Raw genomic sequence first — 72,089 nt, forward strand, 5'->3', positions numbered from 1 at the left:
TACAATGCTCACCCAGATTGTTACACTCGCCAAGTGTAACAATGGAAAAAAACTTGTGTGTAAGTATGCCGGCAGCCGGTCCACCTTCAGATAGATGCACAAAGAACACAAGGAGCCTCCAAGGAGGTGGTGGACATCAGGAGGCGCTGGACACACTCGGAGGGTAGAAACAACTTTAATAACCCATCATGCAACGCGTTTCACAGATTATCTGTTTCATCAGGCATTATCTGATGAAGCAGATAATCTGTGAAACGCGTTGCATGATGGGTGATTAAAGTTGTTTCTACCCTCCGAGTGTGTCCAGCGCCTCCTGATGTCCGCCACCTCCTTATAGTCACCCCAAGGCGAACTCGTCTGTCCACTAAAAATGTGGAGAGACTGACGTTTGTGAAGATGAATCAGGGATGGATCAGCCAGGATTTCCAGCCACTAATGCCAGATGCCTCAGAGTAGATTGACCATGCTGCTACACCAACATTTCCCAATTATGGTTGGTTATGAAACCCTCTTGGGTTATCAATTAGGGTTATGAAACCCTCTTTGGTACTGCGATTGCCTGCTCCTGGCTCATCCTGTGTCTTTCAGGAACTACTTGCCTCACTGAAGCTTCTGGCCTTGGGCCTTTAATTTTTGGATGTTTACCAGTAACTAAATATATGCTTAATGCAAATGTCAACATTGATCTTTAAATATAAGGGGTTATGAAACCCTCTTGGGTACTGCAAATGCCTGCTCCTGACTCATTCTGTGTCTTTCAGGAACTACTTGCCTCCCTGATGCCTCAGGCCTTGGGCCTTCAATTTTTGGATGTTTAGCAGTAGCTAAATACATGTTTAATGCAAATTTCAACATTGATCTTTAAATGTAAGGGGTTGGTTATCAAACCCTCTTGGGTACTGCGAATGACTGCTCCTGACACATTCTGTGTCTTTCAGGAAATACTTGCCTCCCCGATGCCTCAGGCCTTCAATTTTTGGATGTTTAGCAGTAGCTAAATACATGCTTAATGCAAATTTCAACATTGATCTTTATATGTAAGGGGTTGTGAAACCCTCTTGGGTACTGCGAATGACTGCTCCTGACTCATTCTGTGTCTTTCAGGAAATAATTGCCTCCCTGATGCCTCACGCCTTCAATTTTTGGAAGTTTAGCAGAAGTTAATACATGCTTAAAGGAGAAGTCCCATGTAGAAAAAGTATTGTGTTTTAAATGCAGAAGCAAAAGTTATATCACTTTTTAAATCACTGACTTTACCCATCTTGTAAGTAAAACCTGCTTTTCTACCTTCTTTGTTCAGAGAGGAAGTTCAGCAGCTCCCTGTTCTGATGACTTGCAACCCCCCATTGAGCTGCATTATGCTGGGGGCCGTGATGTCACAATTTCCCATAGTTCTGCAGCTTAGCCAGCTCTGTGCACGGCAAGGGAACCTCCCATGTGCAGCTTCAGCCAATCATAGAAGCCCCAGTGAGCTGAGCAAGCGTCTTCATCTCCTCGGCAGGGAAGCATCTGACAGACAGCTCAGTGTTTATAAGAGCAAGAACGATGTCCCAATGTCCCGAGAAGAAGCAGAGGGGGAGGGGGAGATCCCTGGTTTGCCCTGCACTGATCACAATCTGACAGCAGGTCAGTCTGAAAGAACGATGTCCTGAGAATAGAAGCTGGGAGAGGGGAAACACTGAGCCTGCTGTTAGGAAAGTGATCAGTGTCTAGGTCAGTGTATCCCAACCAGGGTGCCTTCAGCTGTTGCAAAACTAAAACTCCCAGGCATGCTGGGAGTTGTAGTTTCACAACAGCTGGAGGCACCCTGGTTAGGAAGCACTGGTCTAGGCTGGGCTACTTCTGTGATGAACTGAAAGGCATTATGGGAGACAGGAAGTAAGGGACCTGCATGGACCAGGAAGTACCGATCTTTCAGAGGGGATTGCAGGAGAAGGGAGAGGGTGAGATACATGAGGAGCAGATTGTCCGAATGGTGAGCTGATGCACTTTCACATGATATAAAAAAAAATTTGTGACTTGGTCCATGATACTTCTTCTTTAATGCAAAGTTCAACAATAAGCTTTCAATTCTCGGCGCTCTGCCAGGGCCTTCTCCTACCCCGCCGGGTCCGATCCGAGGACCTCACTAAACCCTCCAATCGGTAGTAGAGACATGCGGTGTGTACAAAGGGCAGGGACTTAATGAACCCGAGCTTATGACCCACGCTTAGTTGTGATTCTTCTTTCCTGGCAAATAATTGCAATCCCTGATCCCTATCACGAACGGGGTTCAGCTGGTTACCCACACCTGTTGGTGAAAGATAGACACACGCTGGTCCATTCAGTGTAGAGCGCGTGCAGCCCCGGACATCTGAGGGCATAACACACTTGTTATTGCTCGATCTCGCGAGTGATCGTGCAATGTAAGGGGTTATTAAAGCCTCTTGGGTACTGCTGATGCCTACTCCTGACTGCTCCTGTGTCTTTCAGGAACTACTTGACTTCATGATTCTTCTGGGCTTGGGCCTTTAATTTTAGGATTTTTGAAATACATAAATACATGCTTAATTTACATTTCAACATTTATGGTGCAATGTATGTGGTTATTAAACACTCTTGGGTAGTGTTTTTTTCACATTTTCTGACAATTATCACAGTAATAAACTTGAATTTTCCACAATAATAACCATTACACCATTGAACGATTGTTGCATGTGATTGTTTAAGTAAAATTTTCAAAAAAAAATACGCAGAGGGATGAACTCTGCTTCTTTATTTCATAAAAAATTATTTTATAGAAGAATGTCTTTTGGTGGTCCACCGTCCTGCATTATAGAGTCTTCTGGATATGCGCTTGTTCTTAAACAAAGGTACAAAAAAACAAAAATGGCCGGTCAGGGCTATGGAGACATTGCGCCTACATCTTATGGCCACATGAGCCCTGGGGGTGCTTGTGAGATTAGGTCCTTTGTACCCACACAGCGGGGTCCGGGACACAAATTTTGATTTAAAATTCAAATAAAAAAATCACACATTTCAATGGTCTCCTCATGCTGCAGCCAACTCCAGGCTGCGTCATTCTGGTAATATATAGAGAGCACTTGCTGTCCTAAATTTTCGTTAAAATTTTTCGTCAAAAATGTTTGTCTTTTTTATTAGGGATTGTGAAGCTTTGGTGCGTACTCATGCATCAGCCAACTCCAGCCTGTGTCATTCAGGCAATATATGTTTTACTGATGGCGCTGCTGGGTCTGGGAATTTCAAAATTTCTCATAGGTAGCACCTGCTATCCAAAAGTCTTCTTCATAAATTTCTACAATTGTTGTGTTTTTTTTGGGAGGGATTGTGAAGCCCTAGTGTGTACTCATGCATCAGCCAACTCCAGGCTGTGTCATTCAGGCAATATATAGGTAGCACCCGCTGTCCTAAATATTCTGAATTTTTTTTAAAAAATGTTTTTTTTTGGGGGGGGATTCTGGTGTGTACTCAATGCTGCTTCCTGCTACACTCTGTCAGCCCGTTGGTCCTGTGACAGTGTGCTACTTTGTCTCCACATCCTCCGCTGTGTCTTAAGCCTCCACTGCCCGGACAAGTCTCAGTGGCCCTTCAGCATACCATGTGTGCAGGTCACGGCGGTGTCACGCTGTTCTTCACATGGTTTGCTTTGGCGAGAAGTCTTGGAAACAATGGCCGGTCAGGGCAATGGAGAAGTTGCACCTAAATCTCACAGCCACATGAGCCCTGTGGGGGCTTTTTGGATTTGGTCCTTCCTACCCACGCTCTGGGGTCTGGGACATGCAAAGGTTGTGTTAAATTTCAAATCAAAAAATGATGCCGCTGCTGGGCCTGGGTCTGGGAATTTCAAATTTTCTCATAGGTAGTACCCGCTATCCAAAATCTTTTTCAAAAATTTCTAAAATTGTGGTGTTTTTTGGGGGGGATTGTGAAGCCCTGGTGTGAACTCGTGCATCAGCCAACTCCAGGCTGTGTCATTCAGGCAATATATGGGTTACTGATGCCGCTGTGGGGCCTGGGTCTGGTAATTTCAAATTTTCTCATAGGTAGCACCCGCTATCCAAAATCTTTTTCAAAAATTTCAAAAATTGTGGTGTTTTTTGGGGGGGATTGTGAAGCCCTGGTGTGTACTCATGCATCAGCCAACTCCTAGCTGTGTCATTCAGGCAATATATGGGTTACTGATGCCGCTGTGGGGCCTGGGTCGGGGTTTTTCAAATTTTCTCATAGGTAGCACCCGCTATCCAAAGTCTTTCAAAAATTTCTAAAATTGTGGTGTTTTTGGGGGGGATTGTGAAGCCCTACTGTGTACTCGTGCATCAGCCAACTCCAGGCTGTGTCATTCAGCCACTATATGGTGTCCTCATGCTTCAGCCTCCTCCAAGCTGTGTCATTCAGCCACTATGTGGTGTCTTCATGCTGCCAACACCTCCACACTGTGCCATTCAGCCACTATATGGTGTCCCCATGCTGCCAACACCTCCACACTGTGCCATTCAGCCACTAAATGGTCTCCTCATGCTGCCAACACCTCCACGCTATGTCATTCAGTCACTATATGGTCTCCTGACACTGATGCCACCACCAGGCTCTGTAATTGTGCTGCTGTGCGGCAGTGATTCTAAAAGCGATGCCGGTAATCTGCATGTTATTCTGAATAACAGTATTATTTCACTAACCCAGCACACTACATATGCGTTTTAGAACACAGCAAAGTGTTCTATACCCCTATAGAGGCTGTATGTAGGCTAGAAATAGCCTTTTTTAATATAGATTCGCCGCAAAAAAATTTGGATCGAAACAAACTTTTTCGGAAAATTCGGCGAATCGAATTTTGAAACGTTCGCTCATCTCTAATCATAAGGCATTGAAAATCGCTGACTTAAGAACTGTATAGTTTCAATCCTTGTCTACAGTATCTTTAAAATCAGCATAAGAACTATGCATCGGGGGTTTCATGGTATGAGCTGCTTGCAATCCTTACATCACCAACAATGGAAAGAGTCAGAGGGAATAGTGTAAAGCAGTGGTCTCCAACCTGCGGACCTCCAGATGTTGCAAAACTACAATTTCCAGCATGCCCGGACAGCCAACGGCTGTCGGGCATGCTGGAAGTTGTTGTTTTGCAACATCTGGAGGGCCACAGTTTGAAGACCACTGGTGTAAAGCATGCTCCCACTGGACATCTCTACTTAGCTAAACTCCATGGGGGACATTTATCATTATATATACACCGCTTTCACTCTCTATATTCTGTAAAAATTTTTGCGCAATTCAGTTTTTTGCGTGTTTTTTGGCATACTTTTTGATAGAAGTTTTACTGAGGAATTCTATGTGACTATGTACGGTAGAGCTGATTATGCAGTGTACATTAATTTATCAACTGCGTCTTTAATGTTTACAAGGACAAACTTTGCGCAAGTCATGATTAAATTAAGCAAATATACACCATCTAGGAGGACACGTAAAAAGCTGTCAGAATCTGTCCAGCAATATGTAATACAAATTTAGAACCGCCTCCAGTTTAATCTTTTTGCCATAGACTGACTATTATACTACAATCTTTGAAGGGAATTCACAAACATTAGGGTTAGCCATAACACTTTATTAACCTGGGTAGGAAAGTAATATGAAAAAATAAAATTAGCCTAGAAACATGTTAAATAATCTTAGCATAAAGCAACTTGGAAATATAAGTCAGAATTCTGTGGGCCCACCACGGGAAACCACCACAGGTCTGTGAAGTGTGAGGTAAAGAAGGAGTGTACGGTAGAGCCAGAGGGCGTTTCTATATATGTGAAACATTTATCAAAGGATGTGTGCATATTTAGTAAATTTTGCGCAAAAGTGTAAATTAGACAGGCAGTGTAAAGGGGTAGATCTGTGTCTACAACAGACACCTAATGATACATGTCATCAGTAAAATCCAACCATCCAGACAGTGACCAAATAGTTTCCCCGTACCTCATCTCTACTACACTGCTTCTTTCCATCTACCAGTCACAAGTTGCAAGCTGCCATCTGTTGGCTGCATCATGCAAATCTACTATGTTGTGATCTCCTAGGTTTCCATAATCCTTCTCTTGATAGCATTTAGCATAAAATTGCATGAAGGAGGGTAAACTTGGGAGAGGAGGGAGAACAATGAAACTATTCATAAAAAAAAAATAATGAATTTGTTGCACATAGTAAATATTTAGTAAAACTTTCATATCATAAACTAGTCTTGGAAAAATATATATTTTTTAGATTACTTATGTTACTTTCTTACTATGCTATATTACTGTAAAATCTTGATTGTATCAATTTATACATTTATAGCAAAAACTGTAAAAATTGTATCAAGTTATGTATTTATGGCAAAAACTGTAAAATAAAACTAATGGTATAGTCCTAATTTACCTAATCTCACCTAGCCCTATTTCTACAATTGCAATAGCTTTAAAAACTGTATACTTGTGTTTTGGAAAGGAAAGTTTGAGTCAATCTGGAGTACATTCTTTTTCCAGATATCATAACGGAAAGTACAAGACGTAACAGACTGTGGTAACAGCAATTGTAATTGCAGTATTTGAAATGCTAAATTCAATCTCAGTGACCATTAAAAGTTAATGATCTACCCCCAGTAGTAAGTATTACCGTATTTTTCGCCGTATAAGATGCACTTTTTCTCCCCCAAAACTGGGGGGAAAAGTTGGTGCGTCTTATACGGCGAATACACACCTATCGCGGCGGTCCCTGCGGCCATCAACGGCTGGGACCCGCAGCTAATACCGGACATCACCGATCGCGGTGATGCCCTGTATTCACTCTTCAGATGCGGCGATAAAAGCAGACCACAACGTCTGAAGCGAAAGGGACACTAACCCGGCTGCACAGGGAGGGACCTTAACTGCCTTCTCGGTGTCTGCTCCTTCCCGGGATCCCCTGCATGGCCGGCGCTCTCCGTCGTCATCACGTCGTCGCGCATGCTGCCCCGTCATCCAATAGGAGCCGCGTGCGTAGCGACGTGATGGCGGCGACGGAGAGCGAGGATACCGGGCAGCAGAGATGTTCCGGAGCGACGGGGACACCCCGGGGACGCAGTGACAGCGATGGAGGGCGACATCCAGGGCAGCAGTGACGGGTCCGGAGCGGCGGGGACACGTGAGTATTACCTCCTATCCAGTGGTTTTCAACCTGCAGACCTCCAGATGTTGCAAAACTACAACTCCTCGCATGTAGTTTTGCAACATCTGGAGGTCCTCTGATTGAAGATCACTGTGATCTATACTTTACATTGTATTCTAGATTTTCCTCATTTAAAATTGGGTGTGTCTGAAATGCCGGAGCGTCAAATAGGGCGAAAAATACGGTATATTACCAAGACCTTCTTTGGAGGAGAGGTCTCAAAATAAAAGACAAATTACTGTGAGGTAATGTGGAGAACAAGTCTAAATGTCTAAAGTGGGTAATTAACTACTACCAGGATGGAATCCTATCATGTTTACGCAACATTCTTTCTATGTGTAAGAGAATGTCTGATCATGAATTACTCCTGCATTTTTCATGAATAATGAACCTTTGGTTGACAGCTTAAAAAGGACACTTTAAAACAGCTAGAACACTAGTTAGAAACAGCAGACGATTCTCCTCACGTATACATGTTTAGAGTACATTCACATGATGAGGATTTTCTGTAGCAAATTTTCTGCTGTGTCTTTTTTTGCTGTAGATTTTCTGCTGGTAAGTCATTGATTAAATTTGAAGTAGAAAATACACAAAAAAACATATGCAGCAAAATATGTACGTGTGAACATACCCCAAGTGAAAAATATTCTCCTGTTATTCTTAAAGAATACCTGTCACTAATCTATCCCTGAATTACTCCTATATCTCTCCCTGACTGATGCTGAGAAGCATCCTGCACTTTTTTCCCTAAAAAACACCCATAAATACATTTTTATGCTCTGTCATCCTACTCCGTTCTCCTGCCATCTGTGAGGGAGGAAGATGGCGATCCCCGGGAGGCGCGACGTTATCTGAAGCCTGCCAGAGATCACTTCTGCCCTTCCTCATGTATGGCTATGCTGAGACTATGGCCGGACCACATTCTCGGAGTTTGGAAGTCCTAATGCTGTCCATGAGGGGGGGAGGGGGGGGGTATGTGCTCTAGACAGGTAAGGAGCCACCTAGTTGCCAATTTTTTTAACACAAAATAGTTATATGAAATGTCACAATTTTTAAAGCAAGTGCATTAGGAATATTTTTTTAGGCATAATGAGTTCAAATAAAAAATCTGTTTTTATAACAGTGCCCATTTAAATTTTTTCATTAGAAAATTTTCAGTATTTCATACTGATGAAGCCAGTCAAACATCTGCCTCCCTGCCTGCTTGGACACATACTAGTCCTGCTGTGTCCATGCATCTTCACCTATGTCATGGACACACTTCCTTGATTGACAGTTGTGAGTGTAGGGCTCACAGCTGGAGGAAAAATCCTCCCACCATCAACTTGTGACATACTACTGTCAGTGAGGACAAGGTGGGAGTTGTTTTTTTTGCTAATGCTAGGAGAGATGTGAGCAGACAGCATACTGAGGGAGGGGGCGGAGACTTGCACAATGAGGCCACGCCCCCTCCCTTTGAGAGGAATTCAGACTAGTGAGCTAAATTAAAAGTGTAATAAAATAAATAAATAAAGGTGCTAGACACATAAAAACTTAGATGTACATGGTCAGGATTGGGTATTGAGCGGTATATTAACCCCTTTATGACGAAGGACGTATATTTACGTCCTCCGCCGACTCCCGCGATATGCCACGGGGTCAGCAGTTACCCCGCGTCATATCGGGTCGGTCCTGGCAGCCATCAATGGCCGGGACCCGCGGCTAATACAGGACATCACTGATCGCGGTGACGCCCTGTATTAACCCTTCAGACGCGGCGATCAAAGCTGCCCGCCGCGTCTGAAGCGATAGTGAAAGTATCCCGGCTGCTCAGTCGGGCTGTTCGGGACTGCCGCGGTGAAATTGCAGCGTCCCGAACAGCTTACAGGACACTGGGAGGGCCCTTTCCTGCCTCCTCGGTGTTCGATCGGCAAATGACTGCTCCGTGCCTGAGATCCAGGCAGGAGCAGTTAAGCGCCGATAACACTGATCACAGGCGTGTTAATAGACGCCAGTGATCTGTGTAAAAGATCAGTGTGTGCAGTGTTATAGGTCCTTATGGGAGCTATAACACTGCAAAAAAAAGTGTTAATAAAGGTCATTTAACCCCTTCCCTAATAAAAGTTTGAATCACCGCCTTTTCCCATAAAAAAAAGATAAAACAGTGTAAATAAAAATAAACATATGTGGTATCGCCGCGTGTGCAAAATGTCCGAACTCTAAAAATATATCATTAATTAAGCCGCACGGTCAATGGCGTACACGTAAAAAAAATTCCAAAGTCCAAAAAAGCGTATTTTTGGTCACTTTTTATACCATTAAAAAATTAATAAAAAGTGATCAAAAAGTCTGATCAAAACAAAAATGGTACCCATAAAAACTTCAGATCACGGCGCAAAAAAGGAGCCCCATACCGCCCTGTACATGGAAAAATAAAAAAGTTATAGGGGTCAGAAGAGGACATTTTTAAACGTATACATTTTCCTGCGTGTTGTTATGATTTTTTCCAGAAGTACGACAAAATGAAACCTATATAAGTAGGGTATCATTTTAACCGTATGGACCTACAGAAAAAAGATAAGGTGTCATTTTTACTGAAATATGCACTGCGTAGAAACGGAAGCCCCCAAAATTTACAAAATGGCGTTTTTTCTTCGATTTTGTCGCACAATGATTTTTTTTCTGTTTCGCTGTGGATTTTTGGGTAAAATGACTAATGTCACTGCAAAGTAGAATGGGTGACGCAAAAAATAAGCCATAATATGGATTTTTAGGTGGAAAATTGAAAGGGTTATGATTTTTAAAAGGTAAGGAGAAAAAACGAAAATGCAAAAACTGAAAAACCCTGCGTCCTTAACCCCTTAACGACGCAGGACGTATATTTACGTCCTGCGCCGGCTCCCGCGATATGAAGCGGGATCGCGCTGCGATCCCGCATCATATCACGTTGGTCCCGGCGCTCATCAACGGCCGGGACCCGCGGCTAATACCACACATCAACAACAACCTACAGGTGTGGAAGACCATACAACAAAATGGTGAATATACCCCAGTTGGAAGTAACTTATGACAAGTATGATCATGTATAAAAATGATTTTATTGAAATATATAGTTTAAAAAAATACATATATGTATATCTGAAATCACAGAATCAATTCATAAAGGGTAGTATAAAAATAAAGAATATATATATATATATATATATATATATATAAGAATAAAATATAGGGTGGATACTGGGGTGAGAAAGCCTGTATGCCAATAGAATAGGTGAAGAGATAAAAAAGTTCCTTGGGAAGTCACGGTGCTAATAGTGAGCTGCAATTAATGGTTATAAATAAATAAATTGATGATTATAAATAAATTAATATCGACAGGGGTTGCATGCACAAGGTAAGGGGGAAAAAAGGGGGGGGAGAGGAAAGGGAGTCGTGTAGGATATGCGCAAACAAAATGTGCAATACTTGTGGAATTAAATACTACGCAACAGCCAGTGAAGACAACCAAATATATGTGATGAAATTATTAATTAATAGCCAAGGCAGAAAAAAATTAAATAAGTAAAGCACAACACTCAAGTGAATTACAACAAGTGCAAAAATTACTGTGCAAATGAAGTGGGCAAGGACCTGAACATGCAACCCAAAAAAGGGAAATATTACCTGGGTCACCCAGTATGGTGCTAACAATAAGCAATAACAACCAACAGGCAAATAGCAGCAATAATATGGATAGTAGCAGATAGATAGCAGCAGCAAATTTGAGTAGTGACTAGCAGCAAAGAATGATATACAAAGAAAGACCGTTTGGTATAGGCTGGCACAGGACTCACCCCAGTCCACCTCCACAGCTCCGAGGCATTTCGCCAGAAGCGGCTTTGTCAAGGAGTGGGGTGGACTGGGATAGCCTCGCTATAAGTAGTATATGTGTGCCAATGGGGAGTGAGGAACACACCTGTTACGAGACGCTAGGTGATGTAGACCGGACGTTGCGTCAAGTCACGTGAGCGGGTCAGCTCATGTAAATGAGACCGGGATCTCGCGAGAGGAGGGCCATATAAGCCGTCCTCACCTGGGGTACACTACTGCGCATGTGTGCCGGCTCGACTCCCATGCAGGGAGCCGGAAACACGCAAGGGTGGAGCTATTGGCGCAGGCCACACAAACATGGCCGTATGCTGTGATATTGCGCATGTGCGCCGGACCCGGTCACTAGAGGCAAAAATGCCTGTGGCCTCACTAAGATGGCTGAGTGTCGACAGTGAAATAAGAAAATGAAGTGATGTGATGAAGAATAATTAATAAATAATACTTGATGAGGGGAAATGGTAGGATCTAGATTCGATCAACCATATGGGATATATGTAATGCAGGAATTGTGTAAGGATGTGTGTGTGCGTGGGAATGAACAACATTGTGCAAAATGGTGAAAGGGCAGGAAGAAAATGAAGGGAAGAAGAAGGAGGGGAGGTGTGGATGGGAAATATATAGTGTGATGAACCTAGTATGTGGATATGCGATAGGATTTAATGCTAAGAGGGTGAGTAGGTGGGAGTGATGAAATAGATGAATGAAATGTGAAAGATATGGGAGATGATTAATACATTGATATTACCAAGTGAGGGGGTATGGGAACCAATAAAAAGGGGCGTGATAAGTGAACTATGCATCAATGATATATGATAACCAAAGAATGATAATATGATAACCAAATATTAGTAGTTATAAATAACATATAGGTTATAATAAATAAACATACATAATAAGGTGGGGGGCCCCCCATATAGCTTTAAGCATTGAAAAAAAAATTGAAAAAAATCACAGGAGCAACAAATCAATACTGTATGAACATGCATACATGAACCATCCACAGATAATTAATTGGACAACACTACTGACAACAGTAACAATAAATACATTAAAGATATGTAGAGTAGTGCATAGGGATGGGGAACATGGGGAAAAAAAAGAAAAAGAGGGGGGAAAAGGGGGGGGGGGGAGGAAGGGGGAAGGAAAGGGGGTCTTCCGCCTTGTTGATGAGATGAGGAGCAAGATGTATTGTAGACCCTACATGAATAGGAGACAATTGGATGAAAAAAGGAGAAAATTACAAACAATAAAAAAAGGGGGATAGCATAGTTACAAACAGCGAGAACAGACATAGGTGAAGAGAATTAAATAAAATAAATACACATGACATGAATGAAAACCACATATAAAACAGAAAAAATTAATTAATAATAGGAATAAGTGAGCAAGTGCAAAAAATATATATGTATAGGGACCATGAAGGGGGAAGGGGGAGGGGGAGGAAGTTATGGTGGACAGTGGAACTGACATAGATGAGAAAAATGTATGAAAAGTGAAGCCTAATGGAAAAGATAAGTAAACCAATTGGATACTCGGTGAAAGAGAACGGGGGAGGGGGAAGGGGGAGGGGGAAGGGGGGGAGGGATGGGGGAGGGGGGGAAGAGGGGAGGAAAGGGGGGAAAAAGGGGGAGGGGGGGTTGTGTGGGAGGTGGTGGGTAGGAGGGGGAAGGGGGGGGGGGGGAAAGGAGGGGGGGGGGGAAGGGGGAAAGGAAAAGAGGGGAAGGAGGGGTAGGAGAGGGCAAAAGATTGTGAAGGAGAAATACAAAAGATGTATGACCATGATATGGGAGAATAGAAAATTAGGAAATAGTAACATATAGGAAATAGTAACATATAGAGGAAATAGTAACATATAGTGATATTGATAGTAAGGGTGATAAGAGTGGTGTAATGGTGATAATATAAAGATGATAATATAAAGAAGTAATAAAAATAAATATAAAATAAACAAATTATACTTACAAATAGGAGGCAAAGCTGTTGATCTCGTTCAATCCAGCAGGAGTTTTTGTTCCCAAAATTTCAATCCATTTACATTCCTTTTGAGCAAGAAGAGTTTTCCAATTGCCGCCACGTGGGCCAGCATAGACCCGGTCAATGCCCCGAACCTGTAAAAGAGATGAGTCACTACCATGGTACTTCTTAAAATGTCTTGCCAAAGACTTCTGATAGAATGGATCTGGTCCATCCTTCCCTGCTTTTATGTCTAAAACATGTTCCCTCACGCGTCTGCAGAGTTCACGCGTTGTCATGCCGACACAAATTTTGTTGCATGGGCACTTAACATAGTACACTACACCCTTGGTTGCACAGTTAATATGATGAGTAATTTTGTAAGATTTCATTCCACTGGCATTTTCAAAGGTAGTATTCTTTTCTATGTTTGCGCATGCAACACACTGCCCGCAGTTGTAACTGCCCCATTTGGGTCCCTTTGATCCAAAAAGATGAGATTTATTAGGTCCCTGAGGGTAACTACGAACCAACGAATCTTTAATATTTTTGGACCTTCTAAAGGTGACAGAAGGGTTTTTGGGAAGGCATCCAAGAAGTACCTGGTCTGTCGTGAGTAGGGACCAGTATTTTGCAATTGCTGTGTTCATATCTTGGGTCCGTGAATGGTATGTTGTGATGAATCTGACGGTGTTGGAATCCTGTTTGTTGGTAGGTCTTTTAACCTGTAAGAGAGTATTACGATCACTCTTTTTTGCTCTATGATATGCTTTAGTCAAACAATTGTCATTATAGCCTCTCTCTTTAAATCGTACCTGAAGATCTTCAGCTTGTTTCTCGAAGTCTGAGGTATTGGAACAGATGCGTCGTGCACGAAGATATTGTCCAGTCGGAATGTTATTCACTAGATGTCGTGGGTGTCCAGATTTTGCATGAAGTATAGTGTTGGCAGAGGTACTTTTTCGAAAAAGGTCTGTGGAGAGGAAACCATTATCATCTCTTGTGATCTTAACATCAAGAAATTCAGTGGATGTGGTGCCTATATTGGTAGTTAGTTTAATATTTAAATCGTTTTGGTTAAGCCTAATAATTAGATCTTGTAATTCAGTGACCGGTCCCTGCCACACTAGCAGGATATCATCAATATATCGCCACCAATATTGTATGTTCTCTATACCTGAGATGGGATCTGAAATAAAAATGTCTCTCTCCCACAGCCCCAGGAACAGGTTGGCATACGAGGGCGCACAAGATGCCCCCATTGCCGTGCCCTGGAGCTGCAGGAAGAGAGACTCCTTGAACATAAAAAAATTGTGGGTCAAAATGTACTCGAGGGCCACTATTAGAAAATTACATAAGTCGGGATCCAGGGCACTGGAGGACAAGAAAAATCTTACCGCTCGTATTCCGTCACTATGTCGAATAGAAGTGTAGAGTGCCTCCACATCGCAGGTGGCTATAACCATGTCGGGTTCAAGTTGCAGGTTGTCTAGTTTTCTTAGCACATCATTAGTATCTTTTAAGAAGGATGGCAGGGTCTCTACAATAGAGGTTAGATGATAATCAATGAGGCGGCATAGCGGTTCACATAAATTTCCACAGCCAGACACAATCGGTCTACCCGGCGGACAAGTAGCACTTTTGTGTATTTTAGGGAGTAAATAGATGGAGGATACCGTAGGATTTTTTGGTAAAAGGGCCTCCATCTGTTTGGCTGATAAAATGCCTTGGTCGACTGCTTGGTTTAAAATAATATTTAATTCAGATAAAAACGCTAAGGTGGGATTAAAAGTAAGTTTCTTATAGCAGTCGCCTTGTCTTAGTTGGCGTAGCATCTCCCTCTCATACATTTCTAGGGGCCATAAAACTACATTGCCGCCTTTATCAGACGGGTTGATAATGACATTTTTTAAAGATTGGATCTCACGTAATGCTTGACGTTGGTGATATGTCAAATTATAATTTTGTATCGTCTCCGGGATCTGATTAAACTCCTGAGAGACTAGTTTGACAAAAAGATCAATCTCTGGAAACTGTGTCAGCTGTGGGAAATTTTTGGATTTGGGTAGAAGGTGTGTGGGAAACTTACCTGTGGGTTGTGGTTCTTGTTCATCCATGAGTTCAATCAGAGTGCGTACGGCTTCTTGGTCAGTCCTGGTGGAAAGATCAGAATTGGAAGCTTCAATGTTATGATTAAACATCTTTTTGAATGCTAGCTTACGTGCAAACAACTGCAAATCTTTGATTGCAGTAAAGCGATCAAATTTTGCCGTTGGACAGAATGTAAGCCCTAGACTCAATACTTCATTTTGGGCTTTGGTAAGTACATGGTCTGTAAGGTTAATGACTTTTGTACTCACCTGGTTTTGGTCACGAGAGTTGTAATTGCGTTTCCTAAAGGTGTTCCTTCCACCATAACTGTGTTCTATTTTTCTCTTCCTTCCAGAAAATTGCTGTCTGTAGGAAGATGATGTTGTTGATTCTGCCCCCACAGATGCCACAGAGGACACCGAAAGTGATCTAGCAAGGGGTCTTGTTTGGTTCTGTCTCCATTTATAGACCCTGTTGGATTGGGTGTCCAGTGAGTCTCGTTGGTATTTTTTTGTTTTCATAGTCTGAATATCTTTTTCCCATATATTAAGGTTCTCATCAAGCTCTTTATTGAAAGCTTCCAACTCCATTTTTGAACACTCCTTTATAAGGGATGCCTGGGTATCTTCAAGTTCACGTTCCATAATATCAAGAGTATGATTATTATGAGAAATTAGAAGTTACAGAAAGGTCTGGGAGCATTTGTTACATGCCTCTTCCCATTTGTTTTTCAATTCATTGTCCTCCACAGGGTAAGAGGGAAAAAACTGAATTCTGAGTCCTCTTGGTAGGAGTCCTCCAGATAAATACTTCTGGAGGAAAACACGGTTCCACCAAAGACGGGTACGTTTATGAAGTAGATTTCTCATGGTTCGTTTCAAAGTGGTTTTCTGTACTGATTCTGTGCCTGGCGAAGATCCAATATCAAACATGTTTTGGGCTTTCTCTAGCCACATAGCATCACGGCTTTTGTAATTCATCGCCAGGTGAATGAGGCCCACGGAAAGAAAAAGAAAAGAGATCAATCTGTAAAACAGAGAGGAATATAAATATGTAACCGAAAAAGACTTTCCTCAAGGGCTCAAATTAGAATAATATAATATAGATGGGGTAGGGGGTTTATTATTCACTAAAAGAGCAACTAAAACAACAACCTACAGGTGTGGAAGACCACACAACAAAATGGTGAATATACCCCAGTTGGAAGTAACTTATGACAAGTATGATCATGTATAAAAATGATTTTATTGAAATATATAGTTTAAAAAATACATATATGTATATCTGAAATCACAGAATCAATTCATAAAGGGTAGTATAAAAATAAAGAATATTTATACATATATATATATATATATATATATATATATATATATAAAAGAATAAAATATAGGGTGGATACTGGGGTGAGAAAGCCTGTATGCCAATAGAATAGGTGAAGAGATAAAAAAAGTTCCTTGGGAAGTCACGGTGCTAATAGTGAGCTGCAATTAATGGTTATAAATAAATAAATTGATGATTATAAATAAATCGCGGCGATGTGTGGTATTAACCCTTTAGAAGCGGCGGTCAAAGCTGACCGCCGCTTCTAAAGCGAAAGTGACCCGGCTGCTCAGTCGGGCTGTTCGGGACCGCCGCGGTGAAATCGCGGCGTCCCGAACAGCTGGCAGGACACCGGGAGGGCCCCTACCTGCCTCCTCGGTGTCCGATCGGCGAATGACTGCTCCGTGCCCGAGATCCAGGCAGGAGCAGTCAAGCGCCGATAACACTGATCACAGGCGTGTTAATACACGCCTGTGATCTGTGTAAAAGATCAGTGTGTGCAGTGTTATAGGTCCCTATGTGTGCAGTGTTATAGGTCCCTATACGTGTTAATACACGCCTGTGATCTGTGTAAAAGATCAGTGTGTGCAGTGTTATAGGTCCCTATGGGACCTATAACACTGCAAAAAAAAAAGTAAAAAAAAAGTGTTAATAAAGGTCATTTAACCCCTTCCCTAATAAAAGTTTGAATCACCCCCCTTTTCCCATAAAAAAAATAAAACAGTGTAAAAAAATAAATAAATAAACATATGTGGTATCGCCACGTGCGTAAATGTCCGAACTATAAAAATATATGAAGAAAGAAAGCAAGAGCCAGCGCACGGTCTTCAGATTTATTCATGAGGTATACACAGGTAACAGGATAGTACACATACCGGCACTCCGGATAGGATGTAATCCTATCCGGAGTGCCGGTATGTGTACTATCCTGTTACCTATGTATACCTCATGAATAAATCTGAAGAGCGTGCGCTGGCTCTTGCTTTCTTTCTTCATATCTCTGAGGAGACTGCCGGGCGAAAGGAAAGGAGTAGCTGACTATCTTCCATTTTCGCTTTTATAAAAATATATCATTAATTAAACCGTACGGTCAATGGCGTACCAGCAAAAAAAAATTTTGGTCACTTTTTATACCATTAAAAAATGAATAAAAAGTGATCAAAAAGTCCGATCAAAACAAAAATCATACCGATAAAAACTTCAGATCACGGCGCAAAAAATGAGTCCTCATACCGCCCTGTACGTGGAAAAATAAAAAAGTTATAGGGGTCAGAAGATGACATTTTTAAACGTATAAATTTTCCTGCATGTAGTTATGATTTTTTCCAGAAGTGCGACAAAATCAAACCTATATAAGTAGGGTATCATTTTAACCGTATGGACCTACAGAATAATGATAAGGTGTCATTTTTACCGAAATATGCACTGCGTAGAAACGGAAGCCCCCAAAAGTTACAAAATGGCATTTTTTCTTCGATTTTGTCGCACAATGATTTTTTTTTCCGTTTCGCCGTGCAATTTTGGGTAAAATGACTAATGTCACTGCAAAGTAGAATTGGCGACGCAAAAAATAAGCCATAATATGGATTTTTAGGTGGAAAATTGAAAGGGTTATGATTTTTAAAAGGTAAGGAGGAAAAAACGAAAGTGCAAAAACGGAAAAACCCTGAGTCCTTAAAAATAAATGAAAACTATTCGTGCTTCGAGTTCGCTCTGTGCATAATCACGGGCGATACAGGGGACGGAGCAGTGTGATGTCATGGCTCCGCCCCTCATGACATTATGGCCCGCCCCCTTAATGCAAGTCTATGGCAGGGGGCGTGACGACCACCATGCCCCCTCCCATAGTCTTGTATTGAGGGGCGGAGCCGTGAAGTAACGATGATCCGGACCCTGTATTGCCCGTCATTACGAGCAGAGCGAACTCGCTCTGTGCAGTAATGATAGCGTGGTGCTGCAGCGACGATCCTGGGGGTCCCCAGGAGCGGGACCCCGGTGATTTTACATCTTATCCCCTATCCTTTGGATAGGGGATAAGATGTCTAGGGGCGGAGTACCCCTTTAAGCTAACAATCGAGTTTACAACTTTTTATAGCCTTAGCTGAATGGCAGCAGTTTTTCCAATGGTTTAAAGCTTCAGTCTTGAACTGTTGACCCTCCATACCCTTCATTTATACAAGTGTCTCTAGTCCTGCAAAAAAAAAAATTTCAGTGAGAGGCTAGGTTACCCATGGGTTCCCTGTAACAGCAGAACACAACACTATGGAATGTATAAGTATTGCCGCTCCTAATTGCGTGCCATATAGTGAAGCACATGAAAAGCATGCTTCTTCACGGTCACTTAACGTGTTCATTTTGTGTTTACGTGAGGCACTGCATGCATTGGTCTTTATTCTTACAGTAGAGAAGTCATTAATTATAACTTTTTGTGAATTGGGACATTTAAACTTGTTTTTTTTTTTTTATTCCAATCTAAATTTAGTAGGAGTCGGAGTCGGTGCATTGTTTGCCGACTCCATGTACCCAAAATTTCGTCCGACTCCTCGATTCCGACTCCACAGCCCTGGAGAATTTAAGATATTTTTTTAAGTCTTCCATTTAGTGTCAGTATTCTTGTTTTTGAGGACATTATCCCAATTTATATTGTTAAGGGCTTTTCTCAGTTGATCAAACTTTGCCTTCCTAAAGTTCATTGTTTTTATGGCCCCTCGAGAGATTCCCTTATTGAAGAACAAGCTATAATGTATTATATTATGATCACTATTTCCTAGGTGTCCTTCTACTTGCACATTAGTTACTCTGTCAGGTCTGTTGGTTAATATTAAGTCTAGTAATTGTCTTTAACTATAGTCAGAAACCTGTTTCCTTTAAAGCGTACCTGTTATAGTGCAAAAAAAAAAGTGATATGTTACTCAGGACCCAATCCTGATCATGTGCATATAATTTTTATGTGTCTCGGACCTATATATCCAAAGATATAAGCATTTATCTGCTGGTGAGTTACTTTTTCATTGTGCAGGCTGGAGGGGGCGTGTCCGTCTGTCTCCCTCACAGGAGCAAGCCAGTGCAGTCAGCCAATCAGTACTCTCTACTCTGTAACCCTTTCCTCTCTGGTTTTATGCTGTGTCATGTTACACAGAGATACTTGGAGCTTGCCTGCAGTAATCAGAAGACATTACGGTGAATTCATAACAGGATAACATTTATAAATATAAGAATAGATCTTTATAAAAATTAGTGCAAGGATTTTTTAGATAAAAGTGCAGCATTTTTATGAATACATGTTCTATCTGTTTTATCTTCTCCTAGTAAAGCTGGATGCTAATCAGCATAGCTGTCACTATGTGTGTCATTCATCTTTCACAGACTCCTGAATGTCTGATCAACTACTTTGTCATTCAGGAGTCCGAGAAAGCTTTGACTATTTCAGCATGCTGGGAGTTGTAGTTTAGTAACAACTGAAGCTGCAATGTTTGTAAATAACTGTGTTAGAGCAGTGTTGCCTCCAGCTGTTGTAAAACTACAGCTCCCAGCATGTTCACACATCCTTTATCTGTAGTTTTGCATACACTCAATAGAAATCTCCTATACTGGATACCGGTATGCTTTATGGCCGGTATCCAGTATGCTGTAAAATCTAGACTAGCCTGTCTGGCTAAAAGACAGGCGACCCCTAGTGGTGGCTATTTTGAGCTTGAATTCAGGTGAAAATATAAAAAAAAAAATTAACAGGTGTATATTGTGAAATGTCATATTATAATGAGTCCTGCAATATATGAAAAGTTTTTAACAATGACAGTGCCTCTTTCAGAGATTCACAGGTCTCAGTCTCCCAGTTTATATCAGGATAGTTAAAGTCCCCCATTATTATCACCTCATTCTGATTTGCTGCCTTGTTTATTTGCCTCAGTAATGGATCCTCTGGCTCTCCCATTATGTATGGTGGCTTTTAGCAAATCCCTATTCGAATTTTTTTATTTTCATCTCCATATATTTCTACCCGTTTATATATTTTTATATATATTTTTTATATATATATTTCTATCCACATTATCGTTTCCCTCCCATATATCCTCCCGCAGCGCAGCCTGCAGACTGGATTTCACATAAAGACAAACTCCTCTCCCTTTCCGTTTTGTCCGATCCTTCCTGAATAGACTATAACCCTGTATGTTGACCGTCCAGTCAAAGCTATCGTCCAACCAAATCTCTGTTTTACCCACTATGTCTTCATTTTCCTCAGACATCAACCACTCTAGTTCCTCTGTTTTATTGGACAGACTTCTGACATTAGTTAACATGCAATTCAAAGGTGTATGTTTTTTCTTCCTATGAAGCCTATCCCTATTAACTATTCTAACCCTCCCTCCTGAAGTACTGCTGAATATTTCATACTAGCAGAGTACCCAGCATTGCACGATCTTTCTACCTAAACCTTTTTAGTTGACATAAGTAACATGTACCACGTTTCATCGAAATACCTCCAGCCCGGATTTTTCTGAAACTGACTGCATTTATATTTATTTTAATCTTGTTTCTACACTAACCTGAAGGAATTTTCACTCTGTGCTATATCCCTGCCCAAAAATTCAGGAAAAAATGTATTTCCCACCCACACAGCTATTTACTTAAAAGTATTCCACTTTATGCAGATGGCAAAATAATGGAAAGTCAATCAATAAGACAAAGCAGACAACTCAAATTGTGATACATTAAATTATGCCAGGAATATGAGAAAAGAGAACAGTAGCCAGCAACTCACCATCCAGGGGTCTTTTATTGCTCGATGCGGTGCATAATCAGACAGACAGCGGGCAGGGTGCAGAGGATAGGGGTGTCAGGACAGCACTGTTGCGCTTCCATGAGCTGATTCACTGGCGTGGATGCACGCACTGAACTTAACCCCTTAAGGACCAAGCCCATTTTGGCCTTAAGGACCAGAGTGTTTTTTGCACATCTGACCACTGTCACTTTAAACATTAATAACTCTTTAATGCTTTTAGTTATCATTCTGATTCCGAGATTGTTTTTTCGTAACATATTCTATTTGATGAAAAATTTGAAAATTTTGCATTTTTCTAACTTTTAAGCTTTCTGCTTGTAAGGAAAATGTATATTACGAATAAAAAATTCTTTGATTCACATATACAATATGTCTACTTTATGTTTGCATCATAAAGTTGACATGTTTTTACTTTTGGAAGACACCAAAGGGCTTCAAAGTTCAGCAGCAATTTTCCAATTTTTCACAAAATTTTCAAACTCGATATTTTTCAGGGACCAGTTCAGTTTTGAAGTGGATTTGAAGGGTCTTCATATTAGAAATACCCCATAAATGACCCCATTATAAAAACTACACCCCAAAGTATTCAAAATGACATTCAGTCAGTGTTTTAACCCTTTAGGTGTTTCACAGGAATAGAAGCAATGTAAAAGAGAAAATTCTAAATCTTAATTTTTTACACTCACATGTTCTTGTAGACCCAATTTTTTAATTTTTGCAAGTGGTAAAAGGAGAAAATTTTTACTTGTATTTGTAGCCAAATTTCTCTCGAGTAAGCACATACCTCATATGTCTATGTAAATTGTTCAGCGGGCGCAGTAGAGGGCTCAGAAGGGAAGGAGCGACAAGGGGATTTTAGAGAGAACATTTTTCTGAAATGGTTTTTGGGGAGCATGTTGCATTTAGGAAGCCCCTATGGTGCCAGAACAGCAAAAAAAAAAAACCCACATGGCATACCATTTTGGAAACTAGACCCCTCGGGGAATGTAACATGGGAGAAAGTGAGTCTTAATACCCTACAGGTGTTTCATGACTTTTGCAAATGTAAAAATAATTTTTTTACCTAAAATGCTTGTTTTCCCAAAAATTTTACATTTTTAAAAAGGGTAATAGCAGAAAATTCCCCCCAAAATTTGAATCCCAATTTCTCCCGATTCGGAAAACACCCCATATGGGGGTGAAAAGTGCTCTGCTGGCGCACTACAGGTCTCAGAAGAGGAGTAGTCACATTTGGCTTTTTGGAAGCAAATTATGCTCTGGGGGCATGCCGCATTTAGGAAGCCCCTATGGTGCCAGGACAGCAAAAAAAAAAAACCACATGGCATATTATTTTGGAAACTAGACCCCTCGGAGAACGTAACAAGGGGTTAAGTGAACCTTTATACCCCACAGGTGTTTCACGACTTTTGCATATGTAAAAAAAAAAAATGCTTGTTTTCCCAAAAATTTTACATTTTTAAAAAGGGTAAAAGCTGAAAATAGCCCCCAAAATTTGTAACACAATTTCTCCCGAGTACGGCGATACCCCATATGTGACCCTAAACTGTTGCCTTGAAATACGACAGGGCTCCAAAGTGAGAGCGCCATGCCCATTTGAGGCCTAAATTAGGGACTTGCATAGATAGGGGTGGACATAAGGGGTATTCTACGCCAGCTGTTGTAAAACTCCCAGCATGCCTGGACAGTCAGTGGCTGTCTGGTAATACTGGGAGTAGTTGTTTTGCAACAGCTGGAGGCTCCGTTTTGGAAACAGTGGTGTACCAGACGTTTTTCATTTTTATTGGGGAGGGGAGGGGGGCATGTGTATATGTAGTGTTTTTTACTTTTTATTTTATTTTGTGTTAGTGTAGTTTAGTGTAGTGTTTTTAGGGTACAGTCACACGGGCGGGGGTTCACAATAGTTTCTCGCTGTCAATTTGAGCTGCGGCAGAAAATTTGCCGCAGCTCAAACTTGCAGCCAGATACTCACTGTAAACCTCCGCCCATGTGAGTGTACCCTGTACGTTCACATTGGGGGGGGGGGAACATCCAGCTGTTGCAAAACTACAACTCCCAGCATGCGCTAACAGACTGTACATGCTGAGAGTTTTAGTTTTGCAACAGCTGTAGGCACACTGGTTATGTATCACTGAGTTTGTGACCTAACTCAGTGTTTCACAACCAGTGTTCCTCCAGCTGTTGCAAAACTACAACTCCTAGCATGTTCGGTGCATGGTGTACGGTGACTGCTGAGAGTTGTACTTTGCAACAGCTGGAGGCACACTGGTCGTGAAACACTGAGTTAGGTAAAAAAAAACTCTGAGTTTCACAACCATTGTGCCTTCAGCTGTTGCAAAACTACAACTCTCAGCAGTCACCGACAGCCAACGGGCATGCTGGGAGTTGTAGTTATGCAACCAGCAGATGCACCACTACAACTCCCAGTACGCACTTTAGCTGTTTGTGCAAGCTGGGAGTTGTAGTTATACAACAGCTGAAGGTACACTTTTCCATAGAAAAAATGTGCCTCCAGCTGTTGCAAAACTATAAGTCCCAGCATGCTCATAAGGGAATGCTGGGAGTTGTGGTTGTCTGCCTCCTGCTGATGCATAACTACAGCTCCCAGCATGCCCTTTTTGCATGCTGGGAGCTGTTGCTAAGCAACAGCAGGAGGCTGTCACTCACCTCCTACTGCTGCTCCGGGACACAGGTCAGTCCCTCGCCGCCGCTCCTGGGGCCCCGATCCCAACATTGACGCCGGGGATCGGGGTCCCCAGCTCCCGGGGTCTTCTTCCCGCACCCGCTCACGTCCTCTGGAAGAGGGGCGGAGCGGGTTGTGGGAGTGACACCCGCAGCAGGTGCCCTGATTGGTCGGCCGGTAAACCGGCCGACAAATCAGGGCGATCGTGAGGTGGCACAAACGATTTCAGCAGGCATCCGGCTCCGGTCCCCAACCGGCTAGAGGTGGGGACCGGAATTCCCACGGGCGTATGGATCAGCCCTCTGTCCTTAAGGACTCGGAATGCAGGGCGTATCCATACGCCCTATGTCCTGAAGAGGGTAAAGGGGTACTCCGGTGGAAAAAAAAAGTTTTTTTCTTTTTTTAAATCAACTGGTGCCAGAAAGTTAAACATATTTGTAAATTACTTCTATAAAAAAAATCTTAATCCTTCCAGAACTTATTAGCTGCTGAATGCTACAGAGGAAATTCCTTTCTTTTTGGAACACTGATGTCATCACGACCACAGTGCTCTCTGCTGACATCTCTGTCCATTTTAGCAACCGTGCATAGCAGATGTATGTTAAGGGCAGCATGGTGGTTAGCACTGCTGCCTTGCTGGGGCCTTGGGTGCAAATCCCACTAAGGACAACAATAAATAAAGACTTATTATTATTATTATTATTATTATTATAACGTCAGCAGAGAGCAGTGTGTTCGTGATGTCATCAGAGAGCATTCCAAAAAGAAAAGAATTTCCTCTGTAGTATTCAGCAGCTAATAAATACAGGAAGGATTAAGATTTTTTAATAGAAGTAATTTACAAATATGTTTAACTTTCTGGCACCAGTTGATTTAAAAAAGAAAAAAAATTGTTTTTCCACCGGAGTACCCCTTTAAGGGCGTGGAACACGTCATCAGGGTTGTCATGGGAACCCATAAACAAAGGATCACTACATAGAAATTGAAAAATCAAGATAAACAAATAAATGATAAATATACATCAGTGTTATCTACAGCACGCTGTTGGTTTTTATCACTATGAATTTTAATTTTATTTCAAGTTAGAAAAGGAAGCAGTTCTTTGCGATCGTTCAGAACGAGACTAACAGTCGCGTCTAGGCGAACGATCCAACGCGCTTCTCTCTGTAGGAGCAAGTTTCCTCGATCTCCTCCGTATTGAGGTGGATCAACTTTCTCCAAGGCAGCAAATTTTAAGCATGAAGGATCGTTGTTATGTACGTCTTGTATGTGGGAAATTAATCTGGGGGCGCCATGGCCTGTTTTAAATTACCGAAAATGTTCACGGATCCGAACATAGAGTGGTCTAATAGTTTTTCCCACATAAAATTTAAAGCATGTACATATCAGTGAATATACAACATGAGTTGTACGACAGGTAATAAGCTGGTTTACAATGTGAGTATAACCTCCCAATATTATTTTCCGACTAGCGATCTTATAAGTACAAAAAGAGCAGTTGCCACATTTATAATTGCCTCTAGGGGTATATTTGGTTAGCCAGGTGAATTTTATATTTTCTTTCTCTTTTACATTTTTCATCTTTTTCAATTTGTCCCCTACGGTAATGTTCTTTCTGAATGTTATAAGGGGTTTTAGAGCTGCAGTGGCTTTTAAATCATTGTCAGCTTCAAGCATATACCAATTTTTATATATTGCTTTGGTGACGATATGATTAAGATTGGAATTATTGAGAGAAAAGGTGAAATGTTTTTGTTTAGTATTTAGTCTTGATTTTGTTTTTAATCATTCAAATCCGTCGATTTTTTGTACTTTATCTAGACTGTCTTCTATAACAGTCAGAGGATATTCTCGTTCAATGAGTCGTTGTTTTAATTCATAGGCTTGCTTTTGAAAAATTTCAGACTTGCTATTAATTCTTTTTAGGCGCAGGAATTGTGAATATGGTATGCTGTTCTTTACATGTGTTGGGTGGGAACTCTTATAATGGAGCAATGAGTTGCGGGCTATGGGTTTGCGGTATCCCATAGTAACAAGTGAATTGTTTTCAATTTTTAGTTATACGTCCAAAAAAGTTCATTACCCTTGGGATGCGGGTGTGCAGGCTATCAAAGAAGTCCTTAGAGAAACTAACAAATCCCCTGAGTTCATATCGTTTACGGGAGAGGCTCTACAATTTGTGCTGTCTCACAATGAATTTATGAACGGGAACAGGTGGTATAGGCAGGTGACCGGGACCGTGATGGGGACCCAGTCTCCTGCACCAATGCCAACTTATTCCTGTCGGTCTTCGAGCGCAGATAAATTTTTTGTAAAAACAATCCATATATCAAACATATAAAATTGTTTGTACGATTTTTGGACAATGTACTAGTTGTGTGGGAAGGTCCACAATCACTTTTTGAAGAATTCGTCCAACATCTTAAAGGGGTTCTCCGGTGCCATGTAGGTGAGCTGATACCCCTCTTGCCAGCAGAAACCATCTAGGTGCTCCAATAGGTCAGTTGTGTCCCTAATATATGTTGGGGTCTCTTTTAGAAGTGGTTTTAGAAGCCATTCTAGGTATTCAGACAGATCCTCAGTCGCAGAGCCGATCCCCGCTACTATAGGACGTCCGGGGGGGTCAGCTCTGTGACTTGTGGACCTTAGGTATAAAATACCATTTGGGAAATTTTGGGCAACTGGGTAATAGTTTTTCAGCAGTACGTTGGGAGATGAGACCTCGTTCACATTGTGATCTCAGGAATGTACGTAAAGAATCTACAGTTTTTGAGACTGGGTTTGAGGATAACGGCTCGTAGGTTGCTCTGTCTCCTAGTAGACGCTGGGTTTCTTCCAAATAGTATTGTTCAGTCATAACGACTGTACTGCCGCCTTTGTCGGCTCGTGAATCCTTCAGGTCTGATCTGGAGGCCAGCCACCTAAAAGCTCTCTCCTCACCAACAGTTAAATTACTTTTAGGTTTTGGGTATAAAAGTGCCTTGACATCCTGACAGACAGCTCTATTAAATAAATCTAGAGGGGTGCCCGCAGGAATTGGAGAGAATTTAGATGGATTGCCACCTTTAAACGGGAGAACCTCTATCTCACTATCCTTAGGATTAACGGGTTCTACCTCTGATAGGTTACACAATGTATCCAAACACTCTCTATCTTTTGGGTCTAGGGCATTAATAGGTGAAAACCCCAACGGACCTATAATAGCTGGAATTTCTCCTTCTCTCGGTTGATCACAAACAGTAGATTTAGTTGTATTGCTGAATATTTTGTGCAAATTTATTTTCCTAGTTGCTTTATACATGTCTATCTCGAACTGTGCAAAGTCAAATACTCGCACAGTCCGAAATTGAGACACATTCATCTGACAATGGTACATCTGTAATATTAATAACGTTGTCATTTTTAATTGGAGTTGAAGGAGCGGTCAAATTCATATCAGTCCTTGAAGGTGTGATTAGTCCTTCCATGATACCCCTTTTCTCTTTTGTGCTGTCATGCCTTCTTTTCCTCCCTCGGCCCCTCCTAGTTTTTCGCCTAAAGGGGCAGAACCTGGGTTGGAAGGTGCGGAATTCGATGTTGTACGATGTGTGGATTCATCACTAAGTGGTGTCGGAGTCTGTCGTCCATCGATCTAATGATGGCCTTCTCGAATTAATCCATTTTTTATTTGTCTGTCCTCTGCAGTTTCTTCTCATAGATGGTTTTTTAGTATTCCAAGTAAAAATCTGAAGCGAATCGTAGTCTGATTTGTCCCTAACGAATTTTTCTATTTTTTTCTCTTTAATTTCAGCCTGGGTCACAGTAATTTTTTTCTCTAATCTTTTGAAAAATGTATCAGCTGTTGCTTCGCTGACTCTGGTGTGATATTCTGTTTTTGTACGGCATAGGTCAGTTGTAATAATGTTATACTCTTTTTGGTTTTGGCAAAGAACGATATAAGTTAATTTAGCAGCATAGGAAGGAGATGCAGAAAAATGTGGGGGTTCTGTATCCCAAGCGCTACTGTTGAAAAGATACACTGGTTCAATAGGTACACAGCATGCTTTTTTTATTTGTACGTAAAAAGTACAATTGGACAACGAGTTTCGGCGTGCTCTCATGCCTTCCTCAGGTCCACAACATAAATTGTGCGGCGTCCTGTGAGTGGGTTCCCACTCACAGGACGCCGCACAATTTATGTTGTGAACCTGAGGAAGGCATGAGAGCACACCGAAACGCGTTGTCCAATTGTACTTTTTACGTATGAATTAAAAAAAAGCATCCTGTGTACCTATTGGCCCAGTGTATCTTTTCAACAGTAGCGCTTGGGATACTGAACCCCAGCATTTTTCTGCATCTCCTTCTTATACTCCTTTTTCCGTTGCCCTGCCCTGGGTACAACGGACAAGGGGGTACCAAGCAGCAAGCTGTAACTATCCACCCCACACAACTCCTGAGCCGCGTCTTACACGTCGCATAGCTCTCAGAGGTCAGTATCACTGCACAGGTGTGGTGTGGTGGGGTTCCATTTATCTATCCTCTCTTCATCAAGAGTCTAAAACCTACTATGCCAGAGAGCGCCCCGCATCTTTTCTTCTTTTCCTTCCTTTCTATTAATTTAGCAGCATGATCTTGATGGGCTTGTTGCCATTCATATATAAACTCACTGTCATCAGTAAATTGAGATGGATATTTGTAAAAGCTAAGACCTCTCGGGGTTCTGGAGCTGCTTTCATATGCTTGGAGAGAGTTAATTGTCCAAAAAAGTCGGCACTCCTTGTCAGCAAAGGAGATGATTTTCTGTTCTAAGGCTCTCACACCCAGAACGGTGAGTGGATCTATGCTGTTACATGATAAGAAATAGTCCCCTGCCTCTGTCCTGCCCGCTTGAAGTTTGGTATCTGAAGTCATACTGGCATCAGAGGTTTCCATTTCCATATGGGTCTTCAAGTGCACGATTTCTCTAGTGGGTGCTCAGGTGTATAGGAAAATAGCAATATAGAGTCCAGATAACATAACCGGCAACTCCACCACTAGTAATCTTCCCACTCTTCCCTGGACAAATAGCCAGAAGACTTCTTGCACCTCCCCTGGTTACGGTTGTGCACAATGCTATGCAGTGTATGTGCAATGAATATGAGAAAAGATATGAGAAAAGATACTAATACTAAACAAAAACGTTTCCCTTTTTCTCTCAATAATTTCAATCTTAATCATATCGTTACCAAAGCAATATATAAAAATTGTTATATGCTTGAAGCTGACAATGATTTAAAAGCCACTGCAGCTCTAAAACCCCTTATAACATTCAGAAAGAACATTACCGTAGGGGACAAATTGAAAAAGATGAAAAATGTAAAAGAGAAAGAAAATATAAAATCCACTTGGCTAACCAAATATACCACTGGAGGCAATTATAAATGTGACAACTGCTCTTTTTGTACTTATAATATCGCTAGCAGGCAAATAATATTGGGAGGTTATACTCACATTGTAAACCAGCTTATTACCTGTCGTACAACTCATGTTGTATATTCACTGATATGTACGCGTGGTAAATTTTATGTGGGAAAAACTATTAGACCACTCTATGTTCGGATCCGTGAACATTCTCGGTAATTTAAAACAGGCCATGGCGCCCCCAGACTAATTTCCCACATACAAGACGCACATAACAACGATCCTTCATGCTTAAAATTTGCTGCCTTGGAGAAAGTTGATCCACCTCAATACGGAGGAGATCGAGGAAACTTGCTCCTACAGAGAGAAGTGCGTTGGATCGTTCGCCTAGACGTGACTGGTAGTCTCGTTCTGAACAATCGCAACAAACTGCTTCCTTTTCTAACTTGAAATAAAATTAAAATTCATAGTGATAAAAACCAACAGCGTGCTGTAGATAACACTGATGTATATTTATCATTTATATGTTTATCTTGATTTTTCAATTTCTATTTAGCGATCCTTTGTTTATTTATTCCCATGACAACCCTGATGACGTGTTCCACGCCCTTAAGTTCAGTGCGTGCGTCGAAACAGTGCTGTTCTGACACCCCTACCCTCTGCACCCTGCCTGCTGTCTGTCTGATTATGCACCACATCGAGCAATAAAAGACCCCTGGATGGTGAGTTGCTGGCTACTGTTCTCTTTTCTCATATTCATTGCATATACACTGCATAGCATTGTGCACAACCGTAACCAGGGGAGGTGCGAGAAGCCTTCTGGCTATTTGTCCAGGGAAGAGTGGCAAGATTACTAGTGGTGGAGTTGCGGGTGTACATTTATCTTATCTGGACTATACATTAAATTACAGTGGTCCCTCAACATACGATGGTAATTCGTTCCAAACGACCCATCGTTTGTCGAATCCATCGTATGTTGAGGGATTCGTGCAATGTTAAAAGTGCATTTAATACTCACCTGTCCCCGCCGCTCCGGACCGCGTCCTCAACGCTGCCGATGCTGTCCCAGGGGCTCCCGATGCTGTCCCGCTGCTCCGGTGTCTTCTTCGGGATCCTCCGGCTTCTTCCGCATGTTCTCCGGTGTCCGGGCCTCGCTTTCTGGTGACGTTATTACGTTGCTGCGCCGGGACGGCGTGCGCAGCGACGTAATAACGATGCCGGAAACCGAGGCCTGGACCCCGGAGAAGATGCAGAAGACGCCGGAGGATCGCAAAGTGGACCCGGAGCAGCGGGGATAGGTAAGTGAACCTATCCAGGATGCTTAAACTGCTATCCGACAGCAACTTAAGCATTTTGCGCTGTCGGATAGCAGTTAATGCGATGGCCCCGACATATAAAAGCATCGTATGTCGATGCTGACATCGACATGCGATGGCCTCTGAGAGGCCATCGTCTGTCGATTTGATCATATGTCGGGGCCATCGCATGTCCGGGGGTTACTGTATGCTTTCCTGCAGAAGGAAAAGATCTAATTATCTTGTCCCAAGGAGTCACATTATGACTTCAACACATCATATTAAAATTGAAATAAGGTTTAGATGAGAGTAACACTACCTAGGAAGACAAAACTCAATCCAGTGTGGGGAGGGTGAGCGAATGGGGGGGCATAATAAAACTGCTACTGAGCCCAAAAATGCAGCCTTAGCTTTGAACTTTATAATGGTTTACTATAATGCTTTTTTCTTTTTCTGCTTTAATATTTAGGAAGCTTTATTGAAAAATTAACAAAAAAATTTGAACACCCACACATGGCAAAAAATGTTTATAACATACTTTCCCGCGTATAAGATGACTGGGTATCTAAGACGACCCCCAACTTTTACAGTTAAAATAAAGAGTTTGGAATATACTCACCGTATAAGACTACCCCTCTACCACGATATGGTACCTTACCATTGATCCCCCACACTAGATTGTCAGCATAGTTCCCCCAGCACTAGGCAGGCAGCATAGTTCTCCCACATTAGGTTGTAGTTCCCCCACCTTAGGTTGGCAGTATAGTTCCCCCACATTAGGTTGTAGTTCCCCCACATTAGGTTGGCAGTATAGTTCCCCCACATTAGGTTGTAGTTCCCCCCACATTAGGTAGGCAGTGGACCTCACAGACATACAGCCTTCAGCCATATACAGTGTATGGCTGGAGGATGTATGTCTGTGTACTGCCCCACTTCTGTGCTCCGACCACTGCTCCTCCGGTCCTATCGGTCATAGCAGTAGGTCCCAGGACCGGAGGAGCGGAGGCCGTTGAACTGAAGATGACGTGCTGGTAACTTACCATGCCCACGCATCCTCGCTGCTCCTCTGTTGCTATGGGCGCACACATGGGCGCTACCTCCCCGCGGGGCTGCAGAAAGGTGACTGGGACATCCTTGTATCCCGAAAATATCTTTCGGGACACAGGGATGTCCCGAATGTGACAGGGGAAGTTAATCTTGGCCGGGACGCTCATGGTATGGATAATCCATACCCCGGGCGTCCCGGCTGACTCCACCCGACGTATAAGACGACACCTGACTTTTGAGAACATTTTACGGTGTTAAAAAGTAGTCTTAAATGCTGGAAAATACGGTATAAATAAAATAAGATTGAGGATCAGATGTAAGCTGGGCCAGTGCTGGCAATCATGTACTGTGCTGAACTGGCTTAACATAAAGTAAATTAGATTAAATAAAGTAAATGTAAGGATCATAACAAACAGTTCTTAAAAAGAAAACAGTTAAGTCATTTCTGTACCCTTGACATAAATTTTCTTGGTGTTTGATATTATATTATCTAAGGGCCGAGGTACAAGCTCTCAATCACCCAAGTGCAAGAAAAAGTGCAAGTTCGTCCATTGCAAAGCCCTTCTCCAAAAGGAGAGAGGCCCTTCCCATCTGGGCCAGAAAACACCTACAAGGTTCCAGGTTCAATGTCTCTTTTGCAGAAATGCCTAAGGATTGCAGAGAGGTGAGGACTCTAATGGCCACACCACACTTCCCCCACCCTCGACTGGAAGGAGAGACACCCAGATGAGCTACAGCACCTTGACCAATCCTTGTGAACAAAACATATGAAAAGGTGGCACAGTGACAACAAATAAAATAAACTGTGTCAAGGGAGTAGCCCAAGACAAATGTTGTGCAGATCTTCGAAAAGGGCTCTATAGACCGGTAATATTAAAGAGTACGTGTCATGATGAATTTTATAATCCTTAATCCTCACAGTTAACCCTGCCATCATGATAAAATACCTCACACCTTTATTTTTAATATTTGTTAGTTTTCTACCTTGATATGATGCTGTATTGTGCTCAGTCTCTGTGAGCTTCACAGACTGGGAAGGGGCGTTCCCCAGCAGGTGTGACATCATCTGAATCCCTCATGTGGAAAACTTCCTCCCTCACTCTGCTACATACAGCTAATAGCAGTTCAGTGTGAGATAGGCTGAGACCCCCCCAGATCTCGGAACTCTTCTATACACTCTATACACTGTGCTGAGCTGAGGTCCCACCTACATTTCATGACTTTTGTCTCTGCCAGGCTGCTCAAGGAGGCAATCTGCAAGCAGGATTGAAAGCAGGACCAGAAGGAGGACCCCTGGTGGCCAAACCTTTAGGGGTTAAATGAACACAAAGTTATAAAATTGTATTAAGAAACATATTGGAAAAGTAATTAAAATAGGCTAATCTAGAACATGCTAATTTTTATTACTAATGACAGGTATCATCTATTGTAAATAATGATTTGAAGGGCTCATAAGGGACTACATGCAGGAATATGTAGGGGATAATGAAGTGTTCAAATCAACCTGGATAGAGGGTTTGCTTGTTGATATAGTGTTTTTATATTTTGCTTAAGTGTTTGACACTGTCCCTCAGAAAAGCATGATAGAAAAATTAAGGTCTTTAGGTTTAGAAAGTTTAGCTTGCAACTGAATTGAAAAATGGCTTAAAGGGGAACTATGGTGCTGCAAAATTATTCATTAACCTATTGCATTTGCATAGTTATGTAACCTTAAATTTATTATATAAACATTTTGGCCTGCATGTACCTTAAATTTTTGGTGACCTCATCCCAATTCTGCTGTATTCTGACCCCTATATATTTTTATTTTCTGTATAGGGTGCTATATGGCACACATTTCTTGTACTGTGATCTGTCATTTTTATTTGTACCACTTTTGCACATATTCAATTTATTACATTTTTTCTGGGATGTGATGTGACCAAAAATCAACAATTTGGGACTTTATATAGGGGGCTATATGGCACACATTTCTTGTACTGTGATCTGTCATTTTTATTTGTACCACTTTTGCGCATATTCAATTTATAAAATTTTTCTGGGATGTGATGTGACCAAAAATCAACAATTTTGGACTTTTTTTTTTAACTTCTACGCTATTTGCCATACAGGATCATAAACATTCTATTTTAATAGTTCGGACATTTCCGACAGAGCGATGCCACATATGTATTGTTTTTATTTATTCTTATCTTTTCTTATTTATAAAATTGGAAAAGGGGGTAATTTTTATTTTTTTTATTATATGGGACAGTTACATGCAATATTTAGATTGCTGACACTAAATAATGCTATGCTATTGCTAATAATGCTATGCTATTGGAGCCTGAAATGATACGGAGCAGGGGAGGGGACCTCCGGTGGGCAAACAAACTGATAAGACCCTAACATACATGTTACTGGAGTGTCAATTGGGCAGGGAAAATGTCATTGTGGCGCTAAAGTGCAATTAGTGCTATTGATCAAAGCACGTAAGGGGTTAATGACAGAGACCAGCGAGATCACGTTCTCAGACATTGACTGCAAGTCTATGAAGTCAATGAAACGTCTAGTGAGCACAACTTCATAGTTGGACCACCGCTCAGGATGTAAATGTATTTCCCATGATAATAGCAAATTTATTACTTCTACCTTTTTTAAAAGTGTTGACGTTAACAGCTACTTGGAATTTAACAGTGGGCATTATAAGCAATGGCTAAAAAATGTTCCTTTTAGCCAGTTTCAGCGGATTCGAAAAAACTGTACGGAAGACAGTATGTTTAGAGAAGAAGCTAGAATCTTGGAGACCAGGTTTAAAGAAAAAAAAGTATCCCAAAATGATCATTAAACAGGCTTTACAAAAAGCCCATAAGAAAACACAGAAAGAATGCCTTCATTCTGAAAAAAGAAATAGTAAGGCTGTTGCTGTGCAAAAAACTAATTTTATTACAACCACTTTCAGCAACTCCTCAAACAGAATACGTGAGGTTTTAAAGAAGAACTGGCACATTCTGTTAAATGACATACACCTTAAAGGGAAAATACCGGATTGCCCGCGGGTAACTTTTCGGAGGGCTCCGACTTTGAAAAATCTGCTGGCTCCGAGTCAGATTCGGCAACACAAAAATAAAAATGTAAAAGAGGATTTACCTTTGGGGAGTTTCAGATGTGGAGTCAAGCGCTGCCTGTGCTGTAAAGAGATTAGACATAAAACTAATGCTATCACATCATATGCTACTAGCGAGTCATTTCAGATCAAATACAGACTCACCTGTCAGTCCTCGTTCGTGATATACCTCATTGACTGTACTTGTGGTCTCCAGTATGTAGGGAGAACAATCCAACCCTTGCACTGTAGGATCAACAAACACCGACAAAATATCAAAAAACAATTTCTACTCCATGGGCTATCACGTCATTGCACCTTACAACACCCCAATGAGGCAGCTCCCATTCAAGTTACTCCCATCGATTACATTGGCGCACACAATTCCAATCGGTTTGAACTCCTAAAAAAACGTGAAGTATACTGGATCTTCAAGCTAGGCACCATTTCCCCACGTGGTCTTAATGAGATTACAGAGACGATAATATAAATCTCACATATAAATATAAATCTCATTTTTGACTATTTTTACCTATATCTCTAGCTTCCTATACTTGTATGTGATTTCTTTTAGTATTTTTTATATCAGGCAGATATTTTATGTCTTTAGATACATTGTATTATGAAATTAATTAATTCCATATAGGATTCTTGTATAGAATTGGTTTTTTATGAGAACGGGGTTTTTTTCAATATTTATTCTACCCCTATATTTATATGCAATGAGGGTTCATTATGTAGTGTATTGTTTTATATATATATATATTTTTTATATATGTCATTTTGATATATATAACCATTTTGTAGAGGCAGTTACTAATATACCCCTTTAACTGTACAAGAGGCAGTTAATAATATACCCTCTTATATTAGATTTTAAATTTTACACCTTTTTCATTTACAATTTTTATTGCCGGCAGTCACTATACAATTTGGTATTGATTCTGCAATGGGACTTTCCCGATGGGAACTCTTATGTGTCAGTTACACACCTCCATTTTTTCTTTTATCGATTATAGGCAGCACCGCATCTGAATTGTTTCTGTATTAGCTCTGAGTCACAGTGGGCCTTTTTTTCCAGCGGCTCCAGCGCTGCAACAAGCGGTGGAGTGTATAATCTGTGCGCCATCTCCTCAATCGGTCCGCTCTAGAGAATGACTGTCTAACTATAGGCAGTAGATCCCGCAAATAGCGGCTAGTGCCGCGACTTCAGAGTGAAGATATAGGAGCGTAATTTGTTCATTTTAATTGTTGCGCAGTCTTTGTTTTTTACCTTATTATTGTTATTAACTTTTGGATGTATATGGAATTTTGTATATAGATTGTGTAATGTGAGGTAATGTTACTCCTCCCATTTTTTTGCCCTATGACCCGGCGGTAGTTGTGGGACTTGGACATTTAAATCTTGGCGCATTTTCTCTGTGAATCATTCTGCCTGACGAAGAATCCGGTCCGGATTCGAAACTTTTATGTTGCACTATTTCCAATAAAATTGCCTTGTTTAAACTCACGGCAATTTTGAATCATTCAGGAAGGCGCCATCGGATAGTCTCTCACCTTTTGCTCTTTTATACTTTCTATACCGGACTGAGAAGTTACGGGAATCGGATACCGAGGCTGCCACCTGTCACCGAGTCTATATGCCATCTCAGGTGTTGTACTCTTAGTACAACACCACACGGTAAGGTGCAATTTATCCATACACCTTTCTTGTTCATCCCGCAGTATTACACCAGGAGCGCACCTCTTTTCTTTTTATAATTGTTCTAAATGTACATCCTGGTACGTTAAGTACCAGGGCACCAAGATGTATTATTACATCCATTGTCCTTAAAGTGTTAACTGGCTAATGGTCCTGGAACTACTTCATTATCATGTTTATTTACACCAGGAGGAAAGTGGTTAATCTTTTGCTTCTTCCTTTTTCTTAGTACTTTTTACATCCTTTCTGGTACTTGGCTGCTTTACCTACTTGTATCTCTATGTCTACAGTCTATAAAGGAAGGGAAACTTTTTTTTTATCTAAGCTCTCACCCACATAAAGTTTCCTCAAACCACATTAGAATTTCATATAGGAATATATTTATATTATTCAATAGCTGTTAAAGCAACAAAAATCAAGTTCACATACAGCTGTTTTTGTTCTGCTTTTTATCCACTTTGGTATTTAATTAGTAGCATACATCGACATGTAGCGCAGCATTAAAAGGGATTTTCCATAGAAAATGGATAGCTAAAACCTTAGTCGGCGGTGCGTATATGTACGTCTAACATTCTTATCTTGCCTGAGCTGTTTTAAACCCCTTAAATGATGCAGAGCGTACCAGTACGTCCCCATTCCTGAGTCCTTAAGGACTCAGGGCGTACAGGTATGCCCTGCATTTCTCCGGTCCCCGCCGCTCACTAGGCGGGGACCGGACCGGGATGCCTGCTGAGATCATTCAGCAGGCATCCCGGCATATCACCGAGGGGGGTCCTGAGACAATTCAGACCGGCGATTACCGAGGGGGGTCCTGAGACAATTCAGACGGCGACCCGATGACACGGAAAAGAAGATTGACCAGTGGTGTAATATACACCACCAATCGCTCTCCGTACTGTACTGGGAGGTGGCAGTGTTGCCACCCCTCAGGACAGTTGTGATTGGGCGGTCGTAGTGACCGCACCAATCACAGCAGTATGGGGAGGGGCAAGGTGGATGAAGGAGCATGTTGCTCCATTCTGCTCACCATACTTCTTTTTTTTTTTATTCAATCTTTTTATTGAGTTTTGAACAATAAGTCAGCAACCAAAATATCAAACAATAGGCCTTAGTGTGGGCCCTAAACAGGACAAACATAATACAGTAAGCAATAATCATAGTACATATGGTGTACAAGAGGGAACATTCAGTCCGCGTTGCGGACTGTCATCCAGTATTGGTGTAAAGGCAGGACAAACCAACATCAGTGACAAATATTGTAAGATAAACAAAGCATAATGAAAGGAGACGATCTCCACATGAATACAAATAAAATAGAAAGGAATTAAAACGCTAAATGTGTTTTCACCTATGAGGGCGAACCCAAAAAGATATTAACCACAGTGTGTGTCGACAAAGGGTGTGTTAAAATGTATATCAGGAAGCTACCATTCAATCGGCTTTCAAGTGCGGGTTTCAAATGGGGGCTGGACAGCCAGGAGGACCAATCTTTCAAAAAAGATTTATACTGCGTGTGCACAAGTGCAAATGTTCTCTCATATCCACATGACAGATTAACAACATTAATCAGCTCTATAAGTTCAGGTATTAGATCAGATTTCCAGCGCCTAGTTATCAGGAGCTTGGCTGACATCAAGATATGGGCAGTAAGTTTACGAAAAGGAAATGGGACACGGTTTAAGTTTAAAAGGAGAATAGCTAGAGAGGGGGTCAGCTGAAAACCTGATCCTAGAAATCTCTGCAGCAAACTAGTTACTTTGTTCCAGAATAATGTAAGCTTAGGGCATTCCCATAGGATATGTAACAAAGTACATTCCTGCCCACATCCGCGCCAGCAAGATTTAGAACATTCTGGGTTAATGTGGTGTAGCCTGGAGGGGGTAAAGTACCATCTAAAAATTGATTTTAATACAGCTTCTCTGTGGTTTGTAGAGCGGAACATTGATTTCACTGGACCTAAAGTGGACATCCATTGGTCCGTCGTGAGCGTTTCTCCCAACTCTCTTTCCCACCTATCCATATATGGAAGTTTTGCTAGGTCTGTTTTACCATAAAGTAGGTTGTAAAACACATTAACCCCCTTTTTAGATGGTGCCGTAATCTGGAAAAAATGCATTATCCTAGATGGGATTAGTAGGCCGTGACTAAATTTAGCAGTAAGGAGGCTTCTAATTTGTAGGCATTTATAAAAGTCAGATCGGGGTATACCATATGTCTTTTGTAGATATGGGAAATGTACAGTATCATAGGAATCAAGCAAGTCGCCGAGGAAGTTCACTCCTCTCTCTGACCATGAGCTGAATGATAAATCTGGGATAAAATGGGCCAGGAAATCTACGGGGACATCCTTCAATAGACACGTCCTTTTAAGCAAGGGCTGAGACAAAAATTGTCTCCACACTCTATCAGAGAGATTAACTGAGGTTAGGCGAGTCGGGGAAGGAGGGGGAGAAAGGGAGGGATCCACAGTCTGGACAAGAAGGCGAGCTCTAAGGGAAAGTGGGGCAGAGCATTCTGCTTCAATGTCAACCCAGTATTTGTCGGGATTGTACGACCACCAGTATTGGAGTTGATCCAAAATACATGCTTTGTGATAGTCCTCTATATGTGGGAAACCCAGGCTTCCAGCATCAGGATGAGTGGTCATAAGTTTACGGGCCACCCTAGGCTTCCTACCTGCCCAGACATACTGATAAATAGCTTGATTTAAGGAGTTAAAGTAAGATCCTGGGATAGAAATGGGCAGGGTTCTAAATAGATAGAGTAGCTTTGGGAGGAGAAGCATCTTGAATGTCGCCAGACGACCCAGCCAAGAAGTAAATTGTGTAGAATAGGAGAGAAGAGAGGTCATGAGAGAGGTGGCCAGAGGAGGGAAGTTAGTATGGAAAGTATTTTTAGAAGGGATGGTAAGTTGTATGCCTAGATAGGAGATAGATTCCAGTTGCCAGTCTAGTGTGAAATGGCGTTTAAGAGAGTCAATCGCTGATTGCTGTACGTTGATAGGTAAAATTTGAGACTTTGCGGTGTTAAGCTTATAGTATGAGATTTTGCTAAAGTCGTCCAGGAGGGCAAAAAGGGGGGAAAGGGAAGTCAAGACGTCTGTCAAGGTCAGAATAATGTCATCCGTGAACAGTGCCACTTTATGGTCCCTTCTACCCACAGAAATTCCGCGAATGGTGGGATGGGCTCTTATTGCCTGAGCTAGGAGTTCTACGGAAAGGACAAAAAGTAGTGGGGAGAACGGACATTCATGCCGTGTACCATTTGACAGAGTAAACTGGCCGGATAGCGCTCCATTTGCAAAAACCATAGCAGCTGGAATGGAGTATAACGCTTTAATTGCAGTAAGAATGGTGCCGGAAAAGCCAAAGGCCTCCAAGGTGGAAAAAGCATACTGCCAGTTCACTCTGTCAAATGCTTTTTCAGCATCGAGGGTTTGCCCACCATACTTCTGTGAGCAGGACGGAGCCCTGTGCTGCCATCTTCCCCCCTCAGAAGATAAAAAGTGCTATTTCTGTGCCATCCGGGACTTTCAGCAAGTAGGGACAGCTTTAGATTAGGCAGAGTTTTTAGGTGCTTAAAAACAGATATACGTTTTTGCGGCGTACCATCTGCAGGTGTCTGCAGCAACTTTAGCTGCGTGACTCCGGCCCTACAGGATCAGCGTTTTTTGCGGTGCAGGCACTTTTTCAGGGATTAAATCGTTTTTTTATTTTATTTTTTGCACCTGTAGGCCGTCCATGCCACCAGCAGCAGGCCTGTTTTTTTTTTTATTAATTTTTTTTTTTGTGTGGGTCTGTTTACGTGCCACCAGCCACTGTTCTGGGCTGAGGGGCAGGACCTCCCACTGACTTCTGCGCCCCCTGCCTCCACCAAGCACTAATCAGTGCGCACATCACTAATTAGGTAAACGCTTTTTTTGGCGCTTTTTGAGCTAGAAGTCTTTTTTTTTTTGTTTAGTTTTATTTTATCTGTTAGGTGGTGGGTTAAGGAGGGTTATGGCAGGATAGGGTAGGGCAGGAAGTAAAAGCAAACACCACATGCAGCACATACACCCCCTCCCCCCCCCACACACTACAGTAGGGCGTTTTCAGTCGAGGAGACATATGCCATACTTGCCTCCGACACTGAAAGCCCCTGTGAGGACGAGGAAGACCCCACCTTCCTTATTTCCTTGTCCATTTTCTGATGATGAGCCACCAAGGCGGCGGAGACGCCGCCATGCGAGGCCAAAAACCTCCTCTACTCCTGACCCTGTGCCCCATGCTAGTATGAGTCCCCCTGGCGCTCATACTAGTCAAACCCCCCAGCCACGTTTACTAGTGCCCCATAGCGGTAAACTTGTCTGGACTGGCCAGCATACCACAAGCCCGTGATTCCTGAGTTTGTTGGCGACTCAGGAATCAAGATTGACATTGTTGGGTTCACTGAAATGGACTATTTAATTTTTTTTCAGTGACAACTTTGTCAATCTGATGGTTGACCAGACGAACCTGTGCGCCCAACAGATCTTTGCTGCAAACAGGCCTTTTTAGCTAGACCACAATGGATGGTACGCCGTCAATGCAGCCAAAATGAGGACCTTTTGGGGCCTCATGCTGCATATGGGCCTAGTTAAAAAAAACAGTGTCAGGCAGTACTGGAGTGTCCTCTACCAGACTCCGCTCTACAGTATGGCCATGACAGGTCCCCCGGTTCGAGGCCATTCGGAAATGTTTGCATTATGCTGATAATGCGGCATGTCATCCCCCTAGGGTGGCCTATATCCCTGGGCGGGAGGTCACTATTTATTAGTCTCTCATAAGCGTTAAGTGGAGACTCCGCTTCCGGCAATACATTCCAACCAATCGGGCATGGTATGGTGTGAAGATGTAGAAACTTTGCAAGAGTACCTCATGGTACACTTGCAAGTTTATTGTGTATGAGGGACGAGATTCCCTTATTGAACCCCCAGAATGTCTCCCCACTCCTTTACGTGGATAACTTTTACACTAGTGTCCCTCTCTTCACATTCCTCACCGCCAGATCCACGGTCACTTGTGGGACAGTCTGGAAGAATCAAAGAGGCCTCCCGTCCCATCCCCTACATGCTCCTATCCCCTGGGGTGAGTTCTGTGCCTTTTCCCATGAAAACCTGTTACTGGCCAGGTATAAGGACAAGAGGGATGTCCTTATGCTCACCACAATTCATGGGAATGGCAGCACTCCTGTCTCTATGCAAGGTACCGCAAAACTGGTCCTCAAGCCAGATTCTATTCTGGACTACAATCAGTATCTAGGCGGAGTTGATCTCTCTGATCAAGTCCTCAAACCATATGATGCCATGTGGAAAACACGGACATGGTACAAAAAAGTTACGATCTACTTGGGACAGGTTGCCATGTATAAATCTTTTATACTGTCCCAGTATGCTGGTAAAACAGGGACATTCCTGCAGTTTCAAAAGGAAGTTCTAAAGTCCCTAATCTTTGGTGACTGCCAAAGAGCGGGTCAGAGTACCTCTGGAACTGTGGTTCCCTGGATCGTCCCCGGCCAACACTTTCCAGGCGAGGTCCCCCGCACTGGAAAGAAAGGACGATCCCATAAAAAAATGCAGTGTGTGTCACAGGAGGGGATTTAGAATGACACCACCACTCAGAGTGACACTTGCACCAATCATCCGGGCCTCTGCATTAGAGATTGCTTCAGGGAGTATCACACTTCCATGGAGCACTACATTTTTAATCCTATTTCCTAACTTTAATTCCCCAGAATTCTACTCCAATGTACCAGTCCAGAGTACATTGTCTTCCAAATTTTAAAACCAAACACCCACCACCCAAAAAAAAAACCTCTTTCCCAATACCCTTGATAATCTTTTTTTCCCCCCCAAAAAATGGGTCATGGGACACAGAGTCAACAGCTTTGGTGGTTTGCAAGTTGCCTCAAAGTGCGCAGCGCTCTCTCCCCACCTGAGCAGGGTGTGCATTTGAGGTAACAGAATAGGGATGGCCACACACATCACATTCCCAGAATGATGATTCAGAGCATAGGGTTTGGGGCGGGCATCATTTTAACTTTTGGCTATACTCTGGGTCATCATTCCAGGAAAATAATTGGCATCATGCGGTGACCCCGCGTCATATCAGGTCGGTCCTGGCAGCCATCAACGGCCGGGACCCGGGGCTAGTACAGGACATCACCAATCGCGGTGATGCCCTGTATTATGCCTACAGATGCGGCGATCAAAGTTGACCGCCACAGCCCGGTGTCCTGTAAGCTGCTCGGGATGCCACCATTTCATTGCGAATGACTGCTCCGTGCCGGAGATCCAGGCAGGAGCAGTCAATCGCCGATAACACTGATCAATGGCATGTTAATACATGCCAGTGATCAGTGTAAAAGATCAGTGTGTGCAGTGTTATAGTCCCCTATGGGGGCTATAACACTGCAAAAAAAAAGTGTTAATAAATGTGATTTAACCCCTTCCCTAATAAAAGTTTGAATTACCCCCCTTTTGCCATTTGAAAACTGTGTAAATAAAAATAAACATATGTGGTATCGCCGTGTGCGTAAATGTCCAAACTATAAAAATATATCTTTAATTGAATCGCACGGTCAATGGCGTACACGTAAAAAAAATTTAAAAATGGTACCGATAAAAACTTCAGATCGCGGCGCATAAAATGAGCCCTCAAACCTCCCCATACACGGAAAAATAAAGTTATAGGGGTTAGAAGAGGACATTTTTAAACGTATACATTTTCCTGCATGTAGTTATGATTTTTTCCAGAAGTATGACAAAATCAAACCTATATAAGTAGGGTATCATTTTAATCCTATGGACCTACAGAATAAAGATAAGGTGTCAATTCTACCAAAAAATGTACTGTGTAGAAACGGAAGACCCAAAAATTTACAAAATGGCGTTTTTACTTAAATTTTGTCGCACAATGACTTTTTTTTTTCGTTTCGCCGGGGATTTTTTCGGCAAAATGACTCATGTCACTGCAAAGTAAAATTGGTGGCGCAAAAAATAAGCCATAATATGGATTTTTAGGTGAAAAATTGAAAGGGTTATGATTTTATGTTTTTTAAAAGGTAAGGAGGAAAAAACGAAATGCAAAAACTGAAAAACGCTGAGTCCTTAAGGGGTTAAATACTATGCCCCTCTTAATGGATTAGATACTGTCATAGTATGATACTGCACCCCTCAATTAATTAAATACCATGCTCCCCTAAATAAATTAAATACTGTCATAGTATGTTACTGTCTCAAAGCCCCCATGTACTGCAGCATAGTATATCCTGTAAAAAGTGAAAAATATAAATTAATAAAGTGTAAAAAAATGTTATAAAAATGTCCCTTTCCCAATAAAACCCTATCACCTTGGTTAGGACACTGGAGGATCTTAACACCTTCTCCCATGGTACGTTGATTGTCTGTGGCGACCTTAATATTACCCTCAACCCTTCCATTGACACCTCATCGGGTTCTAGTACACTCCCCTTTGCAGCGCTCAATGGCATCAAGAGGACCTTGCACTCACTCCAATTGTGTGATGCTTGCCGCCTACTCCACCCTACTGATCGTGATTATACATTTTATTCGCACGCGAGGGGAGTGTACTCTAAACTCGATTATATTCTTGTTTACCATCATTTTCTCCCCTCCCTGAGTACCTGCACCATTGACCCGATGATCCACTGGGATCATGCTCCGGTCTCGTGTGTGCTCCTGCTCTCTGCTCCCCCAGAGGAAGTTTACCTGGCACCTTAATGAGTCGCTTTTGTTAGACCCCCTCTGTTTGGCAGACCTTAAACAGGCAGTGGCAACCTTTGCAAACACGCATGTCCCTGACTCCACGCTGCCCCAGACCCAATGGGAAGCCCTTAAGTGTGTCTTACGTGGGATCCTGATACAGCACTGAGCCAGACACAAGAGGGAAGCCTCTGCAGAGCTCTCGGCCCTGATAGCTCGACTACATTCCCTTGAATTACGTCACAGGCGAACGCTCGCTGAGGACGACCTGCGGGACCTCCTCAGAGAGTGGAGGGACATTCAGGTCCTTATTGATAAAAAGCATAACCGCTTTCGTCAGATCTGCTCGGCCTCCCACTATGAATGGGGTAACAAGGCGGGTCGGATGTTGGCGCGGGTCTTAAGGGATAGGCGTGCCGCCCTTTTTGTCCCGTCGATTAAAAATGCCTCTGGCCGCATGGAACACCACACTGCTGATATTCTTCACGCTTTTCACTCTTACTCCTCAGACCTCTATGACCTTACGGGTAAGGGAGGAGTTCCTCCCCCCTCCTCACAAGGTATCCTCTCCTATCTGCAAAGGCCCGCCCTACCCCGCTTAACTCTCCCCATCCTTGATGACCTAGAACATCCATTTACGGCAGAAGAATTGGACCTAGCTATTTCCTCCTCTCCCTCTGGCAAATCCCCAGGTCCAGATGGTTATACCAGATGGTTTTATAAAACGCTCTGGGCAGAATTGTCCCCCTTTCTGTTGAAAGCCTTTAATGCCAACCCCCACCCACCTCCCCCGACTCATTCCTATCAGCATTCCTCATGGTGATCCCAAAGGAAGTTAAAGATCCGAACCTTTGCCAAAGCTATCGTCCCATTTCTCTGCTTAATGTGGACGCAAAGCTTTATGCAAAGTTGATTACACTGCGCCTGGCCCCTCTTTTGGAGTCCCTGATTCACCTTGACCAGGTGGGCTTTGTCCCCAATCAGGAGGCCCGTGATAACACTCTAAAGATGTTCTCACTTATTCATCACGCTCAAAAGACCAAGTTTCCTTGCATTGTCTTGTCCCTTGTGCCGAAAAGGCTTTTGATCATGTGAACTGGGACTTCATGAGAGGTGTTCTGGAGCATCTAGTCCTTGGCCCTATAGCCCTCCACCTTATCCTTGCCTTGTATAGACACCCTTCCGCTAGAATAGGCAGTAATGGTTCCTCTCTGCTCCCCTGTCTATATGTAATGGTACTAGGCAGGGTTGCCCCCTCTCCCCCTTGCTCTATGTTCTAGTGATGGAACATCTGCTACAGGCTATCTGCCTTAATAAGGATATTGGTACTTTAAGTGTTCTGCTTTTGCGGACGATCTCCTCCTCTATGTCTCCTCCCCTGAGTCCTCGCTACCCGGGCTCCTTTCGGCCATTGCGGAGTTTGGAGCGGTGAGCAATTATAAGATTCATTTCTCTAAGAGTGTCGCTATGAATGTCTCTCTGGACTACGCTCTGGCCCTTAGGCTCCACGGGCTATTTCCCTTCTCCTGGCACCCCTCTTCTTTCCGCTACCTAGGAGTCCTTATCCGTAAGGACCTTGGCCACATCATGGAGCTTAATCTCACCCCGTTACTGGCCCACTATAAGGGAGATCTTGCTAAATGGGACCGTAAAGACTTCTCGTGGATAGGGCGTATCAACATACTAAAGATGAACTTGCTTCCTCGTCTGTTGTATCTGTTTCAGACTTTGCCAGTGATGCTTCCTAGGGCCTTCTTTCGACCTCTCACTGCTCTCTTTACTAAGTTTGTGTGGTCCTGCGGTCGACACAGGCTCTCTAAGGACACCCTGGCTCAGCCTAAAGCAGATGGCAGTATAGCTTTCCCTGACTCGTATACCTACTATTTGGCCGCCTACGCGGCCTGTATATTAGATGGCTTTCACTCGACCCACATTAAGCTTTGGGTATGACTGGAAGCTGAACTTTCCCCCTTTCCTCTCACCTCCCTACCCTGGGTCCGTCCATCATACTGGACAGTGAGTTCTAAAACCCCCCTCCCATTTGCCTCCAGGGTCGTATTGTATTCCTGCCTCTCTCATCTTGCGAAGGTAGGACTGCTTCGTCCACTAGACCCTTTAACCCCACTAACGGCAAACCTGGATTTTATTCCGGGTTCTTCCCCTGGAGGCTTTTTCTCAACCCCTCCATCATCTCCCCTACCCATAATTAGGGTCCTCCACTCCTCCTCCTTGAAATCACTTTCTGACATCGTGGGCCCCCCTCCGCCTTGTGTGTGTTCCAATACCATCAACTCCGACTCCGTGACAGGGACTCCCGTGCATTGCTATCCTACCAACGGGGTTGGGTTGGAGAGCTCGACTACACCCCCAGCACTGAGGAATGGGCAACTTCATTCATGCTCTGTGACAAGGCTTCCAGAGCGGTGGCTCTACCGGAAACAAACTATAAAATTCTCTCAAGATGGTACAGGGTCCCGGCTCTGCTCAATCGTTATTACCCATCAGTACCTAGTGTTTGCTGGAGGTGTGGCCGAGACGTGGGCACCCTGTCCCATGTGTGGTTAACCTGCCCCCTGCTGGCCGGTTTCTGGTCTTCTGTTCGGACCCTTATCAGTGATATTACTGGAACCCAGGTAGCAAATACCCCACAGGCACTCCTCTCCATGTTGCCTGGCTTTTCTGAATCCTTGAGGAAAAGCCTTGTTAGCGTGCTTCTGGCGGCTGCTAAAAGAGTCTTAACGAGACATTGGAAATCAACGTCCTCCCCTACTACTACCGACTGGCTTAGGGAAGTCCTACATCTCCAGGGTTTAGAGGAATGTCTAGCTGATCTCCATGGTTCCTCAGAGCAATATATTAGGTGTGGGTGCCTCGGGATGGATTTTTCTGCTTCCCCTCGTTTCCTACAGTTTGATCTTCCTTGTGTCCTTTGGTCTCTGATCTCCTATTCTTTGGACCCTCCTCTCTTCCATTCTTTCTTCTCCCGTCCCCTCTTCTCTGCACCCTTCCTGTCCCATGTCCCTCCTACCCTGTCCTTTCATTTACTCCCCTTTCTTTTTGTTCTGTTAGTTTTTAGTTTTGTTAGTTTTTATGCTGTTTTATGCTGATTATGTTTGGCTCACCAAGACCTATGATGTATCTGAACTCCTGTGGACCATTTTACTTTGAGCCCTGTTGCTGATGATTGTCCTTGTTAACATGTGTTTTCAATAAATTTATTTTGAAAAAAAAAAAAAACCCTATCACCTCCCAAAAAAAAAAAAAAAAAATAATATTATATTAAATAAAACACAAACCTATACATAATAGGTATTGCCATGTTTGTTATTACTTGTACAATAAAATTATAAAAAAATTATTTATCTCACACGGTGAATGCCGTAAAAAAAAAAAATGCAAAAATCTGTAATTTTGGTCTAAAACTTGAAGTAAAAAAGCAGGTCAGGCCCGGGACCCGTGGCTAATAGCGTGTGGCACTGATCGCGGTGCTGCGCGCTATTAACCCTTTAGATGCAGCATTCAAAGTTGAACGCTGCGTGTGAAGTGAAATAAATATATACTTAAATGGAGACAGATGTATGGAAGGTGGAGAATTAATCCACAAACTCATAGGTCACCCTTAGGTAGCCCAAAAGAAAATTTTCCCATACACCCTATTTTATTAAAAGTGCAATCTTTATTGTCTGATTTTCGCACATTCTTTATAGTTTAAAATTATCATCCGCCTCATTGTCCTGACGTGGACAATATTTAGACCAGCCGGTCTATTTTTGTGTATATATCAAGCAGTGTACAGTGCCTGCAGTAACACCTGCACAAATGCGCATTCAGGACAGGTCGTCTGTATTTAAAACTTATATGGCCCCCCTCAACATGTTTCACTACCAAAGTAGCGTTGTCAAGAGACAAATGGGCACTAAGAGAAAAAAGCCGTGTCGGGGGTTCTTATCACCTCCCTTCATGAGGTCACAGGAAGCTGTATTAGGAATAGTCACCAATGAGATTTGTTCCACTATGATTGATGTATCTATTGGCCACTAGAAGTTGCCAGTATAATCAGCCTATCTGCCACAAGGTATAAGGTCTGCCAATCCATGGCCAGATCCCCTGATTGACAGCTGAGTCTACCAGTTGAACTGTTTCAGTTTCTTTAATGATGTCTGGTGAATAAATGAAAGAAAAGCACTGCCGGTTAGCTCAGGGGGCTGTTCGGGATGGCCGCAATGAAATTGCGGCATCCTGAACAGCTGTAAAGACAGCTACATTCCTCCATGCTGTCCGATCGCCGAATGACTGTTCAGTGCCTCAGTGTCAAGAGCAATCAAGCGGCAGAATCATTGATCAATGTAAAGGATCTGTGTGTGCAGTGTTATAGCCCCTATGGGAGCTATAACATTGCGGAAAAAAAAGTGAAAAAAAAAGTGGAAAAAAAAAGTGAAAAAAAAGTGAATAAAGATCATTTAACCCCTTCCCTAATAAAAGTTTGACTCACCCCCCTTTTCCCATAAAAAAAAAAACAGTGTTAATAAAAATAAACAAACATATGAGGTATCGCCGTGTGCAGAAATGTCCAAATTATAAAAATATATTGTTAATTTAACCGCACGGTCAATGGCGTACATGCAAAAAAAATTCCAAAATGTAACCTCCCCCCCCTCATCCTAGGTCTCCTCAGCTTCACCCCCCCCCCCCCCCCTATGCTTGGTCTCCTCACCATTGCAATCTCCCCCATCCTTTGTCTCCTCGCCAACCCTCCCTCCCTCCTTGCCTTGGTCTCCTCACCCTCGCCCCCCCCCCTCCCTCCCTTGTTCTCCTCACTGTCGCCCCCCATCCTTGATCTCCTTACCCTCGCCCACATCCTTAATCTCCTTTCCCTCACCCCCCAAATCTTGATCATCCCCCCATACCCTAGATCTTTTCCCCCCATATCCTAGATTTCTCCCCATATCCTAGATTTCTCCCCATATCCTAGATATTCTCCCCCCATATTCTAGATTCCCCCCATATACTAGATTCCCCCCCATATCTTCTCCCCCCCAATATCCTAGATCTTCTCCCCCTCCCAATATCCTAGATCTTTCCTCCGCCCCATATCCTAGATCTTTCGCCCCATATCCTAGATCTCCCCCCATATCCTAGATCTCCCCCCATATCCTAGATCTCCCCCCCATATCCTAGATCCCCCATCCTAGATCTCCCCCCCCCAATATCCTAGATCTTCTCCCCCCCAAAATCCGAGATCTTCTCCCCCTCCCAATATCCTAGATCTTTCCTCCCCCCATATCCTAGATCTTTCGCCCCATATCCTAGATCTCCCCCCATATCCTAGATCTTCTCCCCCCCATATCATAGATCTTTCCACCCCCCATATCCTAGATCTTTTCACCCCCCCATATCCTAGATCTTTTCACCCCCCCATATCCTAGATCTTTCCACCCCCCCATATCTTAGATCTTTCCACCCCTCCATATCCTAGAACTTTCCACCCCCCATATCCTAGATCTCCCCCCATATCCTAGATCTCCCCCCCATATCCTAGATATTCTCCCCCCATATTCTAGATTCCCCCCATATCCTAGATTCCCCCCCATATCTTCTTCCCCCCAATATCCTAGATCTTCTCCACCTCCCAATATCCTAGATCTTTCCTCCCCCCCATATCCTAGATCTTTCGCCCCATATCCTAGATCTCCCCCCATATCCTAGATCTCCCCCCCATATCCTAGATCCCCCATCCTAGATCTCCCCCCCATATCCTAGATCCCCCATCCTAGATCTCCCCCCATATCCTAGACCCCCCCCCCAAAATCCGAGATCTTCTCCCCCTCCCAATATCCTAGATCTTTCCTCCCCCCATATCCTAGATCTTTCGCCCCCATATCCTAGATCTCCCCCCATATCCTAGATCTTCTCCCCCCCATATCATAGATCTTTCCACCCCCCATATCCTAGATCTTTTCACCCCCCCATATCCTAGATCTTTTCACCCCCCCATATCCTAGATCTTTCCACCCCCCCATATCTTAGATCTTTCCACCCCTCCATATCCTAGAACTTTCCACCCCCCATATCCTAGATCTCCCCCCATATCCTAGATCTCCCCCCCATATCCTAGATCTCCCCCCCATATCCTAGATCTCCCCCCCATATCCTAGATCTCCCCCTTCCCTATATCCTATATCTTCCCCTTCCTAATATCCTAGATATCCCCCCCCCCCATATCCTATGTCTTTTCCCCCATCCCCATACCCTAGATCTTTTCGCCCTCATCCTTCATCTTCACCAACACCAATTTTTGGTCTTCCCAGCCCCTGCTCCGCACCCGATAATTATTTTTACCTTTTAGGGCATGTTCCCACCTGGCGTATTTGCTGTGTATTTGCTGCTGCGTATTTTATTTTCCCATTGAATTCAATGTGTAGAAAAGTACTCAGCAGCAAATACACAGCAAATACGCAGCAAAATACGCCAGGTGGGAATGCACCCTTACTCAGTTTGCAGCTCCTCGCTGCAGCTCTGGTGCTCCTAATAATACAAGCCCGACCTGCACTCAGCAGCGGTGCTCGGGTCCCAGCTTTATGACGTGGAGACGCAAAGGGAGTCAGGCCAGCAGGCGCCACACGTGATGTGTCGTCACCGCGGCTCCCCTGCGCTCCTAGGACTAGGGACGGGGATACGGTGCAGCCGCAGGCAGCAATTAAGATTAACCCGATGCTTGCTGAGCTGCGGCAGCCAATCCCACTGCCGCCCGACCCCTGACTATATTATTATTTAACTAATTTGGGATGACATGATCTGTTTGGCGGCCTGCGCCCCCACCAGGAGTGCGCTACCAGCGGGGACCGAGTCAGCCAAACGGTAGGTACACCACTGAACACAGGGCACAGGAAGAGCAGATTGTAGTTCAGTAAACGCTCACCGCCCCCCCACCCCCCCAACATTTCAGCAGACATTTGTACTTACACATATACAGTGGCTTCCTGTGATTATATATATATATATATATATATATATATATATATATAAAGAGAAGGCCTGGCTCACGGACTCATCAATGCCCAGCCTAAACCCTTGGACCTAGAGAGCTGAATTTTTTCACAGGCATTATTTTTAAGACGTAGACGAGGAATAAGAAAGGATTTTGAGAAATTCAACCCTTAAGAGGGTGAAATAGGGGTTGAAAATTTTTATGGAAGTCCGTCATTTTTGAAGCTCGAAGTATGAAGCTTTGTTTTTAGGCTAACAATTAGAGATAAAGAAACACGTGTTTTAACGTTTTCTAAAATTCCACCCCTGAAGGGGTGAAACGGGGGTTCAAAGTTTGTATGAATGAACCCCTTGCCGCAGAACGCCGAGTATACCATCATACCCGCACGGTCCCGGCTGCTATCATCAGCCAGGACCCGTGGCCTTAACTCTTTAGACGCGGCGACCAAAGTTGAAAGAATTGGGTTTGTTCGGATGCCCGTAGACTTTACTCAGAGCGGCCTCATTACTATAGGATCGTAAAATGTAGATGTATGTTATCCAAAATTTAACGCGAGTGAAGCCGCGGGAAAAAGCTAGTCTTACATAAAGCTTGCATATTAGTAGTCACAGTAAAAATGTATCTTCTCCATGTAAGAATGCCCTGTTCACCAGACTATACTGATATCTCCCAGCAATACAGTTTGGGGGAGCATTGTTCTTTATGCATGAGTAATCTAAAAGCAACTGGTGCTGTCCTCTCTAAGATAGGTTCTCAAATCTGTGTCGGATGTAAAGTAACTGTAACAGTGGACGGCAGCTTTGGGATCACCAGTACACATACATACTAGAGAAAGATAAAAGACAAAGGTCGCTTCCTTGTGTGGGATCAGCTGTATTACATGGAGGTGCGCAAAGGGAGGAAGCGTGCTCACCTGGACAGGTTGTGCTGTTTCAGGCACAACACTTACAAAGGAATATAGGGTAAATAAAGCTGCTGCGGCTTCCCAAACCGATAACATCGGGGTAGAGTCATGGATAGTGGAAGAAGAGAGTGAAACCGGGAAGTGATGTCCGCGCTGCTCTGTGTTCGGTGGAGTCGTTAAAAATTCTGGAGACAACGGTGGTGGTAGATCCAACTTTATTTCATTCACACAACGCGTTTCTGGGTGTATACCCTTTCATCAGGCGTAATACTATCACGCCTGATGAAAGGGTATACACCCAGAAACGCGTTGTGTGAATGAAATAAAGTTGGATCGTTGTCCCCAGAGTTTTTACCGACTCCACCGAACACAGAGCAGCGCGGACATCACTTCCCGGTTTCACTCTCTTCTTCCACTATCCATATACATACTAGGGGAGATTTATCAAAACTTGTGCAAAGGAAACGTTGTCCAGTTGCCCATAGCAATCAATCAGCTTACTACTTTCATGTTTGAAAGGCCTCTGAAAAACGAAAGAAGCAATCTGATTGGTTGCTATGGGCAACTAAGCAACTTTTCCCCTGGACAGGTTTTGATGAATCTCCCCCACTGTGTATATGTCATCAACACATATAACAGTTATACATTACCATTACATATACATACTGTGAATAAGTAACCAATACATATATATTTTGTATAACTTTTCAGGCTTGTCACATCTGTAGGCAATCACAATATCATTACTGTTATGTTTTTTGGTTTTCAGGACACAACTTTATCCGTCAAGTCTTCAGGCTGTCACAACATCATTATTGTTAACCCCTTAAGGACCCGCGGTTTTTCCGTTTTTGCATTTTCGTTTTTTTCCTCCTTACCTTTAAAAAATCATAACTCTTTAAATGTTGCACCTAAAGATCCATATGATGGCTTATTTTCTGCACCACCAATTCTACTTTGTAATGACGTCAGTCCTGTTACCCAGAAATCTATGGCGGAATGGAAAAAAAAATCATTGTGAGACAAAAAATTTTTTTAAATGTCATTTTGTTAATTTTGGGGGCTTCAGTTTCTACACAGTACATTTTTCGGTAAAAATTACACCTTCTTTTTATTCTGTAGGTCCATACGATTAAAATGATACCCTGCTTATGTAGGTTTGATTTTGTCGTACTTCTGGAAAAAATCATAACTACATAAAGGAAAATGTATACATTTAAAATCTTCTGACCCCTTTAACTTTTTTATTTTTCCGCATATGGGGCGGTATGAGGGCTCATTTTTTGCGCCGTGATCTAAAGTTTTTAGCTGTACTATTTTTGCATTGATAGGACTTATTGATTAAATTTTTTCATGATATAAAAAGTTACCAAAACTGCACTATTTTGGACTTTGGAATTTTTTTGCGCATACGCCATTGACCGTGCGGTTTAAATAACAATATATTTTTATAATTTGGACATTTCTGCATGCGGCGATACCACATATGTTTATTTTTATTTACACTTTTTAATGGGAAAAGGGGGGTGATTCAAACCACTGATCGATGATTCTGCCGCTTGATTGCTCATGCCTGTATCTCAGGCACTGAGCAGTCATTCGGTGATCGGACAGCATGGAGGCAGGTAGGGACCCACCGGCTGTCATGTAAGCTGTTCGGGATGCAGCGATTTCGCCGCGGCGATCCCGAACAGCTCTCTGAGCTAGCCGGCATGGTTTTACTTTCACTTTACACACGGCGTTCAACTTTGAATGCCGCGTTTAAAGGGTTAATAGCGTGCGGCACCGCGATCAGTGCTGCGCGCTATTAGCCACGGGTCCCGACCCGCTATGTCGCTGTGGCCCCACGTTATAGAACGGGAGCGGACTCATGACGTACCAGTACGTCATGGGTCCTTAAGAGGTTAAAGGGGTAATCTGATGGAAAACTTTATTTTTTCTAACCAACTGGTGCCAGAAAGTTAAACAGATTTGAAATTACTTCTATTAAAAAATCTTAATCCTTCCAGTACTTATTAGCTGCTGAATACTACAGAGGAAATTCTTTTCTTTTTGGAACACAGAGATCTCTGCTGACATCATGACCACAGTGCTCTCTGTTGACACCTCTGTCCATTTTAAGAATTGTCCAGAGTAGGAGAAAATCCCCATAGAAAACATATGCTGCTTTGGACAGTTTCTAAAATGGACAGAGATGTCAGCAGAGAGCACTGTGGTCATGATGTCAGCAGAGAGCACTGTGTTCCAAAAAGAAAATCATTTCCTCTGTAGTATTCAGCAGCTAATAAGTACTGGAAGGATTAAGATAATTTAATAGAGGTAATTTACAAATCTGTTTAACTTTCTGGCACAAATTGATTTAAAAAAAAAAGTAAAAAGTTTTCCACCAGAGTACCCCTTTAAGTTCTCATGTTGGTCACGTTTGCAACATTACTGTTTAGTTTCTTATGTACTCAAGTCAGTCATATTTCAGGCTGTTACATTAGCATTACTGTTACCGTATATACCCGAGTATTAGCCGAGGGCCCTAAATTTCCCCCCAAAAACCCAGGAAAACCTATTGACTCGAGTACATGCCTAGGGTGGGAAATACATCATCCCCCATCATCATTCCCCCCCCCCCCCAGTCATCATCCCGACTCCCACTGTCATCATCCAGACCCTCCCCCTCATACAGATCCCCCTCCCCACCGGAAGTCGGACGGTCCCTGCATGGCAGCGTCACTAGTCCACGGCCGGCCCAGAGCGGAGAAGAGGGCCTTCCGGTCAAGATGGACGGCCCAGATCGGCTCACCCTCCCCACTAGAAGTTGGACCGTCCCTGCAGCATAGATGTGCGACGATGGATGGCCCTGCCCATCCCCTCACCACTCCCTGACTAGTCTTTGGGGGGGGGGGGATTGGTGACAACTTTATTATTCATGCATACACTTGTTGGTTCAGATGGTAATAATGGCCCTCATTTACTTAGAAAATCGGGTTGTAAGTCTATCTTGCTTTCTTACCTGACTGCTTTTTTCCCCTGGTATTTATTATTATATCGCATCCTGTTTGTCGCACGTGGGTTTTGTTGGTTTTGGTTTCCAACTCCTCTGAGTTGTCGGGAAAAAATGCACAACAATTCAACAAATTCGGGTTGGAAACCTTTATAAATACGTGGGAAAGCTCAGAAATGTCGGGTTACGCCCCTTTTTCGGGTTTGGGAGAATCCACATCGGGTCCGTCGGGAAAAAATTTGCATCGTGTCGCAGACTGGCGCACGATGTCTGCGACATGTCGCAGACAAAGATGCGCCAAAAAAACCTGACAAAACAAGTCGGGTTTAGAATAGTAAATGAGGGCCAATGTGTATGTTGCTGGTTTCCCTTTCACATCTATAGCTTTAATTGCGGTTTCAAACTAACACGTCTTCAGGCTGGCAATAAAAAAAAGTATTTTATCCGTCTTTCTGATTATAGAATCCCCTACAACCACTTGACCTACCTGCATTACCAACCTCCACACAACTTGTTGGACTGTTCAGTTATAAGTGTAAGGCTGGAATTCCACTGAAGATTAAAAAATGACAATTTTCCTGCACAGCATTTTTTCTGCGAAAAAATGCCACGTCCAGATGTTAGCTGCAAGTCAATAGTAAACTGCAAAATGCCAGATCCAAAATGCCAGATCCAAAATGCCAGATCCAAAATGCCAGATCCACTCCAGTTTTTTTTATTTATTTATTTTTTTCCTTTTGGCGTTTTTCAGCAATTTTGGGCTCAGAGGCTGGTTTTTCAAAACGCCCAATAAAACCTAGTTTGGCGTTTTTTGCACAGAAATCGTGGCGTTTATCCCCCATAGAAGTCTAAGGGGGAGCGAAAATACCCAAAAAGAAGCCATGTTGGTTTTAACTTTGGCATTTTTCTGCGTTTTATATTCATTTTTGGACTTTAGCGATCCAAAAAAGTGATGGAGATACCTTTGTTATTAAAATTTCATAGGGTACTATTAAAAAAAATTTATAAAAAAGATACAGTAGTGATGGAAAAAAATAGTGTTTAACGAAATGTATCTTTTTTATAACAACATTTTTATTAATTTTTAAACAGGGATCAATCTATGTGTGCGGGCAGGGCAATTAAAATGTAGCCGACAATAATAAAAATGTAGTGTGTGTGTGTGTGTTTTTTGGACTTTTTTTTTTACACTGTTTCATGATGGGAGTAGTAGTAGCTGTACTAATTGACAGATTGCCCCTGGTCTGTTGTGATCCTTCTGTATTCTATGGTTTTTTTTTTATTTTAATTTTTTTATATAGCGCCTATAGATTCCGCACTGGTCCCCTGCACTGCCGTATATATACACCTATTCATATTTCCTGCAGAGAGCTGTGATTGGCCAGATGGTTCCAGCCAATCACAACTCTCTGTGGAAAATATGTCAGTCAGAGCAGGAGACCATAGACGGCGACGTCAGTGCATGGGACCATAGAAGTCAGTGCAAGGGACCATAGAAGTCAGTGCAAGGGACCATAGAAGAGCGGCCGGCCGCATCTATACATTATACAGGAGGATCACAGCAGGTGTCAGGAGTGACACTGGCTGTGATCTGTCTATTAATGCCAGTACTACAACTCCCAGCATGGAGCAGAGTGTGCTCCATGTTGGGAGTAGTAGTACTTGTAGTTAAGGTCACATCACAGTGGGTATCTCTCCTTTTTTTTTTTTAAGTATTTAATTTTGCATCTTAAGTAACAAACATAACCAGCAAGGTAAACATAAAAACACCCTCCTTAGGTCCCAGAGACCAACACCCCCACATTTCCAGGGAGCAATACATATATAATCATCCAAACAGCACTAATGAAGGGGCATCTGAGACTCATCCAGAGAAAGCCCAGCACAGACAAACACACATCCACTCACACATACTCACCACCCGGTAACCCCGACCCCCCCCCTACCAATTCTCCATGTCGAGAGAACAGTAGCACACTGTAGGAGATCTACTGGGATAATCTAGACGGGGGTCAGCTGACACATCTAAGAGAAGCCAGGGGGTTTACAGCGTGTCAAATTTCCTAGGGCACTTGCGACTCACATATAACGCCTGGTACAACGGAACATATCGGTTCACCAGATTCAGCCATCTAGACAGAGGGGGAGGTATCCTCCCAGGACATCACTACCACCTTACGGGCACAGAACAAAAGAAAGCAAATCAGCAGGCGTCCATGTGAACCAGAGACAATATCATTGATGACTCCTAACAGGCACACCATAGGATTGAGTAGAAAGAGGAAGTCTAGATTATCCGCCAAAAAAGGTGATGACAGGACACTCCTAGACAGCATGCATAAAGGTACCAACCTCTGAAATGCACCGGAAACACCAGTAGAGTAATAGGTACTATCAACTTCCTATCACTGGCAGTCTGATAAATCAGGGACATGCTCCACCCATTTATGAAAGGCCGTAAGAAAGGGCTAGACCCCAGCGACTGGAGGAGAGCATAAGACTGAGTAAGAGGTTTAGAATGGTCTGTGGTGCCCAGGAGAAGTTCCACTTCACAAAACGCAGGAGTAAACGTCAGGGAGCCAAACTGCGCCTGAACCACATGCCTAAGCTGAAGATAAATAAAAGGCATTTCCAGGGATGCCATAATGTTCTTTCATGTCTGAAAAGGATAAGAAAACCTGATCCTCCGCAAACAAATGGATCACAAGTTTGACTCCATGAGAACCCCAAACAACGGCCTTCTGTAACCCCTGAAGGTGTGGTAAATGTACATTCCCCCCCAAGTGTGCTCTCGGAGATACCAGAGGTTGTGGACATTTGCTCGACATCACGGACCAGACTTTAGCTATAGTCAGGAGGGAAAGAAAAAATGAGGAACGAGAGTGGTACCTGTAGAGTGAGTAAGTGAGAGCTTCATATGACCCCATAAGTGCTCCAGCCAGGGCAGTTGCCGAGTTCGCCAGATCCAGGTCGATCCACCACGTTGCATAGACCAGTTGGGAGGAAAGAAAATAGTTGTACACATCAGGGGCAGCTAAGCCGCCATGTCGTTTGGGAGCCTGGAGAAGAGCCTGACCAAGTCTAGGAGGCTTTCCCTGCCAATAGAAGGATCCCAAAGCACCAAATAGCACACTAAAATATTTCTTAGGGGGAATCATAGGTGCTAAATGAAAAAGGTACAGAAATTTAGGAAGGTAGATCATTTTGAAGATGTTAATTCTGCCAGCTAGGATTAGAGGGAGCGAAGACCAGGCAGTTAACCGCTCCACGGTGGAGCATAAGAGCGGATCCAAATTCAGAGAGAGATAATTCGTCAGGGATGCAGTGACCTCCACACCAAGGTATCTAAACCGAGAGACTAGTTGCACCCCAGCTGGAAGAGAGGAAGGGAGTGGGACCCCAAGGGAAAGTGCCATCAAAGAGGACTTAGCCCAGTTTATCTGCAAGCTGGAGAACGACCGAAACCGGTCCATTAGGTCAATTAAAAACAGGAGAGAACCCTCTGCATCCGCCAAATACACTAAAGTGTCATCCGCATAAGCCACAGATAGTAGGGTCATTACGGATGGCCTGTGGGTATCACTCCTGACAGCCGCTGTGATCGTCCTTTCTATTGCTTTCTCCTGCGCTCCGCATCTCTGCACTATACTCCACCCTGGAAATTTGCACCCTGTGCAGACTTGCCTCCACTCCTCCCCTCAGCTCTCCGAAGATTTCTGAAGCTAGAGCTGGAGGGAGGGCAGAGCAGGGGGAGAGAGGAGATACATGCCCCCCTCATCTCCCCTCTCCCTGCTCTGCCTTCGGAGGACGCAGGTCTGCACAGGAGAAAGAACACAGAGCAGGGGAGAGAGGATGTACACGTCTCCCTCATCTCCCCTCCCCCTGCTCTGCCTGTGTTCACTGAATGGTACGGCAGGATGACAAAGTGCACGTGCTGGGGAATAAATCTTGGACTGGGGATAATTTCTATGTGTGAAGGGGGGGGGGCGCCGACTCCTGAATGACACATGCTGGGAATTGTAGTCCCTGTCATGTGTGTGTATGTTAGTGTTTCCCAAACAGAGCTGAGTTATATTAGTGTGTATAACGCAGGTTTCCACCTCACACAGGCCAGTGATATGAATAGAACATCACTCAATCTATTTCCCTCTGAGAACTGTGATTGGCTACAACCATCTGGCCAATCCCCACTCTGGGCGGAAAATATGAATGAGTGATGTTCTATTCCCATCACTGGCCGGCGAGTACAGAGCAGAGATGCGAGCGCTGTATAGAGCCGCTCCGCACCTCTGCTATATTATGGACGAATGCAACGGATGTCGAGTAACACCCAGGGCGATGTGTCTATTAGTAAATGTACTCCCATCATGGAATAGTCTGAAAAAAAAAAGTGAAACACACACAGACTTTATAAAAAACATTATAAAAATGTAGTTATAAAAAATAAAAATTTCGGTAAATAATATTTTTTCCATCCCCACTGCATCTTTTTTTTTTTTTTTTTGGTACCCAACAAATTTGGAAAAAACACTAAAGGGGCCAAAAAAGGCAAATTCCACACAAAGGTAAAAACGCCAGAAAAAACGCAGGGAAAAAACAGTGTCAATCTTTCTGGCGTTTTTAAGCCTAGAAAAAAAACGCAGTGCAAAAACCTCAGTGGAATTCTAGCATAAATGAAAAGTTAGGCTAGAATTCCACTGAGATTTTTGCGCTGCGCTTTTTTTGGCTTAAAAATGCCAGAAAAAAACCCCAGAAAAACTGCCACAGTTTTTCCCTGCGTTTTGGCGTTTTTTCTGGCGTTTTTACCTTTGTGTGGAATTTGCCTTTTTTGGCCCCTTTGGCGTTTTTTGTACAAAAATGGTTGGGTACCCAAAAAATTTTAAAAAGGATGCAGTAGTGATGTAAAAAAAATGTATTTAACTAAATGTCTTTTTTTTTCTAACAAAATTTTAATAAATAATAAAAAGTGTGTGTGTGTTTAACTTTTTTTTCTCTCTCTTTTTTTTCACATTTTTTTTTAAACATTTTTCTGTTCCATGATGGGAGTAGTAGTACCTGTACTAATAGACATATCGCCCCGGGAGTCACTACTGACACCCGATACGATCGCCCATAATATAGCAGAGATGCAGAGCTCTCCCCATCTCTGCTCTGTACTCCGGCCAGTGATGTCAATAGAACATTGCTGATTCATATTTCCCACCCAGAGTGGTGATTGGCCAGATGGTTGCAGCCAATCATAGCTCTCAGAGGGAAATATGAATCAGCGATGTTCTATTCACATCACTGGCCGGAGTATAGTGCAGAGATGGGGAGCGCTGTATACAGCCGCTCCATCTCTGCAATAGATAGGACGATTGCAGTGGGTGTCAGGAGTGACATCCGCTGTGATGTGTCCTTAACTGCAAGTACTACTACTTCCAACATGGAGCACACACTGCTCAATGCTGGGAGCTGTAGTACCTGCATTAATAGACAGATCGCACCTAACTTCTGACACCTGTTGCGATCGGTCTATTAATGCAGGTACTACAGCTCCCAGCATGGAGCAGAGTGTGCTCCATGTTGGGAGTAGTAGTACTTGTAGTTAAGAACAGATCACAGCGGGTATCACTACTGACACCCACTGTGATCCTTCAGTATAATGTATAGATGCGGCCGCTCTCCTATGGTCCCCTGCACTGCCGTATATATACACCTGGTCATATTTTCCAAAGAGAGCTGTATTTGGCTGAAACCATCTGGCCAATCACAGCTGTCTGCGGGAAATATGAAAAGGTGTATATATACGGCAGTGCATGGGACCATAGAAGAGTGGCCGGCCGCATCTATAAATTATACAGGAGGATCGCAACAGGCGATCTGTCTATTAGTATAGGTACTACTACTCCCATCATGGAACAGTGTGTTCCATGCTGGGAGTAGTAATGGAAAGAAATATGTGAACAAGTTCCTCTCAAGAAGGCGCTGGTACCCGGAGATGAAAATAAACGTCTTTATTGGCAACGCGTTTCGATCCCGAACCGGGATCGAAACGTGTTGCCAATAAAGAAGTTTATTTTCATCTCCGGGTACCAGCACCTTCTTGAGAGGAACTTGTTCACATATTTCTTTCCATTGCTATCCACCGGACTGACGGACGTCACACCGGGAAGTTCCTTGTGGCAGTGGTTTCCCTCGATTTCCTGCACATAGACGCTACTGTAGGTGTTGTGCTCTGAGCGCAACACCTAGGGGTAAGAACCCATCTTTGCGTTATCTCTTTCATTTTATTTAAACGGTCCTCACTAGGGGCGCACCTCGTGTTGTTTTTTCTCGTTGATATATTAATGCTGGGAGTAGTAGTACTGCCTAAAATTTTTTTTTTTTTAAATGTGAAAAACACATACACACACTCCATTTTTACTATTGTCGGCTACATTTTTAGATCCCTGCTCGCAGACATAAATTGATCCCTGTTTAAAAATTAATAAAAATTTTGAAATAAAAAAGAAAAATTTCGTTAGATACAATTTTTTCCATCACTACTGTATCTTTTTATTATTATTTTTAATGGTACCCTACGAAATTTTTATAAGAAAGGTATCTCCATCACTAAAGTCCAAAAAAGAATAAAAACTGCCTGCAAAAACGCAAAAGTTAAAACCAACATGGCGTTTTTCTTGGCTTTTTTGCTCTCCCATAGACTTCTATGGGAGGAAAATACCACAATTTCAGGGCAAAAAACGCCAAACTAGGTTTTGTCGGGCTGAAATTGCTGAAAAACGGCAAAAGGATAAAAAAAAAAAAACTCCATACTGAAAAATGGCAAGTGAATCTGGCATTTTGCTGTTTACTATTGACTTGCAGCTAACATCTGGATGCAGCGTTTTTTACGGCATTTTTGCAAAAAAATAATTTTTTTCTGGCAGTATTTGGAATACGTCCCCCCAGCTCTCACTCATACTGCAAGAATGGAGCAGCATGAGAAAGCTGACAGCTGGAGAGAACTGCTCGGGCGCGGTATGGTACAGGGGAATTATGAAGACTTTGGGGGGGGGGGAGGCACATGTCAGGGGGGCATTATATGTGAGGGGCACAGGACATGGGGCATTATATGTGAGGGGCACAGGACATGGGGCATTATATGTGGGTGGTCACAGGCCCATATAATGCACATATAATGCCCCCGTCATGTGCCCCTCACATATAATGCCCCCTGACATGTGCCCCTGACTTATAATGCCCCGTCCGGTGCCCCTCACATATAATGCCCCATATCCTGTGCCCCTCACATATAATGCCCCCTGAGAGGGCAGGATAGGGGGCATTATATGTGAGGCCCACAGGACATGGGGCATTATTTATGAGTGGCACATGACAGGGGCCATTACATATGAGGGGCACATGATAGGGGGGGCATTATATGTGAGGGGTACATCTCAAGGGGCATTATATGTGGGGGCACATGACAGGGGCCCCCCTGTTATGTGCCCATATAATGCACATATAATGCCCCCCCCCCCCCCCCCCCCCCGAAATTTGCCCCTTACTTATAATGCCCCCCTGTCATTTGCCCCTCACTTATAGTACCCCCTGTACTGTGCCCCTCACATATAATACCCCATGTTCTGTGCCCCTCACATATAATGCCCCCTGAGTAGGCAGGACAGGGGGCATTATATGTGAGGGGAACATGACAAGGGCATTATATGTGAGGGGCACAGCACAGGGTGCATTATATGCGAGGGGCACAGGACAGAGGGCATTATTATGTGGGGGGAACAGGATAGGTTATAATTATTATATGTGGGGGCACAGGATGGGGCATTTTTACTATATAAGAGGGGCACAGAGTGTTTTGCATTTCAGAGGTATAGGCCAGCATTTATCATTGTAGATGTAAGTGAAAAATGTTTCTACACCTTTTTTGTGTGCTGGTAATGTGTAGGAGAATCAAATTTATTAAAAGGTAGCAGACCATTTGATAAATTTTGTGCAGGTAAACATTTTCAAAAATTTCACTCTTCACATACACCAAAAAGCTAAGCTAAGTCTGGGCTGTTGTAGTTTTAGAGACTTTTTGGTGGTTTTGCGCCTTTTCTCAAAAAGGCGCAGTTCATAAAACCCTTCCATATCTGTATTGCCGAAATCAGTGGATTGCAACTCAAGCGCAAAAAATGCACAAATAAACCCTGCTTGCGCCTTTTTTGCACCATTTTTAGACACAAAAAACTGTCTAAAAACAATTATACATGTCGGCCATAGTGTATATTATAGGGAACAATTCTTATCTCAAAGATGAAAAGAAACAAGTCGGCGACTCACCAAATCTTCTTTCTTGAGCTTTATTATATATACTCACATATTACAGACATGTAACGGGATGGACGGGTCCATCGGGCCTCGACGAAGCACAACACCAGTGCAAACAACGGCCGCTGTCACCTACTGTACCCCCTCCCGGAGACCTGTCCATCCCGTTACATGTCTGTAATATGTGAGTATATATAATAAAGCTCAAGAAAGAAGAAGTCGTCGACGTGTTTCTTTTAATCTTTGAGATAAGAATTGTTGACTGCTGCATGATGTCTGAGCACCACTGAACTACAATAGACAGTCATCCCTTTACACTCAGCTAAAGTATGCAGAAGTAAGCAGTGCCGAGAAATCCTACTTTTCCTATATTATAGGGAATTTTTGGGGTAGTATAGTTTTTATGGGCCACAATACATTACGGTATTGTATTCAGAGGGTGCATGGCAAGGTTATATTAAGAGAGCACCGTATGTGGTAGTAATATATTCAGAGAGTACAGTGTGTTGTAATATATTCAGAGGGTTCAGTGTGTAGTAGTATTATTTTCAGAGGTTACAGTGTGTGGCGGTTTTATATACAGAAGGTACGGTGTGTGGTAGTATTATATTCAGAGGGTACAGGGTGTAAGAATTAAATTCAGAGGCTGTTTTCATATAGAGGATCAGAATCCGCTGACATAGGAACCATTTGGGCGTAAAGTTCTGCTGAGTAATCATTTAGCTGGAACAAGTCCTGGTGGGATGTACCATCTGTATTAGATAAGGAAAGACTATAGAGAAGACGTCACCTGTCGTCACTGATATCATTCTGTATTCTCCTCATTATGACCTATCAGAGCTGGAGTCACTTGTTGTTTCACCCATCATAACTGCAGAACTTACAACTCCCAGCATAACCTTACCACATACTTAAGGTCATACTGGGAGCTGTAGTTTTAAATGGTAAAAACTTATTTAGCACTTTCCCATTCTGTGGCAATTTTATTTGATTATTATACTGGAAAGAATTTCTTGCTACACCACGTGCATCACAACATGCTAAAAAAAATCAGGGCCTATATCCCTTAATGTTATGTTTTTGCAAATAATCATCCAGTTGCTGTTCAACCCTTTAAGGACTGAGCCCTTTTTCCCCTTAAGGATGCAGCCCATTTTTGCAATTCTGACTACTATCATTTTATGCATTAATAACTCTGGGATGCTTTTACCGATTATTCTGATTCCGAGATAGTTTTTTCGAGGCATATTCTACTTTAACACAGTGATAAATTTTCGTCATTACTTGCATCCTTTCTTGGTGAAAAATCCCAAATTTTCATGAAAATTTTGAAAATGTTGCATTTTTCTAACTTTGAAACTCTCTGCTTGTAAGGAAAATGAATATTCCATATAAATTATATATTGATTCACATGTACATGTACAATATGTCTAAAGTTGACATGTTTTTACTTTTGTAAGACATCAGAGTGCTTCAAAGTTCAGCAGCAATTTTCAAATTTTTCACAACAGTCTCAAATTTTTTTGCAAGGGGTTATAGGAGAAAATGCCACCCAAAATGTGTAACCCCATCTCTTCTGAGTATGGAAATACCCCATGTGTGGATGTCAAGTGCTCTGCTGGCGCACTACAATGCTCAGAAGAAGTCACATTTGGCTTTTGGAATGTCGCATTTAGGAAGCCCTTATGGTGCCAGAAAAGCAAAAAAATAAAACACATGGCATACTATTTTGGAAACTACACCCCTCAAGGAACGTAACAAGGGGTACAATGAGCCTTAACACCCCACAGGTGTTTGACAAATTTCCCCTAAAGTTGGACAGAAAAATATAAAATTTGATTTTTTTCACTAAAATGCTGATGTTACCCCAAATTTTTCATTTTCACAAGGGGTAATAGAAGAAATGAGGTTACACATTTTGGGAGGCTTTTTCTCCAGAGTATGGAAATACCCCATATGTGTATGTAAAGTGCTCTGCGGGCAAACTACAATGCTCAGAAGAGAAGGAGCGCCATTGAGCGTTTGGTGAGAATATTTGGTTGGAATAGATGTCGTGGGCCATGTGCGTTTACTAAGTCCCCCGTGGTGCCAGAACGGTGGACCCCCCCCACATGTGAACCCATTTTGGAAACTACACCCCTGACAGAATTTAAAAAGGGGTGCAGTTAGTATTTACACCCCACTGTTGTTTGACAGGTCTTTGGAACAGTGGGCTGTGCAAATTAAAAATAATTTTTTTCATTTTCACAGACCACTGTTCCAAAAATCTGTCAGACACCTGTGGGGCTTAAATGCTCACTGTACCCCTTATTACATTATGTGAGAGGTGTAGTTTCCAAAATGGGAACAACATGTGGAGGGGGGGTCCATTGTTCTTGCACTATGGGGGCTTTGTAAACACACGTGGCCTTCAATTCTGGACAAATTTTCTCTTCAAAATCCCAATGGCGCACTTTCTCTTCTGAGCATTGTAGTTTGCCCGCAGAGCTCTTTACATCCACATATGGGGTATTTTCTTACTCAGAAGAAATGGGGTTACAAATTTTGGTTTTTTTTTTCCTATTTTTCCCTTGTGAAAATGAAAAATTTAGGGTAACATCAGCATTTTACAGAAACATTTTTTTTTTCCATTTTCCCATCCAACTTTAATGAAAATTTGTCAATGTCAAACACCTGTAGGGTGTTAAGGCTCACTATACCCCTTGTCACGTTCCGTGAGGGGTTTAGTTTCCAAAATGGGGTCACATGTGGGTATTTATTTTTTTGTGTTTATGTCAGAACCGCTGTAAAATAAGCATCCCCCTGTGCAAATCACCAATTTAGGCCTCAAATGTACATAGTGCGCTCTCACTCCTGAGCCTTGTTATGCGTCCGCAGAGCATTTTACGCCCACATATGGGGTATTTCCGTACTCAGGAGGAATTGCATTACAAATTTTGGGGTCTTTTTTGCTTTTACCGCTTGTGAAAATAAAAAGTATGGGGCAACACCAGCATGTTAGTGTAAAAATTAACATTTTTTTTACACTAACAGGCTGGTGTAGTCCCCAACTTTCCTTTTCATAAGGGGTAAAAGGAGAAAAAGCCCCCCAAAATTTGTAGCTGTTTCAAAACTACAACTCCCAGCATGTACTGACAGACCATGCATGCTGGGAGTTGTACTTTTGCAACATCTGGAGGCACACTGGTTGGAAAACCTTCAGTTAGGTTCTGTTACCTAACTCAGTATTTTCCAACCAGTGTGCCTCCAGCTGTTGCAAAACTACAACTCCCAGCATGTACTGATCGCCGAAGGGCATGCTGGGAGATGTCGTTATGCAACAGTTGGATGTATGCAACTACAACTGTCAGCATGCCGAGACAGCTGTTTGCTGTTTGGGCATGCTGGGATTTGCAGTTTTGCAACATCTGGAGGGCTACAGTTTAGAGACCACTGCACAGTGATATCCAAACTGTGGCCCTCCAGATGTTGCAAAACTACAAATCCCAGCATGCCCACATAGAAAACATCTTTCTGGGTATGCTGGGAGTTGTAGTTTTGCAACATCTAGAGGGCTACAGTTTAGAGACCACTGTATAGTGGTCTCAGACTGTAGCCCTCCAGATGTTGCTAGGCAACTCACTGGCTTCCGTAGGATCCAGGGAGCTGCATCGCTGTCCTCTTCTTCCGCAGACCTCCACCGCCGATCACCACCCGCAGCCTCCGCCGATGGGTAAGTGGACTTCGGCACCGGTCCTCTGTCGGTTTCCCCGTTCTGTCCAGCCTATTGTGGGAGGGCAGAACAGGGAAACCGAAAGTTAACCCCCCCGCCCCGATCTGCTATTGGTCGTCGCTCTAGACGACCAATAGCAGGGATAGGAGGGGTGGCACCCCTGCCACTTCACTCCTACCCCTTCAGGGGGATTGTGGGTGTCTTGGACAACCGCGATCCCCCTTATAATTCGGGTCACCATAGACTGGTATGAATCGGAATAGGCGCAAATCGCCGGTGTGAATTCACCGGCGATTTGCGGCGATCGCGGACATGGGGGGTCTGATGACCCCGCTGGGCATTTGCACGGGGTGCCTGCTAATCGATATAAGCAGTCACCCCGGTCCAGTCTCCGAAATTCCCACGGACGTATGGATATGTCCTGGGTCCTTATGTACCAGGGAGCCAGAGCGTATCCATACGCCCTAGGTCCTTAAGGGGTTAATGAGGGCATACCAATAACGATAACCTGTGAACTTTCAGGCCGATAACTTATACCGATATTCCACGCATTTTAATTTTTGGGCATTTTAAAGCAGGGCCATCTACACTGAGGACAAGCAGGGGTCTGTATACCGAGGACAAGCAGGGCTCTGCACACCGAGGACAAGCAGGGCTCTGTACACCGAGGACAAGCAGGGCTCTGTACACCGAGGACAAGCAGGGCTCTGTACACCGAGGACAAGCAGGGCTCTGTACACCGAGGACAAGCAGGGCTCTGTACACCGAGGACAAGCAGGGCTCTTTACACCGAGGACAAGCAGGGCTCTGTACACCCCCACGTCTAAGCGCAGCAGCGCCACACCGGAGTTCAAAGCGCCTCTCCCAGGCAGCCACTGCGGTTCTCTTACAGGGCTGCTGTGGCTAGGTGGGAGATGCAAAAAAGCAGCCAGCAGCACAGTTCTCTGGGCCCGGGTGTCTCGGGCAAGGCACATTATCGGCATTATTGGCAAGGTTAGATGCCGATTCCGATAACTAACAAAATCATGAATATCGGCTGATAATATCGGCCAATCAAATAATTGGTCGATCCCTACTACTCAGGGGACCTGAATTCCTAAAGGGGAAAACTATAGAGGGGACCTGCGTAAATAAAGGGGAAACTAACTACTGAGGAACCTTGGATACCTAAAGGGGGAAACTACTGAGGAGACCGGGCTACCTAAAAGGGAACACTATTGAGAGGATCTGGACACATAAAGGTAGGAACAACTGAGGGGACCTGGCTACCTAAATGGGGAAACTAATAATGGGAACTGGATACCTAAAGCAGGAGACCTGGCTAAATAAAGGGGAAACTACCTTATGTACCGGGGCCAACCTACCTAATGGGGGATATCTACCTATCCCTCCCCACCTAACCCACTTACCTACGTACCTGCTTTACTGTACAGGACACCAAGGAGGGGATTATTCCTATTTGGGGTGCTATATGTGGGTGTTTGTATAAAGGTGGGGAGGGTGCTGGGAAAATGGGGAGCTGAAAATGTTTTCTACACTAGGTTCTCTAAAGAGGAGTTGTGGCTGGAGGAAGTTGTCACAAAGATCTGGACAGATGAAGAAGATGAATAAGCATGACTGATCAGGGAAGATGTCCCTTTTGAGTCACTGGATGTAACTGCACTGAAATCCCCTACTGTATATGGTGTGCAGAGGTTATGGTGTGACGGTGCTATGTAGTTGTATCATTAACGATATCTTTCTGTGTATAGTATGTATTGTTAGTAGTATGAAGGCAATACTGTATTTGCATCTGGTATATCAGCAACAATGTTATATGATAACTATATGTACAGTGATCCCTCAACTTAAAATGGCCTCAACATACAATGGGGTTATCAAAACATGTGCAGATGAAAGGTGGCCAGTTGCGCAGAGCAACTAATCAGATGAATTCTTTAATTTTTAAAAAGGCATGATTTAAAGTGCATGCACTGATGGGCTGTCTAGTAGCTCCTCCCTACAAGTACAGGGAGGTACTACATGTTCTGTACTACTCTTTTCCTGTGCCAGGGTTAGCTTCTCCTTTGGACACCAGGTTTGGGCAGCTACATTTTAATTTTTTCTGGGACACTGGGGGAGATTTATCAAAATGTGTGCAGAGGAAAAGTTGACCAGTTGCCCACAGCAACCAATCAAATTGCTTATTCGTTTTTGAAAATTCCTTTGGAAAATGAAAGAAGCAAAGTTGCTATGGGCAACGGGTCAACTTTTCCTTTACACAGGTTTTGATAAATCACAACCCTTGTGTGTATTGTACATGAATCTACTTGTCTTTCTAGTATTCACTTTTTCCTATTTTTGGATCACGTTTTGGGGCTTTAAAACCAATTACTAGGTTTTCATAGAGTTATGGTCTCAACATACAAAGGCCCTCCTGGAGCCAAATATTATTGTAACTTGGGGGATCACTGTACTACCTTTTTCTGTGGGAGGATGGTACTGGGGATGTGGCCAGGATCTTTTAAGACCCGAGCAATGCCCCTGAATGCATGTGTTTAAGAGGACATGGCTAAGAAGAAAACTAAATAAAAGGAAGGAATTTAATGTAAGTTTATAGTAAGATTAGAGAATATTTTTCTGAAGTCAGCACTGGTTGGGTGTTGGGAAGTGGTGTTTACACAATCTTCACATTTCCAGCTGGTTTATATCACTGAGAAAGGTCATACAAACACTGTACAGATGTGGGAGCCAAAGAAAGTTGAGAACAGAGTTTCAGTAGCACGCAGCCTGTGACAATACAGCCATCTAGTGTTTGTTCTTTGCAACTTTCTTTTCTAGCCATCTAAAAAGTTAAAATGGTTGAATACACTATTTCGATAATTTCCAAATGCACTTCATAAAGGGAGGAATATCTCCATACAATGGCATACAAATTAGCCTTTTTCTTATGGATTTTCACAAAATTTGTTGCCATAGACGCCATAATACAGATCTGTACCATAAAACGCCACAATATAGCTATCGGCTTGGGCCTCAAAATTGCCAGTACTGTATTTTACCAGAACAGGGCAGAAACATACAAAAGTTAGATAAGCTTCTCACCGTGAATCAAGGGTCTGTCAGAGGTATACTTCTGCAAACTGTCAAAAAGGTATAAAAATAATGCATGGATCCCACGTAAGTACAACGTTGAACTTTCAGACCAAATAAACAAATGATCCATCTTAAAATGTGTCATTTATAATGATTGTTTGTTTATCGTAGCAAAGTTAGCATCTTGTAACAGACAGAGCTTGACATGTTTCAAAGTTAAAATCTCATGGTTTATGATGAAGATGTTCTGACTTCAAAATGCATCAAACCCTGCTTGTGAGACTGCAGCATGTGTCTGTTGCAAGATTTTAACTTTGCTACAATAAAGAAAGAATCCTTTTAAAGGACAACTTTTACACTGGACCATCTGTTTTTTTGGTCTGTCACAAAGGTATGACAACATTTAAAGCAGTGAACTGCCAATAGGCCCATTCAGTTTACTGGATCAAAGTAGTCAACTAGTATATTGCACCTAGAAAACCTTTGATGGACCCGTAAAAGGCGATGTAAACCAAGGCTCAAGTAAACTGCCATAAACTTCAATCCTTCTTTGGATAAAAATATATTTAACTTGTAATTTAATGGGACATAAATTGGTTGACATATGAACATATTACTGGAATGGCTAAAATTTCAGCATATAATAACTGTGGGGCGCAGCTGCAATGGTAAATAGACTGCTTCCAACTTGGCATTGACAGGAAGTGCTCATATAGCAGTTTTATATGTATCCCTTTATATACATTTTATGTAATTAGCTAAAACCAATCATAGATCCTAAAGTAGATAGCAGTTCATCACAAGAGCCTATGATATTTATTAAGAGCAGGGTCACACATAATGAATCCAACGATGACAACCCTAGAGTGAGCCCCCTCCCCTGCCTGTGTGTCCGTTCGCTACTTGCACACACACAGGGATCTGCATTACTATAGAAAACTGTGGGTGCATGCGCAGTTTACTCACAGACATTAAGGCTGCTACTCTGCTCCCTGAGCTAGGCAGAGAGCGGCCGCGATATCCAAGTAAACTGCGCATGCGCGCAGTTTACTACAGTCGCACAGAGATCCCTGTGTGTGCTTGTAGAAGCGGATTGCTGCTACGAGCAGACACATGGGCACAGGCAGGGGGCTCACTCTAGGGTTGGTCATCGGCAGGTCCGCAGCATAAAATACAATGCGGATCTGTTACATGTGACCATTAGTGTAGTTCATTATATAGTATCTGTACCTGTGCCTGATTGGGCAAAAAAATCACAGAATAATTGCAAGATCACAATGTTTATATTTAATAGCATACAAAATGAGTGTCGTCTCAGGTTTTCCCAAGTTGCAGTGCAGCCCGAGAGATTGCATCACTAGTCAGGTGTTCAGAGGGAGCCTGTCTTTGCTTCAATAGGTGGAGCGACTGCTGGGTGGGAGGTAGATCATTCTGCAGTGAATCTTAGGTCTGCAACAGCTGGAGGAACCCTGGTTAGAAAACACTGGTCTATAGCATTGAAGTGAACACAGGCATGTTTCAATGTGTGAAAAGTGATCTCACACTTATAGAAAAATTATGGGACATGTAGTTCGAGGGAGGAAACTCCAACAGGAAATAGCCAGTTCACAAATAGATAGCCACAGTGTTATGTTTGACTGAGAACATAGCTGTTTAGCTCCAAGACATGCACGGACTCTTCCTAAGCATATCCATAACTGTCTGGCAGGTAAGTACTAAAATCACCTTATTATGGATAACCCTTTTAAATCCACAAATGAAAGGAGGCCATCCTGAATAGCAAAATGCAACCTTAGTCAATCAGCATTGAGAAAAGCACTCAAGCAACAGCACCAATTTACACGCTAATATAAAGAAGTATGTTGCCATCAAACAACCTACATACACCGATCATACACCCACATCATACATTACATACATACACACACATACACACATCACACATACATCATACACACATCACACAGACATCATACACACATCACACATACATCATACACATACACACATCACACCTACATCAT

The sequence above is a fragment of the Hyla sarda genome, chromosome 8 (assembly GCF_029499605.1).
Source record: "Hyla sarda isolate aHylSar1 chromosome 8, aHylSar1.hap1, whole genome shotgun sequence".
NCBI classification, from domain to species: domain Eukaryota; kingdom Metazoa; phylum Chordata; class Amphibia; order Anura; family Hylidae; genus Hyla; species Hyla sarda.